This window comes from Hylobates moloch, unplaced genomic scaffold (assembly GCF_009828535.3).
Source record: "Hylobates moloch isolate HMO894 unplaced genomic scaffold, HMol_V3 SCAFFOLD_13, whole genome shotgun sequence".
Lineage (NCBI taxonomy): Eukaryota > Metazoa > Chordata > Mammalia > Primates > Hylobatidae > Hylobates > Hylobates moloch.
Window position 1 is genome coordinate 64,493,175 of NW_026652288.1, and position 61,157 is coordinate 64,554,331.

The window sequence follows — 61,157 nt, forward strand, 5'->3', positions numbered from 1 at the left end:
TGGAGAATGGCAATGTTAGAGATGACTCTACAATTGTAGCATGATGAATAGACTTTCTATATTGACTGTAATGGCCATATCACATGAGCAAGAAGTAAACCTCTGATTTTCTAAGCCCTTGCTATTTTGATGCTGCTGCTTACTGAAGCATAATTTAGCTCATTTTACCGATATAAATGATGTGTTTCTGATTAAAGAGAAAAACACGTTTTTAAAAATTCCAAAAAAGTGAATATATTACTTTATTCTAAAATGTTTCTCCTAAAAGTTTTGAACTTAGAAAAACTGAAGGAATAATACAATGATCACTGTTTATCTTTCAACTAGATTCATCAATTGCTCATTTTTTATCCTCTTTATCTTTCTCACATAATTTCTTTCTGAATCATTTGAAAGTTGTAGACATCATGAAACTTCACTGAAAAAAACTTCATAGGCATCTTCTAAGACCAAGAACATTATTCTACTTGACCACATTGAAAATGGAAAATCTTGATTCCTTATTGAATTAGCATATTTTAAAATTCTACAATATACATAAAATAGCCTTAGAATACCAATATAACTATAAATTATACATCTATGAAGTAAAGTCCCTTTTTTTCTTTAGAATATAAAGACATTAAGCATGTGTCATCAGAGTATTGTGTTTGGTATGGAAAAGAGTAATTCAAGTAACCTTTGGGTTTATTTTTACTTTTCAGATATTAAAAATGGAATCTCATTATGTTGTCCAGGCTGGTCTCAAATTCCTGGTCTCAAGTAATCCTCCCTTCTTAGCCTCCTGACTAGCTGGGACTACAGACGTAAGCCACCATGTCCAGCTCTCAAGTAACTTTGAAAACAGTACTCTGACTGTATATTCTTAGTAAGATGTGTTCTAAGGACAAAAGGGTCTTGTAAATAAATATTGATAATAATTTGATATAGACATTAATTTGTTTTCTTTTATATTCTCCTTTAGGGTTTGCTTTTTAAAATCTTTTAATTAGATGGATCACTTTTACTTGGTTCAACAGTCAGAACAATATAAAAAGGTATATTTAAAGAAGTGCCACTCCCATCTTTTGCTTCCGTTCTGTTCCCACCCTCCTCCATAAGTAGATATTTTCGTTAGTCTCTGTTTTATCCCTTTTGTTTCTTTTTTTTTTTTTTGCAAAATAAGCACACACACACACACACACACATTTCTCCTTATTTTCCACACAGTGTCCTATATATGTCCTCTTTTTTTTCACTTAATAACATTTCGTAGAAGTCACTGTATATTAGTATATAGATATCTTGTTGGCCAGGTGTGGTGGCTCATGCCTGTAATCCCAGTACTTTGGGAGGCCAAGGCAGGTGGATTACTTGAGGTCAGGAGTTCAAGACCAGCCTGGCCAACATGGTGAAATCCCGTCTCTACTAAAATACAAAAATTAGCCAGATGTGGTGGCATGCACCTGTAATCCCAGCTACTCGGGAGGCTGAGGCAGAAGAATGGCTTGAACCCAGGAGGTGGAGGTTGCAGTGAGCCGAGATTGCGCCACTGCACTCCAGCCTGGGCAATAGAGTGAAACTCTGTCTCAAAAATAAAAAAAATAAAAAAAATAAAACTTGTTGTTATTCTTATTACGTCTACATAGTACTCCATCATGTAGCTGTGCTACAGTTTAATTTATTAGTGACAGCTTGGGTTGTTTCCATTATTTTACTGTTATAAATGATACTGTGATGAAAAACTTTGTATGCGTGTTCTTTCATATTTGTGGAGATGTACCTTCAATGTAGTTTCCCAGAAGTGCATTTTCTGAATGGAAAGGTAAATAGCATAATCATAATTGTTAGATATTTCCCAGTTTCCTCCATCAGGGGTTGTATCATTCTGCATTTCCACCAGCATTGTATGACAGTGCTTGGCTCTCCCCAGCCTCAACCAACAAAGTTTGTTCTCAAGTGTTTGAATTATTGCCAGTGTAATAAATAAGAAATGATATCTCCATGTACTTTTAATTTACATTTTTCTTATTATCAGTAAAGTTGAACATCTTTTTATACGGTTAAGGGCCATTTATATATCTCTTTCTGTGAACTGTTTATGATTGTGTCAATTTTTCCATCAGGTTTTTAAATTTTATTCTTTTTGATTTTTAGTCACTCTTTATATATTAAAGAGATTAATCCTTTGCAATATAAGTTACAAGTATTTTTACTAGTATTTATTTGTCTTTGACTTTGCTTATGATGTTGTATGCCCTGCCAAAAAAAAAAAACCCTTTATTTTCATGTAGTCAAATTTATCAAGATTTTCTATTATTGCTTTGGGATCTCATTTTATAGCTTTGAAAATAATTATCTCCAAACTCCAAAAATTTATTCATACCTTTTTTTTACATTTAGATTGCTGATCCACTTGAAATTTATTCTGGTATATGTTGTGAGATAGGGATCTGAATTTATCTTTTTGAAATGTCTGTTGTAGTTATCACTACACCATTTTTTTTTTTTTTTTTTTTTTGAGATGGAGTCTCTCTGTCGCCCAGGTTGGAGTGCAGTGGTGCAATCTCAGCTCACTGCAGGCTCCGCGTCCCAGTTTCACGCCATTCTCCTGCCTCAGCCTCCTGTGTAGCTGGGACTACAGGCACCCGCCACCTCGCCCGGCTAATTTTTTGTATTTTTAGTAGAGGGGGTTTCACCGTGTTAGCCAGGATGGTCTCGATCTCCTGACCTAATGATCTGCCCGCCTCGGCCCCCCAAAGTGCTGGGATTACAGGTGTGAGCCACCACGCCCGGCCATCACTACACCATTTTTAAAACTTATTTGTTTCTTTAGTGATCATCTTTGTTATTTACTAATTTTTATATGTCAAAAACAAAATCAGATCAAGTTAGAAAATTTTAAAGAATGTATCATACTTAAGAAAAGAACAGTTTTCCAACCAGGAGATTTTGAATAAATGTAAGAAGGTAATAATGGTAAGAAGCTCACCTTACAGCAGTTAGACCACAGTGTATAAAGCATAAAGGAGAAATTATATGGACCTTTTTCATGATTGGCTATTACACATTGACGTTCTTTTTAGGACAAATAGTACTGTTTAATCAATCAAGCTAATTTTTCTATAGCTGATTGGCTTAATTTCACTGAATTATACTGGCAAGGGCATAAAGTTATGTTTTGTGTTTTGTTTATGATTAGAAATTAGCATTTCAGGAAAATCGAGATGAATGAAGTTTTGGTTATATGGTTAAAGATGGTTAGCCTTGGGGTATATCTAAACTGTTGCCTCTGTATTTTTCTTTAACACATAAATACTTGGGTCTATTTGGAAATGTCTAATCTGTTCCATTTGTTTGTCTTTCTATTCACGTTGTATATTTTTTAATCATATGCAAGTGTTACTCTCCTATTTCTCTTGAAAGATAATTATAAGGAAAAAGTGCTGTGCCCATGGGACTTGGTGACTAATTGAATGTGAGTTTGGAAGAGAGGAAAGTGTCCAGGCTAACTCCCATACTTCTTTCCCAGATGACTGGGGTGGAAAGTAAGGCTGTTTGCCAAGATGTGGCATGGAGACAGTATAAAGAGAGAGTATTAACAAACGATGGAAACTTTGTATTGCACTATATATATATATGCCTACGAAAAGGAAACCAGAAAAAGGACTGAGAACAAAGAGTTAAAGAGATGTGTATTCGTTTTGTTACCTACCATGGGGGTCTTGGGCTCTCAATGCAATAAAAATTGAGGCCAAGGTTGGTGGCTCATGCTTGTAGTCCTAGCACTTTGGGAGGCTGAGGCAGGAGGATCCCTCGAGGCCAGGAGTTTGAAACCAGCCTGGACAGGATAGTGAGACTCTGTCTCTTAAAGAAAAAGAAAAAGAAATTGACATGAGATCAAAAGAGTTTCCTCAGACAAGGCTCAAGCATAAAGGAGGTAGCACAAGAAAGAGATTCTCTGGTTGGCCTCCTCGGTAGGTGATAGAAAGGCAGTTTTAAAGGAGTGAGGTTTAGGCATGCAGAGGCGGGGAACTTTTAACACCTGCACAGTTTGATTTCATACTCCTTCAAACATCACATGTCTTATTAGCATATTAACTCTCTACCTCTGGATGTGATTTTTAGTATTATAATGAAGCTAACATTAAGGATTGGTTATTCTCCTGGCCTTGTACGCATGCAGGAGATAGGGTTAACTTCCTTGAGTAAGATTTGTGGTGGGAGCTGCTTATTTCAGCTTCCTTAAGGTCCTGAAATCCGTGGGTATAGCACCTTGAGCAAGATTTATAGTGCAAGGTCTGGATGGTCTGTTTGGGGTCTGGTCCATGCTTGCCCCCAACAGCTTGCAGTAGAGGTCCTCGGTTGTCACAGGGCAAGTAGGCAGGGAGTTCATTCCAGATCTGTTGCAGCCTCTTATAACTGGTATAACAAATTACCACAAACTAGGTGGCTTAAAACAACAGAATTGTCTGTATTGTATTGTCTCCCAGTTCAGGTGACTAAAGGTCTGAAATTAAGCTGCTGGCAAGGTTGGTTTCTTCCGGAAGTTTGGAGAGAGAGTCTGTTCCATGCCCATGTCCTAGGAGGTTGCCAGCAATCCTTGATGTTCCTTAGTTAAGCAGCATCACTCCAATCTCTGCACTTTGCACAGAGTAGATTCTTTATAACTGTTTGCTGAATGAATGAACTAATGAATGTATTTTAAAGTAAATGACAATGCAAAACATATTATTCTATAAATTGCTTTTTTGTTGTTGTCCTAATTTCCTTTTTTTCCTCTTAACAGTACATTAATTTACCTGGTACCTTCTGGCACAGATTTACATAGTAATATTTGAAACTCTTCTCTAACCACTGCTGGAGTGAGGACTCTCAAATTGGGTATTTCAGTGTTAGTTTCTCACCACTAAGATGTAGATTAATTTAAAGTGCCATATAGTCTGTTTATACCAATGCATCTTGGAGTAAATTACAGATGATATAAAACTGAGTTAAAAAGTATATTTTATTTAGCACTTATATGGTGCTTACTATCTTCCAGCTACTGTTTTAAGTATTCTACCAATACTAGCTCATTTAATCCTGACAACAATCCAGTGAAGTGGGTACCATTACTATCTTCAGGAAATTAAGGCACAGCGAGGTGCCTTATGCACAGATGCATTCATACTGCTGGTAAGAGTTAAGCTGAGATTCAAACTGGGTAATGTGGCTCTGCATGGAGTCTATGCTCTAGGCTGTCTCTTGAGAAAGTGCCTTTAACATTTTGTTAGGTTGACAGTTGCCTTTTTCTGCGGTGTGGGATGAAGAGATCAGCCTGCATGTTTCTCCTGTGATCCCCATCTACAAGCACCACACCTGCATCCAGCTGCTCACAACACAACACACAGAACTCTGTAAGAACACACAATCATGTACACACACACACTAGGCAGTCCCAATCAGAGAACAAGAAGCCATTTTCCAAAGTCACCACAAAACAGAAGGCATCTTTCTGCTTAAAAAGCATCCTCCCACCCAGAAATTGACATGACTAATTAAAATCCTTAATTCGAATTCTGGTTACTTTTTATCTTTCTCTATAAAATTTCATGAACTTTGGTGCTCTATATTTGCATAACGAAAAAATATAGCAATTATTTTTCCATAACAAAGGAGTCATTAGGCAGAGCCTGCTGGGTAAATGGGTGTTTTTAGATGAATGTTTTAGATTTGTCATGATAGGTCATTGATTAGGATAGAAAATAGAGTGCACTGCAGTATTGTTTTTGTGAAACCTTGTATACAGAATTTCTATTTTATATATAACAATTCCCTATACAAGGTAATTCTGTATACAAGATTTTATATGCCTGAATTAACACAGCTCTGCTACAAGGTGGTAGAAAAGTTAGCACTGGACAGCAAAAGCTATGACTTATGAAACAGCAGTTTTTACAGTTTTGAAAAGTATAATGTCTAATCTCCACTGGGTACTTAATTCCATTCATATATCATGTTTTACAATGTACTTTACTGACACAGTCTCATGGACCTAACAACTACTCTGCTAGGTGTGTAGGAAGGACACTGTCATCTCCATTAACACGCAAAGTGATAAGAAAGCCAAGATCGGAGAGTTGGGAGACGCAGTCTCTTGGCTGTGCTAGGATGGAGCTGCCCCTGGAATCCACCTTTCTAGGCATTCCACAGTTGCTGGTTGAGGAACCTGCCCTGGTACTGATAGGGTCACAAATGCCTCAAGGGGTTAACAGGATGGGAGATACAGTTAATTTTGATCACCAGTTGGTAGAGGTGACTCCCTTTCCCAGTGGTGTTTCCAAGACCACTTCTAGCTCAGAATGTGGGTGTATAAGGGGAAAGTCCTCACCAGCAACTGCTCTGGTTGCCTGTGAGCCGAGCATAGATCTGCTCAACCTCCATAGTCAGTTAAACCAGTGGGTCCCAACCCTGGCTGCACATTAATTCCTGATTAAAAATCCTAAACCCCAAAGCATACTGCAGACCAATTGTATCACACTATTTGGGGTTGGGGTCTGGGCGACAGTATTTTTAAAACTCCCCAGGTAATAGTATTTTTAAAACTCCCCAGGTGATTTTAATGTGTAGCTGAGGTCAGGATCCATAGAATTAGAGAAATACGGTGTTCAGTGAAATTCAGCCTAAAGCTGCCTGCTTACATATTTTAAATCTGGCCTAAAGTTTTCTCCGTACATAACGAACTATTACCTAACTGGATGTGTAAACAGGCTGCTACCTACTCTTTTACTCTTTTACCAGTCACTGAGTTTTGGCCACTAAAGGTGGCCAACTGTTCAAACCACGTTCAAATAATGCAAATGCCAAGCTGTAACCAAGCCAGCTATTTCTCTTCATCACTTGTTTTCTGTGTGCCACTTTCCTTTTTCTGTCCGTAAATTTTCTTCCATCACACGACAGTGCCAGAGTCTCTCTGAACCTATTTTGGTTCAGGAGGCTGCCCAATTCATGAATCCTTTTTTGCTCAGTTAAAGTCTGTTAAATTTAAATTGTCTAAATTTTTGTAAAGAGATAGGGTCTCACTCTATCACCCAGGGTGAAGTACAGTGGCATGATCATAGGTCACTGCAGCCTCAAATTTCTGGGCTCAAGCCTCCTGCCTCAGCCTCCTAAGTATCTGGGACTACAGGTGTGGGCCACTATACTTGGCTATTTTTTATTATTATTTTTTAAAAATGGGGTCTTGGTATGTTGACCAAGCTTGTCTCAAACTCTTGGCCTTAAGTGGTCCTCCTACCTCAGCCTCCTGAGTTGATGGGAGTACAGACATAAGCCACTGTGCCCAGCTAGAAAGTTTTTCTTTTAACAATGGTGAATCTCATCCGGTCTAAACCTGTAGCTCTTTATTAAATGGATTCAACTCTTGATTTGAACATAAGAAAAATGCATCGATGATCTGATCGATCTACAAATTTTTGACTCAATTTCATGATTATAATAAAGCTCAATTTATAAAGCAATCCTGCTCAGCATTTGACTTTGCCAGTATTATCTAATTTAAACCTCTCTTAAGGTAGATGTATATTCTTTCTAAATCACAGATGAGAAGGCTGAGGCACATAGGGTGATGTGCTCAAATCACACAGTTAGTAAATGTGGAACTGGGATTCAAAACCAAGTATCCTTGACTCCAACACCTGACAATTTCTGAGCAGCATTCCCTCCCATGTAAATTATTGATTTCATGAACTGGTTCTACTTTTGGTTTTTGGTATTTGTACATGCCTTTATGTCTCTTAAAGTTAGCAGTGGCAACTGAAATTAGCTCAGATCTTCCTCCTCTCTGCTCCTAAAACTGTCCTGTGCTTCTCTCCAGCCAAGTAGATTCCTTGAGTAGAGAGGTTGTGTTCTGGTCTATACTGCTGTCTGTTGCATGCCCAGAACAATGCCTGACACTTACTGGGGCTCACACTCTAAACCACATGAACTATAGACATTGACGAATTCACACAGTCATATTCCTATGTATTAAAAAATGCCATAAGAAGCAGACTGCGGTGTTCACCTAGAAATAAAATAGAACATTCCAACTATAAGACCATAGTGAGTGGCATGAATAACTTTCCCAGGAGATTCTTTAAAAATTAAACAGTTCCATATAAAAATTGCAGACATTTCAACTGAAAGATACGTTAGAGAAAATTACCTAATAATTCAGTGTAGTGTTATTTGAAATTCAAAAATTGGGTCATCCCACTCTTCCCTCTTCCTCTTTTAAAAACAACAACAACAACAACAAAAAACAAGTTTGCATACCATGAAGTGAAACAAGAAATGAAACGAAGCTGTGTTCAGTGGCCTGGAGTGCGATGCTCAAGGGCTCCCAAAAACTTGCAAAAGTCAATATTATGTAGTTATGAATTTCCAGAAATATAAGTAAAGTCAACTTGTAACATTTGATTTAACCAATAGGAACTGCTCCAACAACTCAATGTATCAACTCTGAAAACAAATTACTGTATCCCCTGCCTACGGTAGTAATTAGAAGGTCAGTGTCTCCCTCCTGAAGTGTACCTCTCAACGGCCCAAGTTTGGGTTTAGGCTAGCCAGGCATCTTCAACCCCAGGGGAGAGACCATTGGTCAGGGTGTCTTTACTTCTCTAGACCACACGGTGTCACTATTGAAGACCGTTTGGTTCACCAAACATTTCTGCTGTGAGGAGCGGGGGCGGGGGGGAGGGGGTGGTGCCAGTCCTTCCTGGGGCCACATGGCCCTTTTTGGAGGACAATGGCCTCCCACAACATGTAGCTCTGCCCGGGGGCCCCAGTGTGGCAGCCCTTTAAATTCATAAAATCAGTTTACATACACCGGAGCTGGCCCCAGAAGCTTTGAGTCAAATGGATTCCACTGTTTACAGAAATGCCTCCCATTGTTTCTTTCTAATCATGGCCAAAGGGTAGGTGGCAGTGCTATTTCCAACACAACTCTGCAACTCAGAAAACATAAAGGGTCTCTCTAAGACCACCTTTTTCTAGACAATCTAGGTTACTCACCCTTTACTTACCTCTCTTCTGTGGTTTAAATGATATGTATCCCCTTAAGAAAAAACTCCTCCTGGGAGTTCATAAGGCTATTTTTCATCCTGGCCCATAATAAAAAGTTGCTTGCACTTCTCTTACTAAAAACCGAAGAGCCACAAGAGAAGATTAGCTTCTCTTGTAGGGCTAAGATAAAATAATACCAAATATATTTTCATTCTATCATTTTTATTTTTTAGTAAAGCTATAGATCTGTGACATAATACCTTTGTGATTTTAAATAGATCTAATCCCTCAGGGGTATTTTATCCTTTTATTTTCCCCACTCTCAGACCTGCCCACATTTTCACCATACTCTGCTTAAATATTGTCTGGCCTAATGCCATGTTTCTTGAGAAGGAAGTGAACTTGATCAAGTCGGGGCAAATGTGAGACTGAGGGCCCTGACTACTAGTACATGCTCTTTCCACAGCATGATCCTGTGTCTCCATTTCTGGAGGTATTATTAGGTTTGGAAGGCCAAAGAATTACATACTGACTGGATGGAAGCTGGAAGTGAGTCGAGGTGGGTGGTTAAGTTAGGTCTGTCAGCATCTGCACTGGTTTTCTACTTTCCAGCACTGAATACACAAGCATTTGACTGGGGCCACTGAGTTCCAATTGCAACTGGTCATTGGAGCCACCTCACTGTGCTCTCTATTTTCCATGTCCCTCTCTCCACCCCAGGTACTTGTGAGGTTCCCACCATGTCCACTCACAGCAACCATGTATTATTGTTTTGACCACCTGGAATCTCCTTTCTCTTGCCTTTTGAGAACTACCCTCTAGCATTCCTGTGATCCTGTTCAGTTGGCCAATTACAGTGGTCTGTTCCAGCTACCCACTGAATTAGGTAGATAGACTTTGCATGGACTGTCAAAATATCTCAACTCTGGGGCCGCAGTGAGTTGTTCTTGTGACCTATCTTAACCCTTTTGTACTGCTATAACAAAATACTACACTCTGGGTCATTTATAAACAGTAGAAATTTATTTCTCACAGTTCTGGAAGCTGAGATGTCCAAGGTCAAGACACTGGAATTTGGTGTCTGATGAGGGCCTTTTTGTTGTGTCCTCATATGACAGAAGCCAGAAAGACAAAAAAGGGCCTAAGCTAGCTTTCTTCAGCATTCCTTTCAAAACAGATATCAGTAAAATTCTAAGATTTTCCAACTTGATACAAGATAGGTGAAAGCTCTTCATCTGTCACTAACAATACCAACTAGTCAAACACAAAATACTCTCTTCAGCATCTTTGTCTCATTCCAGTTGCCACTCCAGATATACAACTGGAGTTGATATAGACTGAAGTTACTGAGTTTGATGGTAATACAAATTCAAGTGTAGACTCGATCTCTTTCAACAACATCCACATGAGGTAAAAAGGAAAGAAACTAACACTTATTTCTTATTTTATTTTCATCATTCGGTGTGTTGGGTTCTATGATGGCCAGTCTCCAAGGTGGTTCCCAGTGATCCCTGCCTCCTGTGTAGTCCCTTCCCGTCTTGTACTATTGTTGGCCAGTGTTACCAATAGAATATGAAAGAAGGAATAATAGGTAACTTCCGAGATTAGGTATAAAAGACTGCAGCTTCCGTCTTGGGCTCTCTTTCTCATCACTCACTGTAGAAGAAGCCAGTTGCCTTATTGTAAGAAGCTCTGTGGAGAGGCTCACAGTGTGGAGAACTGAAGCCTTCTACCGACAGCTGTGTGGGTGATTTTGGAAGTGGATCGTCCACTAGCAAGCCATAGATGACAGCAGACCCAGCTGACACCTTGACTGTAACCTCTTCAGAGACCCTGAGATAGAACCTCAGCTAATCTGCTCCTGGATTCCTGGCCCACAGAAACTGTGAGAAAAAAAACTGTTGTTTTAAACTCTTATGTTTTGAAGTAATCTGCTATGTAGCAGTAAATAATGAGTAAGTGCTTTTCCAAGGTTATCCCCTGAACAATCCTGAGACATAGTTACTGTCATATTTAACTTAATCTAAGATGCCTCAATTTGAAGATGACCCATCTATGAGCCCTTCTTCTGTCCATGAGTTAGTCTATGAAATAGTTAAAAGGGCAAAAAATGCTGCTAATGAATCTATGACCTGCCCTCAGTTGTGAGATACACACAAATTTCAGGCATGTTATCGGGTGACAAAAATGTGCATCTTATAATTGATGAAACATATTATCTGCATTTTGTAACAGGGATTTCTTCTCATGCATTGGGAAAATAAAAGCTTTCTTTTCATCCCCATTATTCGGCTTCATGAGGAGTAGCCAGTCAGTATATGTTTGTTGAAAGGTTTTGTTCTTAATAGAGATGGATATAACATGACTTCTAGGGTAAAGCAGGAATCAGCAGAGAGTTGTTTGTTTGTTTGTTTGTTTTTGAGATGGAGTCTTGCTCTGTCACCCAGGCTGGAGTGCAGTGGCGTGATCTTGCCTCACTGTAAGCTCCGCCTGCCGGGTTCACGCCATTCTCTTGCCTCAGCCTCCCCAGTAGCTGGGACTACATGCACCTGCAACCACACCCAGCTAACTTTTTGTATTTTTAGTAGAGACGGTCTACTAAAAATACAAAAAGTAGAGGATGGTCTCAATCTCCTGACCTCGTGATCCGCCCGCCTTGGCCTCTCAGAGTGAACACAGATCTTGTTCTTAACTATTGATCTACATGGAAAGTGTTTTGAAGACATAAATTCTTCTCATTCTCATGTTAATCAAAGGAAGGCTCTTTTCCAGATTCTTAATCAGCACTGTCCTCTACATTTTATTTTGCTTAATTGAGAACATACTGCCTATGTGGCCCTTTAAAATCAGCCTAAGGCAGTTCCCAGCTCCTTAGAATAACTGACACTGAATGTCTACTCCATGCCAGCATTCTCACTTACGTTACCTGAGCCAGATATTATCATTCTCAACGGACATATGAGGGAAGAGAAGCTGAAGGATGCTATGAAACTTGCTTAAGATCACAAAACTAAAAAGCGATAGAGGCTGGAGTTCAACCAGGCTGTTCTCACCACTCCCCTTCCCATGTCACTGCACCTTCTCTAAAGAATGGTGGTGTGGCCCGTCCCTTGGCCTTAAAGGATTTTCACCGCAAAGCAAAACAGGCAGCCAAGTTGGGCGAGAGTTTTCAGAGACCTCTCAATGTGCCTTTTACATGAATAACATGCTATCTCTCATCTTGGGAACACAGAGTGTTTCATAAACATTATCTATCCTCACAACACCAGACATTTTCAAACAAATGAGCTAATGTTTGCAGAAAGTCCTTGAGATATGAAGATTGTAGGCACAGTATGAATCTACAGCATTGTCCTAAAGCCTGAACAGCTGTCAAAGGGTCACAGCCTTGGAGAGCTTTCCTATGAAAATGTCAGATCTTTCAAGTCATGGAGATGGAGGCAGGAATGGAGCTGGTCAGGTCCAAAAAAGCCGTCTCTGGTTGGGGGATGGAATAGATGTATAATTCAGAGATGCCAAAGGGGATTCCACTGGCAACTCAGATCAATTATTAGTCCTGCTTGACAGGCTGAGGAGAGGTGGATTTCAAAGCCTAGGCTCGTTGGCAATGAGTAGCAACGGGAATGAGTAGCGATGTTTGCCATGGGAGTAGAACTGAGAGTTGGAAGCATATGTTCTAGGAATTCACCATTCTTGAGATCAGTGATTCTCAATCATGGCTTTATACTAGAATCATCTGAAGAGCTTTAAAAAATACTAATACCCAGGTGTTGCTCCAGATCAAATGAGTCAGAATTGCAGCAAGTGGGGCTTGGTCATCTATATATATTTTTTAAAGTGCCTGGGTAATTTAACTGGCAGTTCTAATCGAACTCTAAGTGAGATTCAAGTGGTGAGTCTAACCTAACTCTAATTGAGTAGCATTCTCTAGGGCAGTAGTTCTCAGCCTTGGCAGTACTTCGAGATTCATGGGCTCTATTAAAAACTTACTGATGTCTAGGTCGCACCTCATATATCCTGAGGTAATTGATTTGGGGTTTGGCCTAGGCTTTGGGAATTTTGAAAGCTATTGGGTGATATTTTTAATGCAGACCTTATTTTATTTTATTTTATTTTATTTTATTTTATTTTATTTTATTTTATTTTATTTTTCCAAATATACAATTGTTTGGACCTGTTCCTGCATCTTCACCAGAAGCTGGACACCTCCACACTAGGTGTTTCTGGTGTAAATTATTTGAGCTCTGCACACTGAAACTAGTTTGATAAGTCTGTTACTAAACGGCTCCTAAAAGGCTGCCCTGGACAGACAACTTTTAATCTTCAGTCTCTCAGAGACCTCATTTCGGGTTATAAGCTTAATGTTGGGACTTCTTACTGAGTTTGTCACATGTAGCTTTGTCAAACAAGACTAGGTTATTGAGCTTGTCCTGAACTTTGCCTTTGGACCGCTTCTTCTTTCTGTCCTTGGAGCCACCAGATTTGTTCACTGGGTCTCTGTCTTTCTTGTCTGACTTTCCAGTGTCTTTCTTCTTCTTGTTGTCCTTGGGCAGCATCGCGATGCCCAGGGGGCAGCAGCAACCACTTCAACCTCGCTAAGATGTCAGACAAAAAGCTATTTAGTTTTAAGATCACTTTTAAGTTCACAGCAACATCGAACTGAAAGTAAAGAGGGGTCAGCTCACATATACCTTCTCTCCCCACCCTCAACCCTGCAGCCACCTCCATACACACAAAATCTCCCTCACTTCCAACATCCTGCATTGGAGCAGTAAATTAGTTGCGATTGATGAACTTCCACTGACACATCATTACCACTAAAAGTCCATAATGTACATTAGAGTTCACTTGCTGTTGTATATTCTATCGACTTGCACAAACGAATAATGACATATATCCACCATTATAATGTCATACAAAGTAGTTTCACTCTCTTAAAATTCCTTTATGCTCCACCTATTCCTCCCTCCATCCTCACTAACACGTGGCAACCACTGATCTAGTTACTGTCTCCATGGTGTTGCCTTTTCCGTGGCATTTATAGTTGGAATCATACCATATGTAGTATTTTCAAATTGGCTTCTTTCACTTCATAATGTACATTTAAGGTTCCTCCATGTCTTTTCATCACTTTATAGATCATTTCTTTTTAGTGCTAGATAATATCCCACATTGCAGAAGTCAAGATGTACCACAGTTTATTTATTCATTCACCTACTGAAGGACATCTTGGTTGCTTCCAAGTGTTTTGGCAACTATAAATAAAGCTGCTATAAGCAGCCTTGTGTAGATTTTTGTGTGAATATAAGATTTCTACTTATTTGGGTAAATACCAAGGAGTGTAATTATTGGATTGTATGGTAAGAGTATATTTAGTTTTGTAAAAAACTGTCAAACTGTCTTCTAAAACTGCATTCCCATCAGCAACAGATGAGAGCTCTTCTTACTCCACATCCTCACCTGTATTTGGTGTTGTCAATGTTAAGGACCTTGACCATTCTAATAGGATTATAATGGTATCTTGTTTTAATTTGAAATCTCTAATGATCTCTGATGTTGAGCATGTTTTAATATGCCTATTTGTCTTCTGTGTATATTTTTTGATGATGTGTCTGGTCAGGTCGTTCACCCATTTTTTCATCAGATTGTTTGTTTTCTTATGTTGAGTTTTGAGAGTTCTTTGAATATTTTGCATAACAGTACTTTAACAGACATGTATTTTGCAAATGTTCTCTTCCAATCTGTTATTTGTCTTCTGATTCCTTTTGATAGTGTCTTTCATAGAGCAGAAGATTTTAATTTTAGTGAAGTCCAACTTGTCAATTATTTCTTTTATAGATTGTGCCTTGGGTGTTATATCTTAGAAAGTCATCTCCATAGGTCGTCTATGCTTTCTACAATGTTATCTTCTGGGAGTTTTATAATTTTACATTTCACATTTAGGTCAATGATCCATTTTGAATTAATTTTTGTGAAAGGTATAAGTTCTGTGTCTGGATTCTTTTTTCTGGCATGTGACGTTCAGTTTTTTCAACATCGTTTATTGAAAAAAAAACTGTCTTTTCTCTATTATATTGACTTTGCTCCTTTGTCAAAGATCAGTTGACTGTATTTATGTGGGTCATTTTCTGGGCTCTATTCTGTTTCATTGATCTATTGTTCTATTCTTTCACCAATACCATATTGTCTTGATGATTGCAGCTTTTATAGTAAGTCTTGAAGTCAGACAGTGTCAGTGCTGTAATGCTGCTCTTCTCCTGCAACATCGTGTTGGCTACTGTGGATCTTTTGCTTCTCCATATAAACTTTAAAATCAGTCTTGACACCCATAAAATGACTTCCTGGGATTGCATCAAACCAAAAAGCTTCTGCACAGCAAAGGAAACAATTGACAAAATGAGAAGGCAACCTATGAAAGGGGAGAAAATGTTTGCAAATCATATATCTGATAAGCGGTTAATGTCCACAATATATAGGGAACTTAATAGCAACAAACAAACAAACAAACCCAAGTAGACATTTTTCCAAAGAAGACATACAAGTGGCCAACAGGTTTATGAAAAGGTGCTCAGCATCACTAATCATCAGGAAAATGCAAATCAAAACCACAATGCCGTATCACCTCACACCTGTTAGGATGACTATTACAAAAAAGACAAGAGATAACAAGCATTGTCAAGGGTGTGGAGAAAAGGGAACCCTTGCACACTGTTGGTGGGAATGCAAATTAGTATAGCCATTATGGAAAACAGTATGAAGCTTCCTCAAAAAAATAAAAGTAGAACTGATATATAATCTAGCAATCTCAATTCTGGGTTTAATACATTCAAAGGAAATGAAATCAGTACCTTGATGAGATATCTATACTTCCATGTTAATTTCAGTATTAAGTGTCCATTGACAGATGAATAAAGAAAAAATATATATGAAATATTTTAAGTCATAAAAAATAAGTAAATTCTTCAACTTTCAACAACATGGGTGAACTTGGAGGACATTGTGCTAAGTGAAATAAGCCAGATACAGAAAGAAAAAAATACTGCAGGATCTCACTTATATGTAAAATCTTAAAAAGTTGAACTTATAGAAGTAGAGGATAATGATGGTTGTCAGGGGCCTGATGGTGGGGAAAATCAGGAGATGTTGGCAAAAGATACAGACTTTCTGATATAAGATAAGTAAATTCTGAGGATCTAATGTACAGCATGGTGCTTATAGTTTATAATACTGTATTGTATACTTGAAATTTGCTAAGAGGGTAGATTGTAAGTGTTCTCACTACACACGTACACACACACACACACACACAGAAATGGTAACTATGGGGAGTGATGGATGTGTTAATTAACTTAATTGTGGTAATCAATTCACAATGTATATGTATATCAAATCATCACATTCTACATCTTGAATATATAAAATCTTTATTTATTCAGTTATACTTCAATAAAGCTGGGAAGAAGAATCCCAAAGTCCTGTGAGGAAGGGGAAAATGGGGCAAGAACTAAGGAGGCAATTGTATAATAGAACTACAGTTCTAATTTTTTATGGCCAAAATACTCATATCTGACCCATAACTTTATAGTTTATGATGAATTTTCATTTGGGATCTAACTGAACCATCCCAATCTCGGTAGGCAGGTAGAGGTAATACTATAATCTCTATTTTACAGATTAGGAAACTGAGGCTCAGAGAGAAAAAGTGACTTGTCCAAGATCAGCAACCACGACTCAAACAAAAGGTTCTTGAGTGAAGCCCAGCACCCTTTCTGTTTCTTCAGTTATTCAAATCATATGGTTGCTCAGCTACTTAAAGCTACTTTCTATGTACTTCACAGTTGTTATTTAATTCCCTGTGACATTAAGAACACAGTTGTCATTTAATTCTCTGTGACATTAAAGAGAGAATAATTTCCAAAGAAAAAAATTAATATTCACAAAGCCAAATGGGAAAAAAAACGCCTACTTCCTGTCTATGGGAACTGTTTAGTTTGCTGTACCTTCAAAACCTGTTTCTGAGTGTTACCAGTGGAAGAGTGGAAGATGGGGAGCCATGGAAAGGGTGGTGGTTAAGGAGGACCCAGGGAGCCTCTGCAGCCCTCCTCATTCTTTTTCTCTGTACCTGAGCCCAGTTCTCCCAGCTGGTATGGCTCTACAACCATGAAACTCTGATGCCCTCACATGCGTAAGGAGTCCTGGAGCCCTGACAATGTGGACATGGACATTTCTCTCATTCTGCAAAATGAGACTCACGATGGCCTGCAGTATGATGCTTCTTTGGGGCCCAAAAAAAAAAAAAAAAAACCCAATTGCCTTCAGGTTGCCTGACTCACAGGGCACCTTGATGCTCTGGCCAGGGACACTGAAGACTGAATCACCTAGCTTGCCTTTGCAGAGACTGTTTACTAGTATGTCATTTCATTTCTGTCTTTTTCCAACCTTAAGCTTTGTGTGCCCCTCATCCACAGCATGTCCTTGTCCCCCATACCTCTACTCCCATGCATAAAAGGACGCGCAGGCAAATGTACATGGAAGTCTCTTTTCAACCTCTGCAGGGGATTGTAGGTGACGTATACTATTGCCCACACTTATGTACAAGGATACACTATGATAAGTGTTATTGGGATTAAGAAATATTGAGTGGTATTTCTATCTCTGAAATTCTGTTGTCTCTCCCACTTAGAGAAGACTCTTACAAGTCAGCTACAATAGGACTTTTTTTCTCCAAAGTTGTGACGTTGGAAATCAGGTCTCCCCTTACAAACCCAGGTAGCTGATTTGTTTAAAGGACACATAGTATTTTCCTAGAGAATTGGAGCAAGAACAACAGGGTAGAAGCCCTGCAGACCTGTTTGAGTACAGAAGACACGGATGAAGCATATCCGTGTTCCCATCCATTGAACAGGCAGCAGCTAATAACGTAATGAATTTTTTTCTCTCATCCTAAGCTTTTGGTTGTCATTGAAGTACTCTTCTGAATTCCACCTACTGTCATTTAATGAGAGTTTGATATGTTTCCGGCTCTGTGCTTTTTGTTACATCTGCTATTCACTCTCTTTCCAAAGCTGTAGCCCCATGGTCTCATAGTTAAATAATTCAGATGTTTTGACTTAAATAGGTTTTTACAACAAGACTTTTCAGAGCTAGTGGAAGGTCCATGTGTGTAGTGAATCTCTGGGAAGATTTATTTGGTACATATTATTTCCCAGATTTTTTCAAGGGCATCTCATAAGACATGTTTAGTTCAGAAGATGCTACTGAGGTCTCAGAGACTGCTATCTCTTTCTCTGTTATGAGTTGAGTTGTGTCTTCTTAAAAAAGACAGGTTGAAGTCCATACACCTTAGAATGTGACCTTTTTTGGAAATACAGGCTTTACAGAGGTAATCAAGTTAAAACGAAGTCATTAGAGTGAGCCTTAATCCAACATGACTGGTATCCTTATAAAAAGGAAGAAATTTGGACAGAGAGGTAGACATGAGGGAGGACAATGTGAGGAGACACAGGGAGAAGATGACCATCTACAAGCCAAGGAATGTCTGACGTTTCCCGAAGCTAGGAGAGAGGTCTGTAACAGATCCTTTCCCAGTGCCTTCAGAGGGAGCATGAGCCTGCTGACACCTCGATTTCAGACTTCTGGCCTCCAGAAACATGAGACAATATATTTCTGTTTTTCTAAGCTACCTACCAGTTTGTCGGACTTTGTTTTGGCAGCCCTAGGAAACTCATATATTCTTCTAGCTGGGTGGTGGGTAAATCAGGCCCAGTTTCTCCCCTCTTTACTTCTTTATTTAAAAAAATGTATTTGATGATGAGTTAATGGGTGCAGGAAATCAACATGGCACATGGATATATATGTAACAAACCTGCACATTGTGCACATGTACCCTAAAACCCTAAAGTATAATAAAAAAAATTTAAAAAAATGTATTTGAAAACTTCTAAGTATAAAATCAACAAAAATACCCATTTACCTCCTTTTCCATTGTAATAGAAGTATCCATTTTTATCTAGGCAAATAGCCAGCTACATTAGAAACAAACTTTTTCCACAAAAGACCACAGAATAAATATTTTAGGCTTTTTGCGACATGTAGTCTCTGTCAACTGTTCAGCTCTGCCATTATAGGGGAAAAGCAACCATACACAACATGTAAACAAATCAGTGTTGCTGTATTCCCATAAAATTCTATTGACAAAGCAGGCAGCAGACCAGATTTGTCCCGTGGGCCACAGTTTGCTGACCCCGGATTACTGAGCACCTACTATACGCCAGGCACTATTTTAGAATTTGGCAATGCAATAGTGAGCAACATAGTCAAGGTCTCGATGCTCTCATAGAGCCTGGAAAATCTTGTTCACAGCTGAGTCCTCAGCACCTTGTGCAGTGCATGACATACAATGAGCAATCCATAAATACTGAATCAGTGAGTGACTGGAAGTCCCCCGGGCAGGAAGAGAGGAAGAGATAAGCCAAACCTTGAGAGTACTAGGCTAGAGGAAAACTCTGGGAACCCTGGGGTGCTAACTAATGCAAAACAAAAGAAGCTCCACTAGCAGTTTGATTCCTTGACAGCAAACAAACAAACAAGCAAACAAAAATCAATGAGTTCTCATATGCACCGAATGCACCGAAAGACATGTACAAAAATGATCACAGCAACATATTTCCTAAGATCCCTGAAAACAAATAAGATCCCTGAAAACAACTCAAATGTCCATCGATAGAATGATGGATATTATTCTACCCCATTGCAACATTTCACACACAAGTTTTGTGTTTTATTTTTATTTATTTATTTATTTTTCATGTCTATGAATTCAAAGGAATCACACATAGGTTTTTGTATAGAAACAACACTACATTTCTGTAAGAGGTGCTTTTTCAAGACATCTATGTTCACTAGTTGTAGCCTACAACTAGAAGGCTGTGTGTCAAAATTTCCACTTGCTACTAATTCCTACCACACCCCTCTTTATTCCCAGAATATTGTATCCCACATGTACCCCAGAACTTAAAGTATAACAAAAAAATAAAAATAATAATGAAAAAACTTAAAAAAAGAAAAAACGAAAAGAAAAAGAAAAGGAATGGTGACAGGAGATAACTTTGCTTTGTACACAATCTTAGTGGGAAAGTTTCTAGTTCCTCACCTTTAAGTATTATGTTAGCTGCTTTTTCATAGATGTTCTTCATCAAGTTGAGGAAGTTCTCCTCTATTTCCAGCTTGCTGGGAGTTTTTATCATTAATGAGTGTTGAATTTTTTCAAATACTTTTTCTATATCTAGTGATATAATCATGTGATTTTTCCTCTATAGCCTGTTGGTGTGATGGATTACATTACTCAATTTTCAAATGTTGAACCAGACTTTGATACCTGAAGTAAATACTATTTGGTCATGGTGTTAAAAGGAAAAAAAAAAAGAAACCCAAAGACAGGAAGCCTTCAGTAAAGATTATGATATGATTGTTTAAGACTGGGGGAAACAGCAACGCAGGACTTTGAGGTAGGGGGTTCAAAGGCTCTTGAGATACAAACTGTTGATGTTTTCTATTGAGGAGATGGTGGATCTTTCAGAGATCCCAATAATAAATAAAGTTATTTGCTTAGGAAAGAGTCTCCTGGAATAGTAAAACTGTGCTCAAGAAGAGTATGGAAAAATAAAATCATGATAATGTTAACAGTAAGCTGTGGGGCAGTTTATGGTTTTGGTTCTCCTTGCCCAAGTTATGTGAGTCTTGGGGGAGGAGGGAGTAGATGGTTTGGGTTCTTAATATTTGTGGAATCCTTTCATGTATTGAATATATGACAGTTTATTATATGGACATCATCTGTCATCTGAGACAGGAGTGGCCATTTCAATTGGCCCTTAGTCTTGCACACGAATCAAGGATATCTGTACACATGTAACAAAGAGGAGTGTGGTGAGAATTAGTAGCTAGTGGAATGCTTGACACAGAGCTTTCTAGTTGCAGGCTGCAACGACTGAACACAGGTACTTGAAATGGCACCTCTTGGGAACTGTATTATTGCTCCTATACGAAAATCTGTGTGTGAAATGTTCATAAGAGATCTACTGTCTCTGTCTCAAGGAGTTAGCTACATTAGCTGAGATTACATCCAGAATTGGGGGGCAGGGAGGGAGGAGAGATTGTTTTGATTCTATTTATTTGTTTATTTAAGATGGATTCTCGCTCTGTTACCCAGGCTGGACTGCAGTGGTGCCATCTTGGCTCACTGTAACCTCGACCTCCTGGATACAAGCGATTCTCCTGTTTCAGCCTTCCCGGTAGCTGAGATTATAGGCATGCACCACCATGCCCGGCTAATTTTTGTATTTTTAGTAGAGATGGGGTTTTGCTCTGTTGGCCAGGCTTGTCTTGAACTCCTGACTTCAAGTGATCCACCCGTCTTGGCCTCCCAAAGTGCTGGGATTACAGGCCTGAGCCACAGCGCCTGGCCTTGATTCTCATTATTTACAAGATTCATCCACATTGTCTCATGCAGCAGTAGTTTGTTCTTTTTAATTGCTGTATATTAGGAAAGTGTGTGTGTGTGTGTGTGTGTGTGTGTGACAGAGAGAGAGAAAGAGAGAAAAAGAGAGAGAAATGAGAGCAAATAATTGATTCTAGGAAGTAACATGAAATCTAGCTCCAGAAAAACCTAGTGGACTTCTTTAACTACAATAATTAAAATATGTGTCTAAATTGGCCAGGACTTGCATACACAAACTATTTAATGTTAAAAGAAGGAGGGCTGGGTGGGGTGGCTCACACCTGTAATCTCAGCACGTTGGGAGGCCGAGGTGGGAGGATCACGACGTCAGGAGTTCAAGATCAGCCTGGCCAACATGGTGAAACCCTGTCTCTACCAAAAATACAAAAATTAGCCAAGAATGGTGGCGTGAGCCTGTAATCCCAGCCACTCCGGAGGCTGAGACAGGAGAATCGCTTGAACTCAGGAGGCAGAGGTTGCAGTGAGCTGAGAAAATTAAAATAAGGAAAATCCAAGCTGTAGTACACAAAGCCCTGATAAAAAGCCAATGTTCAAAGTAAAGGTATGCCATTTCATTTTAAAATACAGAAAACAGATACATGGTTGATATTTGTAAAAAATCTTACTTAGTGGCTAGTCTAAGTAGAAACTGTGCACTTAACATTTCCCAAACACACAATTGAAATTATGGGCTCCCATTATATTTTTAGCCTATGGTTACTGCCAGCCTCACCTGGCCCATCCCTTCACCTAATTGCAGGCATAATTATTCCCCCGTATTTACTGTAGGATGACTCCTCTGTCCAAGCACAAGAACAATGGTTTTCTTACATACTTGGGGAGTTTCCCGTAAAGACTGCGGGCTGCTCCCTGAATTATTTTAGGACTGAATCTTTCTTCTCATCTCATTTTTGTTTTATTTCTAAAAGTAATACGTACTTATGGTAGAAATTTCAGAAAGTATAGATAAGCGAAATGAATCAAGACAAAAATCACATTGAATCTGATTGAAATTCCTTTTCAGTAATATATTTAGATGGTATTTATAATATACATATACCTAGTAGAGAGAGATATAGAACCCTTCTTTTCTAAGTTTTCGAAACTTTCTCTTTCATGTAGTGTTGTGTGGTTCATACATTTACCCTGATTTAACAGCCACTGACTACATTTATCAAATCAATTCCTTGTTATCAGAGATTTAGGCTCTTGTCATTTTTCCTGGTGTTACAAACAATACTCCCATAATTATTACTGGAAACTGAACTGTTGTGAACATCCTTGATGATTTTCTTAAAATAAATTTCTACAAGTAAAAATACTTGGCTAAAGGATGTGTAGGCTTTATATATTGTTGACACAGATCACCAAATGGCTTCTCTGAAAAGTTGCATCAAATCCCATACCTGTTCTTAACATGGGTAAGCGTCAGAGAAAACAATAAAAAAGATCTCACACACATACAAGAAACTTATACTGTGGTAAAGGTAACATTCTATCAATTGTCTGAGATTTCAATGCGTGAGATTTCCTTTATGTAGGAATGTATTTGTAAATTTGGTAACTATGGCAAATTGACACTCAGAGGCCATGTGTACTATTCAAGTGATTCAGATTCTACGGTAATTTTTATTGTTTTAATGTTGTCAGGTAAGAATGAGCTGTTTCAGTACAACCCCTGAGGGAGTTTCCAGCCAAATTGAAAGGCCTAGAATATTACAAACCAGGAGCGTAGGCTATAAACAGAACTTAAGGAGGGTGTAAGGTAATTTGTGTAAGCTATTTCCTTCAGGTGATGACAATGTCTACTATTAAAGGATTCACAAACAAGGGGAAATGTTGAGTCACTCAAACTTAGGCTCTAGGATAGGGATGACTGAGGCTCTCAGGGGCCTGTCAAAGTCCCCATTAGGTGGGTGGAGTATCTGAGTGCCAGCGTAGGGTAAGAGGAAGACTCTAGCCCCTGGGCCCTGGTGGCAGAGCAGGTAGATGAGGCAGAGGAGAGGAGCAGGGAAAACACAGTGTTCATGTTACACCTACTTGGATTCAAATCAGCTTTTTTTTTTTTTTGCTACAGTTTTTTTCATTTGCTAAAGATGTGGCCTTGGACAGATTACTTAACCTCACTGAGCTTTGAGTCTATAAAATAGAGAGAAGTAATACCTTCTAGGACTGCTGAGAGATTGCAGTGGAGTAGTATGTGTAAAACTAATTACAATAAGTGACATACTGAAGGGACTCAAGAAATGGTTGCTGTTATTATGATAATGGTTGATAATTATTATTGCCATGTCCTTTGAGGATAGATTTAGGAAAAAATGATGCTTATTACTGATTGTTTTGCCTTTTTTCTTGGATCCTGTATGCAGGAGATTTTAATCTGGTGTCCAAGAATTCCCAAAAGACCCCGTGGATAAATAACTGGGGGAGTGGGGTGTTAAATTTAGATGGGAAAAAAGTGTCATTTTTTACTAACTTATAACAAAAATTTAATATTTCCTTTAATTATGACTATGCAACAAACCAAAGTAGCATCAGTAATAGTGATCATACTTTGATCCACAATAAAAATTTGCATATGTTTTCATATCACATTAAATTTGCTGCAGGTATCTTGAAATATCATTTTAATTGAAATTGTATTTCAAAAGTACAGTAGTTAGGGGGCTGGGGGGCAATGGGAGGGAGGGCAAATACCTAATGCATGTGGTTGATGATGGGTTGATAGGTGAAGCAAACCACCATGGCACATGTATACCTATGTAACAAACCTGCACGTTCCGCACATGTATCCCAGAACTTAAAGAAAATAAAAAATAATAATGATAAAAATAAATAAATAATAAAAGTGCCTAGCATATTGGCTAACTCTGCTCAGTAAACAAAAAAAAAAGTATGATAGTTCTTAGACCCACTCATAGAAGGCTGTTAGGACACACATTATTGCTGTCTGTCCACAGGTGTTGAAGTGACAGAGCTGGCTGTCAAGACAACTACACTATACATTTAAAAAAACATTTTCATAAAATATTCTAGTGTATTGTTTTCTTCATAATTCTATGCATTTTATGTATTTATGAACATTATTCTTCGAAGGTGTCTGTAGGTTTCACCAGCCTGCCAGTGGGACTATGGTACAGAATAGGCTGAAACCTTCAGTCAGGAGCCGCCCACCGCAGGGCAGCTTGACCATAGGAGGAGCTCTGCTGTCTAATAGCTGGTTATGCTTCTTTATAAATGTGCTTGTCTGTTGTCCAGACCAATGAACACCAAAAACAGAACACTTCTATAGAAAATTCCCGATAAGTCCGGGAATCCCATGACTTGAAAGAGCCTAACCCTGTACAGTAAGGAGAAAAATGCCCCTTACCCTTCCAGGGAGGCTGATACCTGCAGCACCTGGTAGAAAGGACCACTGCCTAACTGGAGTGATGATCCCACAGGTACAGCAGTGGCAATTTACAGACAGCAGAGAAAGAAGAGGAGAAAGAGGATGAGAGAGTAGGATAAGGAAACAAAAAGACAGGAAGCTGTTAGCAATAGGGGCCACATAACTTGCAAACTGGAAAATAAAAAAGCGGGGGGAGAAAAAAGAGAACTTTTAAGGACAATGAAACTAAACAACAACAACATGGTAGTGAATACTTTATTTTGTTGTAAACAAGTTAGTTTTGAAGGTATTTCCTCGTGGTCCTCCTGCCCTCACTCCTCCCCGTGTTCCAATGATGCTGATCAACTGCTTTATTCAGTTTCCCATCTTTCTTCTTGCCCAGTCATCTTAGCCTTTCTTTTTTTAAACACATGATCCCTAGTACTCGTCTTTGGAGGACAAAAGGCTTTCCATATGTTAGAAAAATTTGAATCTCATAGTACTCACAACAACGAGCAGCATTGTAAGTTGTGATGCATTCATTTGGATTGGAACATTCTCAATCAGTCCTTCCACGCTAAGTAAATATTTGTTTCTCACAGAACACAAGGCAGTTCAAAGGGCCTCTTGTTAGAGATTTATAGATGTATGAATGGGAAACATCATATAAGCAGTGAAAACAAAAATCTTTCCAGGTTGTCGGATTTTCTCCTTCTTGGTCTTATAAAAAGCAGCTAGACATCTTTAATTTAAGAAATACATGCACATATATACAATAGTGATTGGAATGTTATTTTTATCCAAAACATTATAGAGTTTATCTCAGATATACTGAGGACTGTCACTTAGTCTGTAAATTACCCCCAGAGGGTGGTTTGTTTCCTCATTCCTTAAAAAAAAACAAAAACAAAAAAACTTTACTAAATTTAAACACTGACGTCCTGTAAAGATGCCAGTCTTTATAGGCGTTTGTAAAAGTAGACTATGGGGAGTATATTACACTAATACAAAGTTTTACAAATGAATACAAGTGAAATATATAAATTACAATGAAATAGAGGAAGATTGTGGCTCTGTCCTGGGGTGATTCTTTTAGCAGTCATATTGCTGTAAAGAAAATAAAATACCATTAGGTTATAATCAGGATAAATAATGATGACATTTTAGTCCTTTAAGTTCCTATTTTAAGCAAACATAAACAGACTGATCCCAGCTTCAGCAAAGCTTAGGCCAACCATACTTAGGGCTTGGACAATGCTCACAGAATGTTTCCTAAACAAACCCAGATCCCTTGTCTTCTATGAGTAAAGGCCACAGAAAGGGCCCATAGAAACTGCAGGATACTGATGTTGGGTTGCTTTGAGTGCATTTGTGTGGGGTTTTAATCTTAGGGATTTAAAAGATAATGCCATGGAAGTTTCACACTGGTATGAGCTCAATGTGGGTAACCTTTCAAATTAAATGCTACCGAGTTAGGGACCTGACTCTTCTACATGAAAAGCCCTGCCCTTTCAAAGTGTCTTTTGTCTTATAAACAAAGGTAACAGATCTTCCCTGTAGTATCTGGGAAGAAGCCATCCCTACAGTGACTCAGCTGGGAAACCCGGTGTATTTACTACCCCAAATCAGGGGAGAGTATCATTCCCTGCCAAATCACTTCAGCCATTTTGGTCATTGGCTCTTTATGTTTGTCCCCAAAATGTACTAAGTGAGTACATTTAGTGCAAGTAATCACTTACTTTGAACTCTGCCTTGTATGAAATTCAAGGCTAAAGGTAAGCTGCATGACAGCAATCCCTAGAGGATACTTCTCTGCCCTTCCCCAACCATATTGTTTGAAAGAAGCTCCATATTGAAGGTTTCCCACTCCCTTATTTTCTTGGAAATTTGCCAAAGAAATTATCAATCTTGCTATACTGGCCTGATAAGGAAAACTAGATTTTCATTTTAACCTTCCCCCAAAATTACAGAGAGTTTCCTTTTATTTTCAGCAAAGTTTTTCATGGTAGCAATGGACTTTCAGTTTTCATTAGGTTTTTGTCTTATTTTTAAAAGAAAGTTAACAGATCTGGCACCAGAGGAGTAAATGGTTTGAAAAATATAAGACATAAAATAACCCTCTCAAAGATAGGATCAAAGTTGGACTTTCATCCATTCAATTTTATATATATATATATATGGAGGATATAGAAACAAGAACTTTCACTGCTACAAACAAATGCATTTTTTTCTCCTAAATCATATCCCCAGGAAACAAGTGCTTCCTGGCTTTCTTTCACAACGAAAGGCTTTTCATGAGCTGCTGTTCAAAGATTGCTAGTGATCCTCCATACTTACTGCTTAGGCATTTTTATGACTCCTTATTAGGAAGGAATTGCAGAAAATCCAACCAAACAGCAAGTGTGGAATACAGGTTAAAAGTAGGAGCTTTTGCACAAAATGACTCAAGGTTTGAAGCCTGTTATTTCCTGAGTAGGTGATCTTAAGCCTACTGCTTAATATTTGAGTCATAGTCTCATCTGAAAAATGGGTTTAGCATAGTGCCTGATGCATTGAATGGTTGGCTATTACTTATGTATACTAGTTGGGAATATAACAGCAAACAAAGAGCAGACATCTCTTTTTTTTCTGTCTCTGCAGCGAGAGCAGAGGCAGTGAATTAGATCCTGAAGGGAGCGCTGTGTCTATGGGCAGCATGTTCTTGTGTACATAGAGCCAACTGCAAAGAACTAAGACAATCCTGTGACTGTGAGACTCGAGGAAGCTTGTTACTGACCGCTGAAGTGAATGCTATAATTGTATTGCTACAAAGATGATATCAGAATAAATGCTGGTAGGTCAAGCATGTTTGGTTTTGCCTTTTTCTTTATGATGAAAACAATGGTATATTAACACCAGGGCCAGACTACGACATTTTCATGCAGGTTCTTACCTGTTGGCGAGAGCAGCAAAAGCCACATATGCCTCCAAGCACTCCATTTATTACTTGAATAAGACACAAGATGAATTCAATTCCACCAAGAGCCAAGAGGATAGAAAACAGAGATACATTCCATTCCACAATGTGCTTGGGTTCAGTGCACTGGGACCATGTGGAGGTATCCAGAAGGTACCTGTGGGTAAAAAGAGAAACTTCTGACACATGGTCATACTTAAGGGGATACTTCATAAACTACTTTTGTTTGGTGGTTTTTCATTCAGAAAAAAGGAATGAATTATTCAATATCCTGTATAAGTTTCTTCCAATGCATGTCATTCCACAAAATGGAGGAATTTAGCCCAGATCCTACTGTAATGATAAACATAAAATTATAATTTATAATTTTTGACCCCAATCTAGGATTACATGGTCAGAAATTCTCACCTTATAATGATGTTTATATTCCCTAACAGGCATCTGAATTCTTATAAACAAAAATAAAAATGCAGAACTGTGTTTGTGCTGTGTTTAAAGCTAGGTAAGATTCATGTATGTATATGGAAGTAAACTACGAGCAAATGCAGAAAAATGAAAATAATTCATGTGCTAAAGTAGAGTACGTGTATGTGTTTTTTAAAACTGTTTTCCAATTTTATTGTTGTTATTGGTATAAAAGATGGGTATTTGTATTGAATATTGAGTGAATACTTAGAAAATAAAATCTCTTTAGGCTAGTTTTTTTTTGAACTTTAAAATATTAATTTAGATCATTTTATTACATCTCAATTTGTCACTTTTGAAAATTATCCAAATTCTGGCAAGTTTGGATATTTAATATGCTGGAATTTTTCAACTGAGACCTTTGGAACAAAGCTATTTTTTGTTTTTAAGGAATAAATTAATTTGTAACATGAAGCAAATTCATGGGATTAAACCCAACTAATTTGATAGCTCTTTACTCTTTTTTGACACGGAGTCTGGCTCTGTTGCCCAGGCTTGAGTGCAATGGCCCAATCTTGGCTCATAGCAACCTCTACCTTCTGAGTTCAAGCCATTCTCCTGCCTCAGCCTCCCAAAGTGCTGGGATTACAGGCGTTAACCACCACGCCCGGCTGATAGCTCTTCACTTTCATGATGCTGTGCCCAAGTGTTGATAATAGCATGTAGCGCACTGCATTTGCTCATTCAACAAAGATTATTGAGCACTCAGTGTGAGTCTGACACTGAGCCAGAGCTGGGGATATAATGGAGCACAGGGCACGGGCTCTGTCCTGAAAGAGCATAGCTTCTAAAGGCAGAGACAAGTCACAAGTAATCTCAATGCAACAGATATGCTGATCGGAAAACAAAGTACGGAAGAGCCACAGAGGAAAGGCACCTAACCTAGTCCAGGGAGAACACCTGCTTATGTATCTATTCAATAAGGCTGAGCTCCATGAAGGTAGGAGCCAGACCTATTCATCATTGTATATCTAGCCACTAGAACAGTATCTGACACACAATAGCCACTCAACACATTTTAAAAGCAGTTGAATGATAAATAACAACATGAAGTTGCTTTGTGAAATGTCAGCAAACCATACCGAGGTGATATCTGACTATAGATTCTAGGATTTAGTCGAGTTTATAAATACCTGGATATTCTTCCAGTCTGAAAAATTCTACTTCTGATAGCTCTCCTAGAATTTCAGCCTTTGCTACAGAGTATTTGGATTCTTAACGAAATATAATACAATCATGTGGGAAAATCAAGGTTTGACTTCATTCCACAAAGAGGCCTGGTATAATTCTTTTCTTATCACAACTTCCTGCCACAACAGAACAAAGGGGCTTGGAATTTGAGACCTAACTTTAGAATAGTTCATTGAGCCAATCAGAGATTATAGCTGTTCATTTCAAAAAAAGTTCTGTTTTTGTGGCCCTTTCTGCATGTCAGCAGAACAAAAATCTATATTTTCAGGTTGCAATGTAAAAAAAATTCTTTGGCTCCACCTGGCTCCCGGGCAACTAACCTGTGGCTTGTGACTGTTAGTTATTTCCCATATTGAAATCCTTGGACAGTTTTAAATGAAGAATGACGTAGAAGAGGAGGAAGGTTTCTTGTAGAATCCAGGGTGGATAATGGGAGGGGCAAACAGTCAAATAGCTATAAAAACCATTTAGCGATACTACCACCTCTCCCTGCATTCTGGCTGCATAAGTCATGACTTTTCTTAGAAGTCTGTTTGTGCAATAGTTTTGTATGTTTGTACATATGTGAATAGCCATTTTCTACTAGTACATCCAGTATGTTCTGATAAAAGCTGAGTCATGACTGATCACAGTTTTGAACACCAAAATTTCAAACTTCTGTAAGTATCAATTATCCTTCAAAGGCTACCATTGGGTTATGTTTATTGTAAGGTAGTAGATAACATTAACAGCTAACAGTGGCAGTTGCTCACAATGTGGCAGCCTCTGTGGGGAACATTTTACATATTATGTCATTAATTCTCATGACAATTGCCATTGATTTTATTTTACCAGTGGAGTAACTGAGATGCAGAGAGCTCAGTTCACCTTTTCCTATAGATAGGTGCAGAGCTGTGATTGAACCCAGCTAATTCAAATTCATGATCTCATAACTATGCTAAATTTGTGAGATTCATATATCCTCACTACATGCTTTAAATTCATGGGGACAAACATTCTTGATAATATAATTTGTTATTAATATTATTTTTAATCATGAATCGCAAAACTAAACCTTTCAAAATTCAACTTCAGAAAGTTGAGTAAGGAAAAGGTAAACTCAGAATCAACTCCTGCTCAAGGAAACATGTCATCCATTCATCACCACATACATCCGTTTCTATCAGCTGTGCTGTTTCTGTTCTTTTCTTGATAACTGATTAAAAAAAAAAAGTATCAACACACAATGGTGGAACAGCACAAATTATCTTGATATTATGATTGTGAATAGGCCTTACTTACATAGCTTAATAACTAAAAAAGGGGGCATTGTACATAGTTTTTATGTTTTATATGAGTGTATGTGTGTATAGGGGTAAGGGCATGATTTGCCCTGGGCTTGGGTTAAATTCATATAGTTGCCATTCTTATTATATATGGATTCTATAATACTTTCTTATAAAATAGTAAAATGTATTACACTTAATCAGGCAATTGTTCTGGTATAATGTATGAAGTAATTGAGATGCACTATATGAACACAAACTCTACATCCAGACTGCCTGGGTTCAAATGCTAACTGCCACTTTCTGGCAACGTGACCTTGGATGAATTACTCCATCTCTCTGTGATTTCGTTTCCTCATCTTTAAAATAGGAAGTCACTTCATAGGGTTATTATGAGGACTGAATTATTGAATCTATTCAAAAGCACTTTGTATTTGGGAAGCTGAGGAAGGAGTATTGCTTGAGCTCAGGAGTTAGAGGATGCAGTAAGCTATGATTGTGCCACTGCATTCTAGCCTGGGTGACAGATCAAGACCCTGTCTCTGGGAAAAAAAAAAAGAAAAAAAGAAAAGAAAAGAAACATTTAGAACTTGTTTAGGTCAGGGACTTGGCATCCATCCTTGGATACCTATTGCCTAAACCATGCCTGAGTCAGTGAGAATAAACACTGGCTAGGTGGGTGGATGGATGGATAAGTGGATGCCTATCTGGTTTGATAGAGCTGCCACTATATACATGTGGTGGATAAAAATGTGTAGCCATGTAGAGAATAATTACATACTGGCCCTCGGTACTGGCAAAGGTGTAGTTCCACTGGCCGAGGGAATCAAGACATAGTGGTCCTTCTGCTAAGCCAAGGGCTGCCACAATGACACAGTAGCCAGATCCTGCAATTCCAATGAGAGCAGCCAGTACAGAAGAAAGCATCTAGGGAAAAGGAGAAACACAGGAAGTGAGCCACAGAGTGCCACAGCTACATCTTAGGAGTCATTTTCACCACCAGGGCAGGAGGACCTACCGCACATCGTTTGCCACAGTTTTCATGGCCACAGCAGCCACAGCAGTCATCCTGTTCCAGCCCAATGAAGACAAATGCTGGCAGGAGCATCTGGTTAGGAAACAAACAAAGTCAAGTCATTGACTTGCTCAGGCTCATATGGGTCAGGTTAGGCATCTCTTGGTAAAATATATTTATTTCCAATGACGTTAACTGGCTTTGATTAGGTTGACCAGATATCCCAAAGACTGTAAACCTCTGAGGAGAAAAAGACCATCTAAATGTCACATCTGCTTGTTTTCATGCAATCTGTCAAAGCATTTTTTAGGGTGAGGGTGTAACATGGGAGGAGTAAAATAATAAACTGTAAATGTGTTTATTCCTCAAGAGTTTATCACACAACCTCAGATACAAACTCTTGGAAATATTAAACCCTTTTTTTAAATCTGATTTTTTTCCCCTTGTAAAATGCAGAATATACCAACAAATCTTTAATAGAATAACTGAAACTTTTTTGTAAATGGGAGACATGAAAGCTATATATAATAAATTTGAACTGCTTCCTTGATTATACAAATGCATAGTTTTAACTTAACAATATTAAGCTCTTAAAATATAGTAAATATGAAATACTTCAGGTTCAAGATCGAAAGAAACTTAAGTGTGATGTTATGTTTAAGACAAATAATCATGTTAACATGATAATAATGCTTAAATTTGAGGCAGACGGGCACTGTGGCCATGCCTGTAATCCCAGCACTTTGGGAGGCCAAGGTAGGAGGGTCACTTGGGCCCATGAGTTCAAGACCAGCCTGGGCAACATGGCGAAACCCCATCTCATTAGATAAAATAAAATTAAATAAAATCTCATTAAATAAATAATTTAGGGCAGATTTGCCATGCCATAATCCGTGTATTAGGTTTAAATGTTTTACTCTTTTACTTGATTAAGAAAATTTATCATGTGTGGTACCATTCCATAAAATTTCTCTTTAAAATTTTTAATCCCAGCACTTTAAAGTAGCAAACTTAAGTTTGTTCACATTCTTTCCATGCTGTGGTTGAAGCTAATGCTTTCAGCTCCCAGGTTGGCAGGGAAATTCCTCTCACTTCAATCAAAAACAAATCTTGGAAAAAACAACACATTCCACTATTAGCTTCAGACACCGACCTGCTGCTAACTGTAGGGTTTTTCCTAGACACCACACCCCAGCATTACATAAAGAAGAAAGCTTAGAGTTCTTTTAAAATAGCAATGCACTCACAATTCATTATTTTTCCCTATCACAGATGGCTGAAAATAAACAGCAGAGAATTTGGATTCAAAACTGTTGATTTAGGCAGAGAATCAGCCAACCCCTTCCAGCTCCCCAGAGCAAATGTTAAATGACTACCCGCTCTAGTAGAAACTCTATAGTCTTTCAAATCTGATTTAAAAGTGAATATCTGTTTCCTACCTATAGAGTTTAGCAAAAAGGCAGTTCACTTTTAGTTGAAAGAGTGTTTTGTAAAACAACATCTAATAAAATTACTACGCTATACTGTACCAATCTCGCTTTTGTATAATCTGCTTTCAAAGGAATGAACAACAACAAAAAAGTCACTTGATTTGGAAATATGCATTACAAAAAACTTTCCATGAAAATACATAATGAAAACATCTAGGAAACGGAGAGAATTCAGTAATAATCCTGAATGACTTACCAGCAGGCCGCCTCCTACGATGCCAGAAAAGAACCATACGAAGCGGCTGAGATGGTTTTCAGAGGCATACCTTGTTTCCCCATTGGGAAAGTAAAGCAAAATATTAGCTGCAATGCACAGGAGGGCGAGCCCCACCAGAGAATGTCCGATGCATCGTGCACACTTCCCGTAGCACATGGTGGTCTGCTAGGTTTTCTCCCCCTTCTCTTTGTCTTCAGCTCAGTGATACCGCAAATTAGATGAAAGTGTGCCCTTCTGGTGGAGAAAGCAAACACCACTCTCAGCTCATTCCTGCCACCTCTTAAATACTGCGATTCTTAGTCACTGAGTGGATGAGGTACTTTGCTTTCATTGGTCCTAATGGCAGGCTCCAGCTGTGGTGAGAAGAGGCAGGGGGAATGTCCCGCCCTTCAGACGAAATCCTTGGGACAGGCAAAACCAGGGGCAGGACGTGAGAAAGAGCCTCAGTCATAGGCAACAGGGAAAATGATTAATCTTGAACAAGGCATTGACTGTGCAACTCCTCCACAAGATAAAGAATCAACAGGAAAGCCTAACATGACTTTTCAGTAACTGCCAAGTGTCCGAGATGCAACAGCCCTGGTTGAGGCTTTGAAAGACAGTGGGCTGTGCCCCTGCTCCATGCAGCTGTCTGGACAGCTTCCAATCTGAGAGCTCTGTGTTCATTTCTACCTTTGTGCTGATTTAATTTACAACCTGGGGCAAATCTCCTGAGCTCATTTCCTTGTCTATTAAATACAAGGTGTCTGAGACGTCACCCATGGATTTGAGGAGGCTGTTGGGAAAACTACAGAGCAAACTTCTTTACTCTGCCTACAGCAAGCTCTGCAGGATGGATTTCAGTTTTCAGCGTCCCTGGACATCTGTCTCTAAAACAAAACTGCACCACAACAGAGGTGGCAACAGTCAACACAAAGGGCTCAGGTGCTTTTTAAAAATTATTGAGTGTTGCTGTCAGGAAAAGCAATGCCAGGAAGGGCCAAGGAAGGCCTAAAGCATGGGACAAAAATAAAAAGAGGAAGAAGAGAGGGGGAGGAGGAGAATAGGAGAGAAGGAAAGAGGAAAGGAGGAAGGAAGAGAGGAAGGAAAGAAGAGAGGGAGGGACAGAAGGAGGGAGGGAGGGAAGGAGGGAAGGAGGGAAGAAGGGAGGGAGGAAGGAAAGAAGGAAGGAAGGAAGGAAGGATAGAGGGAGGGAGGAAAGGAGGGAGAGGGAGAAAAAAATAAGAGAAAGGAACTTGGCAAGCAGAGTGGAGAAACAAGGTTCAGAGAAACAGAACTGGCTAGGAGTGTCAGAACCCACACGGAGGTAATCAGATGGTTTACCCAGCCAGATCCTGAGACCAGCTTCCACAGGCTCCCCACACAGGGCAGAGAAAGGGTGTTAGACTAACTTTCTAGGTGGTTACCTTGCAGAAGGAGGGGCTGGGCACTGAATAAATTTAAGCCTTGAACAGCAGATTGCACCAGCCAGTGGATGGCGGTGGGAGGTGGACAGGGTGGCTGGGTGGGGCCAGGCCTGAAGGGCCTTGCCACCAGGACAGGATAGAGAGTACAGAAAATAGAAAAGGACCAAAGTAGGGAGGCATTAGCTTAGAAGAAGAAGGTGAATGAGGTTCGTGAATCTAGAGTCTGAAGGATTTGGCCCAAAACTAGAGGGCGGGACACATGCAAAATTTGAGGAGACCAGCTGTGGTTAGTGATGTGGCATGGGACCGGAGGAGGGCCCAAGAAGTGTGGCCTCAGCACACTAACAGGGGTGAAGCCAGAATCCAGGATGGCCTGAGGAAATAAATCAGTGGAGTTGGGAAGCTGGAACCACCCACCTGCTCAGGCAGAGGCAGGCAAATCCTCACAAGAGCATCATTGGGTCACCACCGTGTGTCCAACAAAAGGGAATGTGTGTTCGGCCTGACGGCTTGGAGACAGGATTCCACTGGTGACAGAGCCTGAGCACTATGGGTGAATGACAGCATCCTTTGTTGAAGCATAATCATTGCAACCCTCCAGTCTGCTGATCTATCCCACCTGGGGCCAAAATGGGAGAAAGTGATTCTTAAACCATTGATATGGTTAGGCTTTGTGTCCCCACCCAAATCTCATCTTGAATTGTAATACCCATAATCCTCACTAGGGGGAGGGAACCGAATCATGGGGGCAGTTTCCCCCATGCTGTTCTTGTGATAGTGGGTGAGTTCTCATGAGATCTGACAGTTTTATAAGGAGCTCTTCCCCCTTCTCTCGACGCTTGTTTTTCCTGCTGCTTTGTAAAGAAGGTGTCTTGCGGCCGGGCACAGTGGCTCACACCTGTAATCCCAGCACTTTGGGAGGTCAAGGTGGGTGGATCACGAGATCAGGAGATCGAGACCATCTTGGCTAACATGGTGAAACCCCATCTCTACCAAAAAAATACAAAAAAATTAGCCGGGCGTGGTGGCGAGCACCTGTAGTCCCAGCTACTGGAGAGGCTGAGGCAGGAGAATGGTGTGAACCTGGGAGATGGAGTTTGCAGTGAGCCGAGATAGTGCCACTACACTCCAGCCTGGGTGACAGAGCGAGACTCAGTTTCAAAAAAAACAAAAAACAAAAAGAAGGTGTCTTGCTTCTCCTTCACCTTCCGCTGTAATTGAAAGTTTCCCAAGGCTTCCCCAACCATGCAGAACTGTGAGTCAATTAAACTTCTTTCCTTTATAAATTATCCAGTCTCAGGCAGTTCTTTATAGCAGTGTGAAAATGAACTAACACAACCACTTCACCCTCAAGTGCTTAAATTTCATTTTGTCTTCTTTCCCCCATCTCCAAGTCAGTAGGGCATGGAGAAGAGTGAGGGGCTTGGAAAGAGAAAGCCTGGAGTGAGACCCCCAACTCTGCTATATTCCAGCTGTGTGGACTCAGTCCAGTCACTTACATTCCAGGACTGTTTCCTAATCTATAAGACAAAAAGCAGGGCTAGAGGAGTGGTTCTTAGCAGGTTTTTGAGAATCTTAAAATAAAAAATAAAAGATTTTTTTGAAAATCTGATAATAAAACCCTCTCCCCAGAAAAAAGAAACATACGTGCTGCAGGATGCTGCTCATATGTAACTTTGTCAAAGAAGTCCTCTCTGCAGACCTATCTAGGGAAGATATTCCCCCTATCTCTAGTTATGCTCCATCACATTACTCTGCTGTATTATCATCACAGAATTTATCAGCCTCTGAAGTTATTCTGTGTATTTGCTTGTTTCCTTTTCTGTTGCCGTCTCCCCTCCCCTCCCCACTGAGTGCAGACACCTTCTGCCTTGTTCACCATTGTTTCCCCAGTACCTGGAGCATGTCTGGTGCATAATAGGTGCTCAGTAAATAGTATTGAATAGTTGGATGACTAAAATAAGTGAATCTATGAGTTTTTAAGCCTCTTTTTAACCAGGCTGATGCTCCAGTCTCCCCACCCTCAATTTCATTATGCCTCTCTGTGAGCCCAAGATCTCCCAGCCACTCACACCATTGCTCCCAGGCCCTACCACTGCCTGGTTGTTTGATTTGGGGCAAGCTATTAACCATTGTGTACCGTGTACCTCTATTTCTATAATTCATTCATTCACCAACATCTATTGATTCCTACTATGTGTTATAAGTGCTGAGGATATAGCAGTAAGCAAAGCAAACAACAAAATTCCTGCCTTTAAGGAGTATCCACTCTATCAGAAAGAGAGAGGCAAATAAAAAATAATAAGTAAAACACAGAGGGTATAGACGGTGATAAGAGCAGAAAAGGGGAATAGGTGAGAGAAGAAGAAGGCCTTACTGAGAGGACCTCTCTGACACAAATAATAAAATCTGCCTCATAGCGTTGTGGTATGCAGAAATGAGTCAATGTGTGTAAAGCTTGAAGCATCTGGCATTTAGCAGTCACTAAAAAAAAGTTACTTATGATTATTTACTATTTTTATCAGCCCACTCTCTCAGAGGAGATGTCTCTATCTGTGATTCACTATATTTACTTTTCTGGGATTCTATCACTCCAATATATGTTGGATTCCTTTGTTATCTTTCGTGATAAATTTTAAAATACTGGACTTCCCCCGGTTATAGTAAAGCTCATTTCTAGCTCCCTCATCCCTTCTGGAATCACCCTTAATCCATGATACCCTTGGAAGCAGTGGTTTTTACTGCATCACAGAACTGCAGGTTCCAGAGCATGAGCTGCTGGTTCTCAGCCCCATGTTTTGGATACGCCAAAACTGCCGGAAAGGCCCTACTATTTCTGCCCAGCCTACCCTACCGTGCCTTGTTACCCTGACTGAACTTGTTACTTCATCCATGATGCCTTTCATCACACCCCTGCCTGCTTCCCCCACCACCCCACCCTCAGCCTGCTCATGACTCCCGCTTTGTTCTTACACACACCACACCTGCATGGTAGCCCCAATCTGACCACGATGCACGAGTGTGTATCCTCCTTAGCTTCCCCACCTTCACTGAAGTCTCAGAGAGCAGGGACCTTCTATTTTCTTCTTTGAGGGCACAGCGGCTAGCATAGTGTCAGGCATTTAGTTGGCTCTCAATTGATATTTGCCAAATTTTGTTCAGATGAAGAGGGAAGTTGAATATGTTGAGTTCTAAGATTATTTGTGTTTAAGCAAAGTCAAAACATCTTATGAAAAGTTAGGGAAAATTGACATTTACTATATTTAAATTAGAAAATGTTCAATTTTACCTATCATTAACATAAGCAGCTGGTATATGCTTCTTAGGGTTAGCTCTTTCAACCTTTTCATGCACAGAATGTGGCTTCAAGAATAATTCCAGGGAAAACTCCTTTTCCTTATATCAAGTGCTATATAAGCATAGATTTTCATGCTGAAAGAAGCCTCAATAGAGTGAATGGAATCATTATGGCCATTTTATAGTTAATCCCACAGGGGTTAAAAACTCTTCCCAAGGTCATCTAGCTAGTTGGCAGTGGAACTGAGTTACCTTTAAGAATTAACATAAACAGTCTATGATTCTATGTGGTTATGAGATTCTAGGAGGAAGATTTGAACTCAGATCTCCTGCACCCCAGTTGTGTTTTTCCACATGTATTTCTCCTTCCTTGTAGTTTCTTACTCATTTGAACATGACAAATGTAATGATTCCTATATAGTAGCAATGATCATTAGAGCATTCTGATTATAGTAACAGAAGCCAGTTGAGTTACCTAAAACAAAGGGGCGTTAATTATAAACTTCAAAGGTGGAGATGCAGATAGGATGATGGAACTCATGGACAGGGGAACAAAGGTCTGGAAATTCGGAATGTCATACTCCACATTTTGCGTTTTTAACTCTTTCTATCCATATACTTTATTCTTTTTAGTGCAGTCTCGTTGTCTCTGGTTCTCAGTTCACACACAAAAAATATGGCTACTGACAGTTCTGAAGTTTATAGTTTTTTCAGTTCAAGAGATTCATCCCATGTCCAGATTGTGAGAGAACGGACATGCATTGGACAAGACCAGGCCAGGTGCCCATGCCTGTGGGGCCAAGTGCCCATGCCTGTGGGGCCTGCAAAAACATGGCTGCTGGGAGCCATCCCTGCAACCAGGTACATGCAGGAGAAGTCGTTCTCAGGAAAAGGTGAGTGTGGGACCAGACAGGGAAGCCAGTTGCTGTCCTTTATTTGGAACTATAATCAAGGCAGACAACCACAGTAGAGAGAAGCAGAGGCAGGGAGCAGTGTAAGACCACCTTACACACAGCTTCCTGGCTTTCCCTTCACTTTAGGTTGTAGCTCAAGTTATTCTTGGGCTAAAAAATAAGCTCTGTTGGCCCAATTAAACTAGAATTAATCACCAATTCCCCATCTTTATCTGCAACATTGCTCAGCTGATGGCTCATTAAGCCAAGAACTCTCCCAGGTCTCAGTTGCCATTTTCAGACAAGACACCTCCTGGAGTGCCTGCCCTATGATCTGAAGCTCAAGATGTGGCTCTGGGTCTCCCTTCCTGAGGGCTAGCTACCCAGAAGGGCTGGTCTGACTTCCTGTTGAATGGGTGAGCTGAAGACATCCAGGGCACCTAAGACAACTAGTGCACAAATACTTGAAGGGGAAAGGACTCTCGTGTTCTGATTTGAGTATCATTTCCTTGGGTTGAATAATTAGAGCCTGGCACGTGAGATGTGGAGGGCTTCAAAGACCATTTGACTTTCAACAGAAAATGGTCTATGGTTTTCTAAAGCGACACACCCTGATTCAGCCCAAGGGAAACAGAATGTCTGTGGGTAAGTCCTCCAAATGACTCCAGTGCACAAGCAGAGTTGAAGTCCACTGATGTAGGTGGCCCAACTTTCTAGTTTTATACATGAGGCTACACAAGTCCAGGAAGGTTCATTTCAGTTGAGAAGAAAACCGTTGATTAAAATAAAAAACTCTAAAAAACGTAAACTGATGAATTCATGTGTTTGCACCTTTTGAACCTGGTTCACCAAGTGGTTCTCTTTGTGAGGTAGGAGAAGTAGCAGTCCACTTGCAGCTCCTCTCTCTGTCTGATGGGAGACCAGGTCCTCCCTGGGAAAAGTGGCAAGTTCTCTCCTGCTGGCCTCCTTCCACAGATCACAGCTGCCTTTGGGGAGAATGACAAAAACTGTTCAGTGTTCCTGGGTAATACGTATCCAGTTTCTGTGCATTCAGGGGAAGAGGAGCGTGGAGCAGAAGGAGAGTGGGCACATGCAAGTCACTCTGATGCCGTAATTTAACTTTACAGCTCCCTTGTGCAAAGCTGTTTACAGGTGAGGAAACTGAAGCTCATCTGGGTTAAGCATGCAGGCCAAAGTCACAAGGCTGGCGAGTAATTAGGCCTGGATTCCTCCTACGCAGGGCTCCCTGACTCACGTACCCATGCTCTTTCCTTCACACACTGGGCTGATTTTACTACAATGTTGATCAGATTCGGGGACTGTTTCCTTGACACTTCTAAATAACATAATTTTGAGACATTAATCACTTGTATTCTACTTTAATTCGACAAATGATTTCAAGGTTAACCTGATGTCTCAAAATTAAAGCTACAGCTCCTGTTCTACAAACTTGGTTTTATTGTAGCAAAATAGAACTATCAACAAACAAGAGATGTATGCAATTAAAAGTTTTTAAAAGAATTGTCTAGATTCAGTAGAGGAGAGAAATAATAAAGCCTATTTTCATTTCCTTTACCCAGGTCTAACTTGTAAAAGGATTTCCCTACCTGTGACACTGGTCATGATTGCAAGTTGTCCAGGTTCTTGGCGTTTTGAACAAAGAATTGGACAAAACGCCCAGCAAAGCAAAGAATGAAGCAAGAAAAGAACAAAAGCAGGGATTTATTGAAAATGAAAGTACACTCCACATTGTGGAAGTGGGAGCACCAGCTCAAGGGCCCGAATACAGAATCTTCTTGGGTCCAAATACCCCTGGAAGTTTCTCATTGGCCGCTTCATGCTCACCTCATGTAAATGAAGTGGTAGCCCACAATCAGTCTGACTGGTTGCAGAAAGCAGCCAACCAGATGATGAAGTGAAGTTACAAAGGTCACACTCCTGCGCAAACATCTGATTGGTTGCAAAAAGCAACCAATCAGAGGGTACGGTGAAGTTACAAAGTTATACTTCTATGCAAACTGAAGACTCCGCCCACAATCAGTCTGATCAGAGCCACAGTCAGACCATTCAGAGTCTGGAGTGAAGTTACTAAGTTGGAAACAAAGTCTCTACCAGCAATCTGTCTGATTTGTCGCTTACAGACAATTTCCCAACTGCCACGCAGAAAAGGTCAAAGGGAGTAGCCTCTGGTCCTTTTGTTACTGAGGCATGGAAAGTTAGGGTTTTCCTTTCAATTTAGTTCTAGGAAGTCGGTGTGAAAAGCCTTAGGTTCCCTGCCTCCAGACTCTATTCTCCGGCCTCACATGGTCTTTTGACCTTATATAAAATATGCTTGCTTTTTTGCAGAAAGGTTGGGGTGAAACTCTCCACTCCTGCTTTCATACCATTTGAAGTTCAGACCAGTGAGATTTCCATCAGTTGGGAGTTGAAGATGCCACAAGGACAAGAACCGAGGATGGTTTGCTCAGAGCTTATTTTTAGACATCATTTTCCAGGGATCCCTGGTGACAGAGGAGCATTATTTTGTGTTTGAGTTCTGAATTAAAAAGTTTCCTACTATACATTTGTTTGGTCATTTCTATGACTTCAGCACTCTCAAAGACTTGGACCGAAGCATAAATAAGAGGCAGTATGAGCATTCTCCAAGTAATCATTCCAAGTTGGTGAGTTCATACTCCACCTAGACCTCATGGCCTCGCCACTCTCAGTCAGACTGGTTTTTGTGGCTGTCAAAGTCCAACATGGCAAATTTCCCACTGATACTAAGTGAGCTGAAAACTCAAGTTACAGTTGATTTTGCCCTAGGGAATTTTACCAAGAACAGCTTTACAGCAGTGGAGAGTTGAAACGTGTGTGTGTGTGTGTGTGTGTGTGCGCGCGTGAGAGAGAGAGAGAGAACGAGTGAGCATATGTATTAGAAAGACAGACACTCAAAAAAAGGTGACAGATTTGGTTTGGCTACACTGCTTGCTCTTCTGGCCCAGGTGGACAGTTCACCTTCCTTCCCCCTCCCTGTTCATAGTCTCTAACTGGCTTTGATGCGGGAGAACTGAAGTCCAAATAAGCATGACCCTAGCCTCTAATACAAACACCATGCTTCAGATTTCCTCCCCAGAAAGGGAGTTGAGATTCTAACTAGCTGAATCATCTAGTGACAACTCCCTTCATTGTGTTAGGTTACAAAAACATAGTTGTTCACTATGGGAACCCTGATGGGAAATCCATTCCACTTTCAGGTTAAACCGTTAGCCTGGCCTGTTTCAAATGACTGTAAGATTCTACAAGGTCTTGATTTTTCAATAATGCCTTCACCGTGATTTGGAAACTACTTTTTCAGACTTAGAAGGTGAGGAAAACTTGAGCAAGAATTGCAAAGGAACTGAAAAACCAATTTGAAACATAAACATTATCTGGAATGTTTACAATGCATTTATTACTTGCCCAGTAGAAACCAAATAAGCTTCTCTGATGAGACCTTTCAGAATAGCTCTCCCTAAGAGGAACTAAATCAGGAATTGGGGATAGCTGGCAAGAAGATATTATCAAAGCAAGCTCAGGATGTGGAATCCCTACATTGCCCTGGATCTTCTTTTGCAGGTGCACGTTCCTAGAGTTCTTATTCACCATCCTGAGGACACCAGGGGAATAAAAAGGATTGCAGGGCCTCGTCCTTCTTGACCTTCTCCCCCTCTGATTTCCTGACTGTCTTCTCAATGGTCCTGATGTCTTCTATAATGACTTGATGTTTTTAGGAATCAGAGTCCTGGACACAGACATATCCAGGTTTGGCACCAGCTTGTGTGAGTTCTTTTCTATTTTTTTTAATGAAGAAGAAGGAAGAACATAAGTGTAAGGGAAAGCATTTTTTTTTCTTCTAGGATCACATATGTGGCATTTTACAGGGATTTCTTCTAGATTGTCAATATGTTAAAGACAACTAAAAAGATTATTACAGGGAATTCTTAAAGTCTTAAAGGAAGATAGTTTCACAGGAGGATGAGATCTCTGACAAATCAATATTTTAATTATTGTCTGAAAAGGATGTGGAGCAGGATTTTCCCCTCATTTTCATTCTTCAGTTAGAGCTTCTGATCAACATAAGGATCATTCACCCAACAAATATTTACTGAGCAATCACTGAGTGCCAGGCATGAGTCTAAGAGCTTCACACACATATCTTACTACCTTCCACAGCAACCTTCTGAGGTAGGTGCTATTGTAAACACTATCACACAGGGTATAAAACTGTAAGAGCTTAAGTGCCTTTCCCAAGGCCTCACAGATTGTCCAGAGTGGCCAGGATTTTAATTCAGGCAATCTAGATCCAGAGCCTCTTAACCACTATACGGTGTTGCCTCCAACCTGGGGGAACTGGTCTGAAGAGAACAAGTATTACCATGAGTGTTAATACCATTATAGGTAAAATACACATAGTGCCCAGATATTGGTTTCTAAATACGATTCTCCAATGAAAGGAACCAAGGCACTTTGGACTTTGGAGAAGTGGCTGACTTCAGGGCTGAAACAAGAAGAATATGACATGATTCTGGAATATTTTGTGCTGGTGTTGTGTTCTTTCATGCGATGATCATTCAGGTGAGATCACAAGAGGACATACAAGGAGGCTCAGGAAAACGCAGTTTACTGTACTCACAGATCCTAAAGACAAGAGGCACAGGACACCACAAAGGGCCTCGGGGGAAAGCTCCGGGGTGGCCAGGAGGCAGAGGGGCAGGAGTGAGAGGAGATCCAGGCCCATGGCCATGGGAAAAGCAGGGCAAGGTGAACTGTTTAGGTTTGAATACTTTCCATAGGCTCTAAGCCATAGAGGTATCCCCTAGTTGCTTGGTACTTGGCCTTGGAATGACTAAAGCAGAGAAGGGTTACCTCTTGTGTGTATAGCCAAATAGAAGAGATAAGGATCTGGTCTGGTTAGTTTGTATATTAGAGACATGCTCCTGGCTGAGAGGGGTGTTAGTCTTTCTCCCCAGCTCTAATGGGAAAGGATTCACTTTGAAGCTTACTCAGGTCGTTGGCAGAATTTATTTCCTAGTATTTGTAGGACTCATGCTTTTTCAAAGTCAGCAGGAGAGTAAGACTCTAGAGTGAGTCTACCAGCAAGACAGATCCTTACATAATGTAACACAATCACAGGAGTGACATCCCATCACCTTTGCCTTATTGATTAGAAGCAAGTCACACGTCCCACCCACACTCAAGAGGCGGGGATTATATGGGGATGTGAATACTAGGAATCAGGGATTTGGCGGGGACATGATAAAGTTGGCCATGGTGATGCTGTGTTCACATTGCATCCTATGACATGGTTTACCATACCCCTTAGTCTACTACAAGTGATGTTAACTTGAATCACTTGATGAAGGTGGGGTCCACCAGGCTTCTACAGTGCACTTACTCTTTTCTCCCTTTGTAAATAGTATTTTGTGGGGAGATACATTCAGACAATGTCAATATTGCTTTTTCATCAAACTTTTAGTTAATATCTCTATGAACTCATGAAGTCCTATTTTGTTCAATGAATTATAATCCATTACTAATGCTCAAATTGTCCCAGATTTGGCCTGTGAAAGCCCTTTAAAGCTGGCTCCTGTGTCCTTTTCACAGGACTTTATTCTTTGCCACTTCCTTACTTTCTGGATGTATTCTTTATATTTTTTATTTTCTGTATATTATAATGTTTTGATTTCTTAAAAATCTTGATTATAGCCCCATAGAATACCCAGCTAAACTGCCCAGTCTTGATCCACAGGAACTGTGAGATAATAATTATGTGTTGTTTTTAGCTGCTATGTGAAAATTGATTGACTGCGATATAGAAAACTAATATAGTTGTTTCTATTTTATTCTTGCAAAAGATGCCTGCAATCTTCAGTTGCATCAAGATAACAAAAGTAAGAAAAGACTGAAGAAACTTGCTAGGTTGAAGGAGACTAAGGACATATAACCACACAATGCGAGATACTATTTTGAATTGGATCCCGGACCGGAGGGAAAACTATTGCTATTAAAGATATTACTCTGACAATTGGTAAAATTTAAAGTTGGTAGAATTTAAATATGGACTGTGGGTTAGATAACAGCATTTTATAAATGTTTAATTTCCTCATTTTGATTATTGTATGGTGGTTATGTAGAAAATTATAAAGTGAATATGACAAGATGTTAATTTGTGAATCTAGTAAAGGGTATATGGGAGATATTCATACTATTCTTGCAACTTGGTAGTAAGTTTGAGGTTATTTCAACATAAAAAGAATAATCCAGCCATATTTGTTTATACTTGTAATCCTAGCACTTTGGAGGCTGAGGCAGGAGGATCTCTTCAGCCCAGGAGTTCGAGAATAGCCTGGGCAACACAGTGAGACATCAGGTCTACAAAAAAATCAAAAAATTAGTCAGGCATTGTGGCACACACCTGTAGTCCCAGCTACGCAGGAGGCTTAGGTGGGAGGAATGCTTAAGCCCAGGAAGTCAGGGCTGCAGTGAGCTGTGATTGCACCACTTAAGCCTGGGTGACAGAGTGAAAAAATAAAAAATAAAAAAAAATTCTAATGTTAGATTTTACTTTTAGAATAGTATTGGGAATCATTCAAATAGCTCTTTTGCTTCTGTGGGAACTTTAGGGACCTGGGGAGCACTAACATATAAGATACTCACCTACCAGTGTCACATAGGTATAAAGAGCATGAATGACACATAACCTTTTATCACATTATTCAGGCTTCGTGTGTTGTCAGGAATTTGATGTCAAGACTTGCCCTTTATGACTAATTCTTATGTGTCATTCACCTAGAAGCAATAATCCTTGCATTGGTGTGCAGTAAATTTGGTGTGACAACAATGTCGTCATTGGTAGACCCTGATGGGACACAGTCCAGCTCTCTTTCTGGCCTGAGGCCCTTGTTCCTCCTCCTGTTGACAGCGTGCTATGAGTGTTAGCCATCCACAGCCCAGACTGTCTCAGGGACTGCCCTCCGCCTAAGGAAGCTGCATCACCCAAGCTATGGCCCCTCCCTGAGGAGAAGCCACCTCTAACCACTGAGGAGGCAGACTATATCTGGCTTCCTTGCCTCAACTGACAAACTTGGTAGGGCCATCCTAGCTCCACAGTTCTCTGTGGGTTGGCCGAGGCCTCTGTTGAACTGCATCAGAGTTCATCTGCTGCCCAGCCCCACTTCCCTCACTCCTCTCCCCTCATAGGGATGATCCTGAGGGCAATCCCCGAGAGACCACCTGCAAGCTCATCTCCACCCAGAATCTGTTTCCCAGGGAAGCCCGTCTTCAGCACATGCCTTCTCCAAACCCATCAACTCACCTCCTCAACCCTAGGCTGCCCGATGACATTGCTGCTTCTTTCTATGGAATGCAGACAGGAACATTTCTGATCCATAAGGAACATGAATTTTTAAATTCTGATTTAAAAAAAAAGCCCAACACATGTATAGGACCTAAAAGGAATGAGTTAGTTCAACTCCCTACTGCCAAATTTGGCAAAAAAAAAAAAAAAAAAAGGATATCTCTCAGACCTTCTTGTGATACAATGTCCCTTTTCAGGACAAATTGATCTTTAATGATTTTGTTTACTTAAAAAAAATTTAACATATACAAAATTAGAATAATATAATATAAAGCCCCATAGATTTCCCTCACCTGGCTCCAACAATTATCCGTGACCAATCTATCTGCTTTGATACCTCAACTATTCCCACATTATTTGAAGCACATTCCAGATATAGTATTAGTTCATCTGTTTTTTAGTATCTTTAGAAGAGAATGAACTCTTTGAAAAAACAGAATCCTCATAGCATTATGTAAAATATTACAAATTAGTAAAACAAGTTCTTTAATATCATCAAATATCCTTTCACTGTTGAAATTTCCAATTGTTTTGTAAATATTATAAAAGTTGTTTTGTTTATACAGTTTGTGTATTTGAATCAAAATCCAAATAAGGTCTGCGTATCATGATTGGTTGATAGTCTCTGAAGGTTCCCCTCCACCTACCTCTTTTTATCTCCCTTTCAGTTTCTTTATTGAAGAAAGCTGTAGAGTTTCCCGCAGTCCACAGACTGGAAACCTCTTGTATTGCTTAACATGCCAATTGGCTGTTGGACCTGGAGGCTTCATCAGATTCAAAGTTTTTTGGTTCTTTTTTTTTTCTTTTTCCTGTATTTGGCAAAACAACCTTTTATGTGGGTTTGCGCTTTTTCATTAGGATGCACCTAAGGCCAGATTGTTTTCCTTTTGGTAAAGCTCACAGCTGTGGGTGGCCAACGCCTAGGTACAATCATTCATTAGGAATTATGAATTTTCTCATTCTGTTTTAATTTATTAGCTGGATTACTTTTTATGAAAGGAAACTTCTCCTTGTCTATTATTTGATGACCTGGAGACTCAGTTTGTATTAAAAAGTTAGAATAGGGCCGGGTGCAGTGACTCACGCCTGTAATCCCAGAACTTTGGGAGGCCGAGGTGGGCAGATCACCTGAGGTCGGGAGTTTGAGACCAGCCTGACCAACATGGAGAAACCTTGTCTCTACTAAAAATACAAAATTAGCCAGGCATGGTGGTGCATGCCTGTAATCCCAGCTACTCGGGAGGCTGAGGCAGGAGAATTGCTTTAACCCGGGAGGAGGAGGTTGCAGTGAGCCGAAATCGCACCATTGCACTCCAGCCTAGGAAACAAGAGCGAAACTCTGTCTCAAAAAAAAAAAAAAAGTTAAAATAAATGCTAGATTCTTTGCCTGGATTTACCAATTTTTAAAATAATTCATTGGTTCCCCATGATCTACCCAGTATGACCAATTAATTTTCATTTTGTTTAATATTAGTATGAACTTTATGCATTCATAACGTATTTAATCATAGCCATTGCAGTTATTATCTTTATTGATGCTTAAGTTGCTCTGTCTTTGGTCAGTAGAAGCCTCTTCAAGTTAGTTTATGAGTCCTTTTGCCATGGCCCTAGTCGTCTTCATACCCTTCTTGCTATGCGGTATTAATAAGAGGTGCCAGGCTCATCTTGTACATTTCCTGCCCGAGACCTGCAATCAGTCATTTCTCTAAGAAGTCCTGGTTCTTTTTGAATGGTATTTCAAAACCATCATATAGGCTCAAGGAGGAGTGCCCCGTAATTTTTTTAACTTTTATTTGAACTTTTATCATGTATATTTATTATTTTATTTATTACGCACAAATTATACATAAGTACACAGTTGAAAAAAAAAGCCAAAGTAAAAAATTTTCCCACTCCTTTCCCATGCTACTTCCTCTGCCAGAGATAACTATAGTTAGCAATTTGTTGTGAATTCCTCTAGAGTTTTTCTTAGATAGTATTGTTACCTAAATAAGACTAAGGCACTTAGGATTCCAGATTATATTTTAATCTATTTGGAATATTCAAAGAAACAGAAGTCTGAGAGAAAAATACAATGGACTGCAATTTAAATCTTCTTTGGAATCAACAGCCAGGGCCTCCACATTGCCAACTCCAGGGGGTGCTGTGTACATTCAGGTCTCTGTGACTGATGTCCCCTGGCGTTTGCAACACAGCAAACCTGCTAACGAACCAATAGGACAATGAGCAAGGGGTATGAACACACAGAAAAGAAGATGGTTCATAAATATATGAAAAGATGTTCAAATTTGCTTTTGACAAGAGAGTGCAAAATAAAACCACCAAAATATTATTTTTCATCTCTCGTATTGGCAAGGATTAAAATGCTTGTTAACATACCTTTATTCAGTGCTGGTGGAACGACTGCATTTTCAGCAGTTTGGCAATATGCATTCAATTATAAATGTATTTGCAGTTGCTAATTTAAAACACTTCTAAAACTATACCCTACACATATACTTGAGTGTTTGGGAAATGATGTATGTATAAGGCAGGGTTTCTTAACTCTAACTAAAATTTGTCATTTCCTTTAATTATGAAAGCATGCAGGAAACCATGATAGTATCAGCCTATGCCTTTGTTACCAATAAAATCACAGATATTTTACATCACTATTGTTGCAGATATTTTGAAACAGCATTCATGCTCATTCATATTTTGAAATTACAGGAATTTGATCCACTGCTAGATCTTAATATGTTTTAATAAATAAGTACATATATTTCTAAATAAATGTTTATATAAAGAATATTTTGATACCTATATATCAGCATAATTGGTTTCCTTTTAATCTTGAGGATTTTGCATGCACTTGAAAATATTATATTAAGAAGAAATTAATAGGCTTCACCAGACTGCCAAAGGGGTTCATGACAAAAAATAAATTAAAAATTTACAGCATCGTGTATATAATAGCAAATGATCAGAAGCAACCAAGAGTAGAAACTGGCCAAAAACCATCTGTACCTTGCTATAGTGAATACTTTGCAGCTGAAAAAAAAAAAAGAATGAAGAATCTGTCTAATAAAATGAAACAATATCCAAGATATTTTACAGAGAGTAAAGCAGGATACAAAATAATTTATGTAGCAGGCTGCTACTTGTTTAAAAAAAAATGAAAGAGAGAGTGAATATATACAAATGTCTGTTTGCTTGTATGTGCATAAAATAGCTCTGGAGGACACACAGGCAACTGATAATATTGGTGGCTTCTGGGGATGAGAACTGGGTGGTTTGGGGCTGGAGTGTTACAGAGACTTTTTCCTGATAAAACCGACAGGACCTTTAAAACTTTTGAACCTTGCAAACGTATAATCTATTCAAAAATTAAATTTAAAAAAGCGAACACTTAAGAACTCCTTATTGGAGTCTGTACAGGAGATTCACACACAGCCCCAAGGCAACACCTGGTCAAGTCCTGTCTCCCCTCCTCTGTGGAGCCTCAGCCTGCTCTGCAGCAAGCCCTGTAGCTTCTATGCCCTCAATCTCCTATTCTGAACCCCCAGTCATAACTTTCTCTCTAAGCCTTCTTTGGCTCTTGCATTTCCCAACACCTTTAGCATTTTCTCATTAGCCTAGTCTAATGCAAAACAAGCAGACTCTAGCCCTGTCTCTCTATTTTTGCTGCACACAAATTGTTACAAGTCAACTAGGCATTGGTGGAACTGTTCTTAATGGGCAATGAAATATGTGACTATTCACAAGTTTTTTGTTTCAAATATTTTTTATGTTTTCACAATATAATTATTTTAAAATGAAATCCTATTCATAGAATGAGGGTAAATTTTTAGTTTGTTGGTCACAAGTGGGGCCTAATCACTACTATTTGTAAGAGGGCATAAATATTATGGGATTACATCACTAAAATATTTCATCTTCCCAAAACTCCTCTGATAAATTTTCTATTTCAAAGATGAAGCCAAGTTTCATCACAGTACAGTGATGACCACCCTTGTCCAATACATCTTTGGCAATATAGGGTACATTTATACTATAAAAGTAAAATATTTTGAAGAAAACATTAATGCCAAGCCCTGAGTGATGATACTAGCATGAGTAATGATTGCCAAAATTATGCAAGTTTCAAAACAAATTTAAGCAGGGTTTATAAATATTTGTTTAGAGCCTTATAACAAATGCTGACTCTTCTTGAGATTTGGGTCAGCAGAAGGAAGCCTGCTATATTTTTGGAAAATATTTTGTTTAAAATGTTCTTTGTATGATCAACAAAACTATAGCAAGGTCTTTCCATAAGAATCTGCATGAACAAATAACTTAAAATTAAAATATAACCTTATTATTTTTATGGTGGACTCTGGGAAAATATCTGAGTTCCCAACAGAAACTGCCAGTTTGTTTTTGAGTGGGAAATGTGTTTTCTTTGGAGTCATGAACAGGATGAAGAAAACTGGGACAACTGCCAAGACTGGGCTTTGAGCATCTCCATGCTGCAGAACAGAACAGGGCAGCCAGTGGATGTGGTGGGGGTGGGATTTAGAGAGGAGAGGGATAAAATTTCCTGTGGCTTCTGAAGAGCTGAATAACAAGGTCAGTTATTAAGAAAGGAATAACTGGTATTTCCAGCTTCTTTTCTCATTCATGACACCTAGTACAAAAGTTTTCCCAGATTGCGTTCACAAAGGAGGGGCATGGAGGTTAAGTCTTTGGAGTTGAAGACACAGAAGCTACCTAATTTAAGGAAACATTTGATTTTCCTCAGGCTAGGAGTGGGGAGTGTGCACAGGAATCAGACAGGTTTCTGGAAGGGCCTTGGCTCCCTCATACATATGTGCTGGCCAGGAATTATTTTGGGATGTGCTTTAGAGGCTCAACACTTAACGCCAAGCTCACAGGAGACACTGAGATCCTGAAGGTCTCTGTGAACCTGTTTGTGGTCAAGGAGTGGACCACCATGAGGAGCATCTCTGGTCTGGCTGGAACATATGGCCTGTCCAATGCTTTCAAACACTAGTGAGCCACCGATGACTCTGACAAGTAATGTGCAAGCTTCTGTCACTCCAAATACTAGGAGATTTTTGGATGAACGCCAAAGCCCCCAAATATTACTGAGATTGAATTTTCTACCATCATATGAGTGAAAGTACAGAACTAATTTTTCTGTCACATTTACACACCAGAAAGTGGCACAGTGACATTCGTACCTGCTATATTGGAAGTATTTCTATGCAGTCAAGTTTAAAGTTCACCTTCCCTGGGCTACTTCTTCTCCCATACAAACACACATGCACGCACACACTTCTATCAACATCTTAGAAGTAAGATCTGCTGGGGCTGCCTGACCTCCCTACCTTTCTTTACATACCCCTCAGTCTTCATGTTGCCTGTCTCATTTGTCTTCTTTTGCTTGTTGGCCTCGTTCACTTTTCATTCAATTAGTTCTGCAGAAAATCTAAAGAACCTAATATATGCCAAGGGCTTAATCTCGGTCTCAAAATGGTCATGGTCTAGAGTTTGATGTTGAGTAGAGGGTAGAAGGGTATGGTGGGAGGACATGAGAGCAGTGCCTGCCCATGGAAGAAGGACAGGGGATTTTAGCAGTACAGAGGGGTTGGTAACCCAATCTGGAACAAGAGGAGGGATCAGGTGAAAATTTTACAAGAAACTGATGACTTAGTATTAGCAGATCTTAAGTTGCAGAGAGTAAATAGGGACAAGAAGAGCATTCTAGGGAGATAGATTAGTCAGGAAAATGCTTGGGGACATGAAAAATATGGTCTGCTCCCTGAACCTCAGAGTTTAGCATTGTAAAAATATAAGCTCCAGGGGAAGCAACCAAACACTCTTTCTCCCCATTCTTGTGCAGTTTCTAAACATGCTCTACAAACTGCCCTTAACAGTCATCTAACTCATTTTTCCACCTCTCAAGAGTCTGCCCAGTGTGGACCCATGTAAGAAGCAGCAACAAACCAAGCAAAATGATTTCTAGCAGCAACATGAAAGACTAAACTAGACTGTTGGGAGAGTTTTATCAGACAATTCCTGAGCTCCTCCTGCTGTATAGGATTAATCAATATATATTAGTCAAATGCCTGGATCCTTTCATTTCTGTACCTAGATTAAGATTTGTAATATAATCGTTTTCTGAGAACAAGCGTATATTAACAGATGTTACTGCAAGAAATATATTATCTTATGTGAACAGATTGAATGTATAATGTAGTGCTTGTCAGTTGAAAATAAAATTATGAAATTATTTCATGCATAATTTGATTACCTAGGCTGACAGGACACAGAGAGTTAGGTCAGGGCATGGATTTTCACATAAAGACAAATGTTGTTTTCAGACTCAATGCAGAAGGCCTTCTTCAAGGTAAGATCTTATCGTTGGCTAATTCCTTCACATAGATATTCCTTCCCTTTCCACTTTATTCTGTCTTAAACTGTCATTCCTTTCAGGAAATGTCCCGTGAACCAAACTCCGTTTGTTTTCAGCACGCCGCTAATTTTGCCAAGAATAAAAAGGGACATCATTTCTATGAATGTTTATTGCACATGTGCTATTTGTCAAGAATTCATTCAATCAAGTAAATAAATGGAAGAGATGATGAAATTAAGGAATTGTTGCCCTAACATCTCTCTTCCTTAAAAAAAAAAGTTTTGAAAATTTTGTTCCTAGGGAATAATTTAAGATTTTCAGTGAATGTCTTTTTGGAGCAAGTTTTTAAAACTTTTGTTTGCACTGTGGACCCATGTGGTAGCAGAGTGATACCTGTACCCCTCTCAGAGTAATGTTTTTAAAGGCATAAAATAGAATACATAAGATGACAATTGAAATAGAAAAATAATTATATGGAAATACAATTATCAAAATGACTCAAAACTTCATTATAAAATAACGTATGTGTTTCTTAACATATTAAATAATAAGATCCAGCTGCAAGTCTAGTAGCTACCATATTTTGAAGTTGTGACAAGTGCAAAGGATAGTTTCAAGATACAGTAGTGCATTGCTTGATGGTGAAGGATGAGGGTACATCCCGTGAAATGTGTCATTAGGTGATTTTGTCACTGTGCAAATATCCACAAAGTGTACTTACACAAACCTATGATGATACAGCCTACTACACAACTGGATGTATAGTATAGACTATTGTTCCCAGGCTGCAGCAAGTTACTGTACTGAATACTGTAAGAAATTGTCACACAACAGAAGGTATTTGTGTACCCAAACATAGAAAATGTACAGTAAACATGTATAATCTTATGGGACCACTGTTGCCTATGCAGTCTGTAGTTAACTGGAATTTTTATGCACAGCATTACTATATCTAAAATTATAATGTGATAAGAAAATATATTTTACTTATCTTGGTGACATACTTGTAAGAACAGCTAATAATTGCCATGGTTTGGAGTCTAAATTCATAACTGAGAGAAATGCTAGAGGTTCAGGAAATCAAAAACAGGAAATTTTTCTTCATCCAGGCCCCTGGACTGCCTGAATTCTATCCCTGGACCCAAAGAACACTCGTTTCCAGGGGCCCAAGATCAACATATTGACTCAATTTCTGCCATTAATATAGAGATGACCCTAATGAGATCAATTTCTTCATGAGAAGGCAAGGAGCTTCTTAATCCCTGATTACAAGATATGAGAAGGAAGAGGAGGTTTACTATTGTGTTGCCCCTCTAAGATGCTTCATTGCAAACTCATTCTGCACTCTCTCCTACCCTAATCCATTCCAACTATTTTAGAATTTACTTTTTAAAAGGTTTTAACCCAGAAGCAGCCCAGAAGAATGAAACAACCATGAGCTTGACAGAGGCCTCTTAAGCCCCAGCCTCATCTCCTGTGTGACCTTGGTATGTCCCTTAACTTTGTCAGTTTATTCACCTTAAAACAGGTGCAATTATGCCTACGTAGCAGTGTCATAGTGATGTTTAAACATGGTGACAATTATGAAACTGATTTGTAAGCTACGAAGAGCTGTGCAGTCTTTTCTATGTCTTTTTCTCACTATAGTACAGGACTATGGGATAAGAGAAAGGCAAAGCTAATGACAGTACATTAAGGAAGAAGATCCCAGGTTAGATTGGTACAGAGCATGAGAAAAGCTGAGAATATTCTCTACACACTGGAGGATTTCAGAGCTTTTTTCCCTGCTACTTCATGGCTATATAAAAGCATTCTGCCCCACCAGCCCTCACAAGAACAACAAAAGTCCATGTTTGCTTTAGCCACCCAAGTGTTCATCCTTCCATCCACCCAGAGTCATGAGAGGATGATAGAAATGGCTTTGCAGGTGCCAACCAATTGGAATTACATGGGCAAATGATCCAAATAGATATATTAATATCTCAAAAGACAGATAAATGACCACAAATATATATATTAAAAATTCTCAACATCATTAATCATCAGAAATGCAAATCAAAACCACAATGAAATGTCACCTCACCCCTGTTAGAACGGCTATTGTGAAAACAACAAAAAATAACAACTGCTGGCAAGGATGCATAAAAGGGGGAACCCTTAAATACCGTTGGCGGGAGTGTGAATTAGTAAACCCATTGTGGAAAATAGTGGGGAGGTTTCTCAAAAAACTAAAAATGGAACTACCATATGATCCAGCAATTCTACTATTAGGTAGTTATCCAAAGGAAAGAAGTCAGTATATCAAAGGGATATCTGCCTTCCCATGTTTATAGCAGTACGATTCCCAATAGCCAATGTATGGAATCAACCAAAATATCCATCAACAGAAGAATAGAAAGAAAATGTGATATACACAATGGAATACTACTTGGCCATAAAAGAGAATAAAATTCTGTCATTCATGGCAACATGGATGAGCCGGGAAGACATTATGTTAAGCAAAATAACCCAGGCACAGAAAGGTAAGTACTGCATGTTCTTACTCATATGTGGGGGCTAAAAAAATTCTGTGCTAATAGAAGTAGAGGGTAGAATTTTGACTATTACAGGCTGGGAACGGTACGGGGCTGGGGAGGTTGGGGAGAGGTTGGTTAACAGATACAAAATTACAGCTAGATAGAAGGAAGGAATTCTGGTGCTCTACAGCACTGCGAGGGGAATATGGTTAATGATAATTTATTGCATATTTTTAAAAAGCTAAAAGAGAGGATTTTGAATGTTCACAATACAAAGAAAGGATACATATTTGAGATGATGGATGTGCTAATTACCCTCATTTGATCATTATCCATTGTATACATGGGTATCGAAATATCACTGTATCCCATAATATATACAATTATTACATGTCAACTAAAAATAAAAGTAAAAAATAAAAATTCAATCATGTATACATAGCACTCAAGGGCACATTTGCTTAATCCTTAGAGTGACATTTTGTTCAGTGCAAAAGAGTGATGCAAGAAGTTAAAAGCAATGTGCTGGGTATACTCCTTACTAATAATACTAACAATACTTCTATTTATATAAACTTCTATGGTCTTCAGAGCCCTTCTAAATGTATAACCAAAATGTTGAGAAAAGGCTATATGATTGTTACATTTACTGACCAGAATTGAGCTATTTTGTTTGATGCTCAAAACAATGTTTGATATAGGTAGAGAAGGTGTTTTATTACTTCACCGTTATTATTATTATTTTACGACTGGAAAAACTAAGAGAGTTCAGATGACTTGCCCAGAATCCAGAAAAAGTAGCAAGACTAGAAGTAAATCTATGTCTCCAATCCTAGTACCTTTTCTCTCCTAACATATCATACAGTTTCTAAGATAATTATGAAAGGTGATTGACTTGAAATCACTTGTTTACCTTTGAAGAGAGATTTTCTTTCCAGATCTCTAGTTGCCTGTCACCAACCCTCTGTCAAGACTCTTGGAGTCATGACTAACAGGAGGGGAGCAGGTGGCAGTGTGGCCACCTGCCATGCAGAAAGACTGGGTCACTTTCTGTTGGTAAAGATTTCCCGGTTCAGGTTTGTCAGGCATTCTAATATGGAGAGAAAAACAAATGCACCCCTAAAGCACATGGAAAAATAAACACCGAACTCAATGTTTTTGTGTTCCAAATGAAAATGTCACTCTAAAGAGAATCAGCTGTTATTTTTAGAAAGAAAGAATAAAATTTCAGCTCTGTATACCAAAACTATAGCCTCATCCGTTAGGGACACTAATGTAGAAGCAAGTAGAAACTATCCAAAGTCTGCAGTTCCTCCCTGACTAGGTAATGCTTAAATAAATAATCGGTTCCCATCATGCAACTCAATGTTTAGCTGAGTCTAAACATACTGCTGCCAACATTTTAAAGTCAACAACGATATCTAAAATAAACATAGGCTGACTAACACACACTGGTGCTTTAATGAAAATATATTGTGAAATAGCTCCTTGCCAATAGAAGTTCTTGGGCTCTTTCTTTGGATAACTGTGGACTATTCAAAAGAATGTTAAGCCACCTATATTTTTTAATTAATTAATTCAACAACCTCCCCCACTTTTTGAGCACTTACTCTTAAGAATTTGAAGGATCTGAGATTTTATCCTATTTTGAAGCTATTTGTTAGCTTGCCAGTTTCAAAGGAGCTGGTAGAAGTCATGAGATTCTTGGGTCAGAAACAAGTGACTTTGTTACTTACAGCAGTAGCAGTAGCCAGTGTCAGCATTTGAGAAGAACTCTAAGCTTAGGGAAATCAGGCCTTTTACACCAAACAGGAAGCATGCCTACTCATTACTCTTGAGACAATTTTTCACTCTTCCAAGGTGGTTTGCTAACAAACACCCTTGAAAAATAGCCCAGAACAAAGTCAGTCAATCCCTTTACTCATGAGACATGTAGAAATGTGAGAAATCCAGGGAGAATTGTCTCCAGACACTCACTGTTTACCAGACATTGTAACAGATGCTAAACATATGACAATAGAAAGAAAGAACACGCTACCTAATTCTTGATAAATATAATAGTGTTAATAAATTCAACTATGACATTAAACTCTCAAGTTCTGTCCACAGAAAATGTGGGAAGTTCAGTTTGTTTAGTAACCCTCTTTAAATTCTTCTAATCAAGAAAATTGGTGAAGGATTCACAAGACAGAAAGCCTGCCTTTTCATCACCAGCTTGTTTGCCAGTGAAGTGTGAAAGTACTATGTGTTGGCAAAATGGAACTAACGCATTACAATTACGTTAGAGTCCAATATCTCAGCACTTTCCAAAGTTTTCAGTCTGTGGCATAATGATCAAGATGACATAAAGGCAAATGTCACTAGCAGGGGAAGTAGATAAGAGAAAAGTGAAAGCCTATAGAAAAATATTATCAGGGAATCCTTTCTTAATTGTACTGATAAGACTTTGCTATAAAAGAAATTAGAATTAAGCTACACCAAAATTCAGACCAAAACAGCTGACTCTAGCAAATGCATGACTTACAAATGCCTTTAGAATACAATTTAGAGGTGAGTTTTTCTTTTTTTTTTTTTTTTCTAAAAACAAAACAAAAAAAAATGGGATAATGTGCAGAACGTGCAGGTTTGTTACGTAGGTATACATGTGCCATGGTGGTTTGCTGCACCTATTGACCCGTCCTGTAAGTTCCCTCCCTTAACCCCCCTCCCCCCACCTCCCACCACCCAACAGGCCCTGGTGTGTGATGTTCCTCTCTCTGTGTCCATGTGTTCTCATTGTTCAACTCCCACTTATGAGTGAGAACATGCGGTGTTTGGTTAAAGGTGAGTTTTTCTATGGGGACTTGAGCATTCTTACCAGAATGAATTTAAAAATAAAATTTTAAAATTCCACCTAAAATATATAGTCCGAGCCTCTGAAAAAGACACAGACATGTTATCTAAATCATTTCAACTTCAGTTAATTCTTTATAATGTCATTTCTCCCATTATTCTGATCCAGCTCCCTTTAGGCTCACTCGGTTTTTAACAAGGAACTTTTAGTTAGTTGGTGATTTGATTTGTCAATACGGCTCTTGTGAATTTAGTCAGCATAAGCCACTTCCATCAGAGTCTTTCTCCTGGGGAACATGAAAATAACTACAGGATATTTTGAAGATGCAAGCAAACTGTTGAGAAATACTTTGTTCCTAAGTGGGCTCATGCTGAGGCTCCACTGACAAGTGCAAGTCCTCTGGAGACTGAATGGCTTACTTGATGGCTGTTCTCCCTTTGATTTGTTTTTCAATATAATAATAATTTTGTCTTTTTCCTTTGATTTTTCCATGAAAGTTAAAATTTAAGAACCTGTTGAAGATCTATCTCTAGTATGGTACACAAAACACCATTTCCTACATCTGAGCTAATATTATTCTCTTGGGCTACCTACAAAACTGACAATTTCTATGTAGGGTAGCATACAGTCATGTCTGTAATTCTTCGATCTGTCACAGGTACAGGAGTTCCTCTAGGATTATAGATGTATGTTTATAAAACTGGTAACCTATACTACACTTGATTTTAGCCAAAAGGCTGAGAAATGATTATATATATATATATATGTATGTATGTGTATGTATGTACACACACAAATACATATATGCATATATAGGATTGCCAGTATATATATAAATATAATATTTTGAGACATAGTGAAATAATATTGGATAATAAAGACCTAAGTGGAAATACAATGTATGTTTAGATTGTTTAAAATAATTTAATAATAGTAAATAATTATCTCCAAATTAATTTATCATCCTGAACTATTTGAATCATTTAGCACTTAGGAAATTTTTTAATTTCCCAGTGTCTCGGGAACTTTTTCCAAGAGTATTGATCCCAGTGTACTTTGATTGTGAGGAAATGCTGTGAAACAAGTCTTGTTATCTCCATATTCAGAGGCATCCAATGTTCTGATTGTTCTTAGAAAGATTGTAAAAGTCATAAAACTTACCACTGTGAAGAGAATTAATGAAATACTTTTATAATATCTATTGTCTGTGTCTGAAAGAGTTAGCGCTAAGGGTAATGTGGCTGTTAGGTGGGGTTCTGAGGAAATGGTGGGAGAGGCCCTGGTGAGGCGTCTCCAGGAGAATCTGTCCCACAAACCCATTCACTTACCCATAGCAAGAGATTGCCAGAGCAAAACCTCCTTGGATGTGTAAGGAGGAAGGAAGGAAAAATCAAAGTGGAGCCAAATTTGCTTCTCTATAATTTCTTTTTGGGTCGCCATCAGTCAGAGGTATGTGCCTTTTCCCAGCTGTCAATAACCTGAATCATAAGAGAAGGAAGATAGCAGATCACCCAGAGGAGCTGATGAGCCATAGCCAATCAATTTTAGCAGGAAATGGTGTGGGCATTTGATATGAAGAGACATTAAACATGTGCACGGGGGCCACGGGGAGGTCTGGTGTCTACCCCCGAATGGAGTTTCCAAAAGTTGTATATTTTACAAACAAATGTGGCACATCTTATAAGGCGTAATGTTTTTAGGGAACGACTTTGATATGACAATTGTGAAGGCTATGATGAAAAGACAAAACAGAAAACAGTGTGAAAGTAGGAGCCTGACATTACAAAGAATGATACCTTTGTGTGTTTGCTCCCCCAACAGCCAGCACCAGGCCTTGCTTTCCAGCCAGCGCTACCGCAGGTTTGTACTCTCTGAAGTTAGACGTTGCTTATTCCCCCGAGCAAAGCAAGGGATATAAACAAAAAAGAAAAAAGAAAAGAAAAAGGAAGAAAAGAAAAGGACCCATCCACCTGAGTTAGAATCTTAGCTGCCATTCTCTAACTTGACTTGGTTACTTGGCTGAGTCTCAGTTTCCTCACCTGTAGGATGGAGTTTTTTAAACACCTACCTCCCAGAGCACTATAAAAATTTAATAAAATAAAGTTTGTGTCTCAGCCTGGATTCCCAGAAGAGACCTGAAACCAGGACTTGAGTGCAAGTAGTTTATTTGGAAGGCGAAGGGAACGCTCAAAGAGGAGTGGGAGCTAAGATAAAGGAAAGGAAGGAGCTCTTCAAAGGAGCATTAGCCAAGCCTGGGCAATATAGTGTAACCTTGTCTCTACGAAAAAAAAATAATAAAAAAATTAGCCGGGTGTTGTGGTACATGCCTGTAGTCCCAACTACTCAGGAGGCCAGGGTGGGAGGCTGACTGTAGCCCGGAAGGTAGAAGCTGCAGTGAGCTGTGATCCTGCCACTGCACTCCAGCCTGGGCAACAGAGCAAGCCCCTGTCTCAAAAAATTACACAAAAAAACTATTAGCAAGCCACCTTTCCCTGTGTGTTATTGGAGCTTAGAATATCACTAATAATTCTTTGAAAGAAGAAAAAAGTCAGAAAATATATATGCATACATACGAATACACATGTATATTTGTTCATGCAAAAAATATATTTAAACACAAAAATGCGTTAGAGAGGTTGCCTCTGGGGAAGAAAATTGGAGGACAGGGAAACATGAGTATGAGGCATACTTAAATTTGCTCATATCACCACCCATACCTCAAATTTTCCGTGCTTATGTATACTTTTTTTTGTTTTGGTTTGGTTTTTTTCGGTTTTTTTTAAATTTTTTTTTGCACACAAAAACAATAAACATTTTCTAAAAATACATACAAACAAAAAGATGCATATCAGACATATTAGGAAGGTTGCACATGGGAAGTCGGGGAATAGAAATGGGGGGTGGGAGTTAAAATAAATGTAAGAGGGACTTTATATGGATCAGTGATAATAACTCAATCCTCAATTTGACAAAGAAGAGGGAGAAGG

General features: G+C 39.2%; 1 protein-coding gene, 2 long non-coding RNA genes and 1 pseudogene across 4 annotated transcripts; 1 reads left to right on the forward strand and 3 right to left on the reverse strand.

The window, feature by feature from the left end:
* Positions 1-13,145: 13,145 nt before the first annotated feature.
* LOC131380932 (small ribosomal subunit protein eS25-like) lies at positions 13,146-13,562 on the reverse strand (annotated as a pseudogene).
* An 11,572-nt stretch (positions 13,563-25,134) lies between these two features.
* Positions 25,135-33,784, reverse strand: TM4SF1 (transmembrane 4 L six family member 1). Of its 2 annotated transcripts, none has more exons than XM_032173817.2 (5): positions 33,451-33,777; positions 31,768-31,857; positions 31,531-31,676; positions 27,805-27,985; positions 25,135-25,979 (listed from the first exon to the last, which is right to left on the reverse strand). In XM_032173817.2, exons 1-5 carry the CDS (start codon positions 33,625-33,627, stop codon positions 25,965-25,967), a joined length of 609 nt encoding a protein of 202 aa, XP_032029708.1. In that variant the 5' UTR covers positions 33,628-33,777; the 3' UTR covers positions 25,135-25,964. The 2 variants fall into 2 exon arrangements, with proteins under 2 accessions (XP_032029708.1, XP_032029709.1); XM_032173818.2 differs by having other exon boundaries at positions 25,141-25,979; positions 27,785-27,985; positions 33,451-33,784.
* Positions 33,785-33,857: 73 nt separating this feature from the next.
* LOC116481125 (uncharacterized) lies at positions 33,858-41,628 on the forward strand. Its single transcript, XR_004251425.1, has 3 exons — positions 33,858-34,395; positions 40,043-40,219; positions 41,414-41,628. It is a non-coding gene; the product is annotated as an uncharacterized LOC116481125 (long non-coding RNA).
* A 6,879-nt stretch (positions 41,629-48,507) lies between these two features.
* LOC131380977 (uncharacterized) lies at positions 48,508-59,640 on the reverse strand. Its single transcript, XR_009209337.1, has 3 exons — positions 59,499-59,640; positions 56,251-56,427; positions 48,508-48,648 (listed from the first exon to the last, which is right to left on the reverse strand). It is a non-coding gene; the product is annotated as an uncharacterized LOC131380977 (long non-coding RNA).
* Positions 59,641-61,157: the final 1,517 nt, after the last annotated feature.

Coding starts and splice junctions, on each gene's coding strand:
- TM4SF1 (XM_032173818.2), bottom strand. CDS start 33,627: ATGTGCTACGGGAAGTGTGCACGATGCATCGGACATTCTCTGGTGGGG. Junction 31,858..33,450: donor TCGTAGGAGGCGGCCTGCTG/GTAAGTCATTCA, acceptor TTTCCTAACCAG/ATGCTCCTGCCAGCATTTGT. Junction 27,986..31,530: donor TTTGCCAGTACCGAGGGCCA/GTATGTAATTAT, acceptor TTTTACCCACAG/GTACCTTCTGGATACCTCCA.